Source organism: Lagenorhynchus albirostris, chromosome 11 (genome assembly GCF_949774975.1).
Source record: "Lagenorhynchus albirostris chromosome 11, mLagAlb1.1, whole genome shotgun sequence".
In the NCBI taxonomy this organism is placed as follows: domain Eukaryota; kingdom Metazoa; phylum Chordata; class Mammalia; order Artiodactyla; family Delphinidae; genus Lagenorhynchus; species Lagenorhynchus albirostris.
This window is the reverse complement of record NC_083105.1, coordinates 10,209,907-10,266,565: the sequence shown is the minus strand read 5'-3', so window position 1 is coordinate 10,266,565 and position 56,659 is coordinate 10,209,907. Positions and strand designations below refer to the sequence as shown.

General features: G+C 54.7%; 1 protein-coding gene and 1 long non-coding RNA gene across 6 annotated transcripts; both read right to left on the bottom strand.

Moving 5' to 3' along the window:
- Window positions 1–9,512: 9,512 nt before the first annotated feature.
- CSNK1E (casein kinase 1 epsilon) lies at window positions 9,513–33,739 on the bottom strand. 5 transcript variants are annotated; one of them, XM_060165183.1, is made up of 11 exons: window positions 33,530–33,716; window positions 29,955–30,042; window positions 21,318–21,428; window positions 21,029–21,177; window positions 19,467–19,695; window positions 18,273–18,443; window positions 16,827–16,975; window positions 12,486–12,678; window positions 12,247–12,386; window positions 11,586–11,648; window positions 9,513–10,695 (listed from the first exon to the last, which is right to left on the bottom strand). In XM_060165183.1, exons 2-10 carry the CDS (start codon window positions 30,028–30,030, stop codon window positions 11,616–11,618), a joined length of 1,251 nt encoding a protein of 416 aa, XP_060021166.1. In that variant the 5' UTR covers window positions 30,031–30,042; window positions 33,530–33,716; the 3' UTR covers window positions 9,513–10,695; window positions 11,586–11,615. The 5 variants fall into 5 exon arrangements, with proteins under 5 accessions (XP_060021166.1, XP_060021167.1, XP_060021168.1 ...); XM_060165184.1 differs by lacking the exon at window positions 33,530–33,716 and adding an exon at window positions 33,324–33,342; XM_060165185.1 differs by lacking the exon at window positions 33,530–33,716 and adding an exon at window positions 30,608–31,680.
- Window positions 33,740–50,654: 16,915 nt separating this feature from the next.
- LOC132529091 (uncharacterized) lies at window positions 50,655–53,095 on the bottom strand. The gene is made up of 3 exons (XR_009543375.1): window positions 52,830–53,095; window positions 51,182–51,351; window positions 50,655–50,725 (listed from the first exon to the last, which is right to left on the bottom strand). It is a non-coding gene; the product is annotated as an uncharacterized LOC132529091 (long non-coding RNA).
- Between the last annotated feature and the right edge of the window lie 3,564 nt (window positions 53,096–56,659).

Genomic DNA, 56,659 nt, shown 5'->3' with positions numbered 1-56,659 from the left:
ACCTGGTTTCTCGACTTTATGAAGCTCAGGTTCTTGATGTCTCATGGCAGAAAGAATTCAGTGAGAGATAAAGTGATAGGTAAGAAGTGGATTTATTTAGAGAGAAACACACTCCACAGGGTGTGGGCCATCTCAGAACGTGAGAAAGGCACCAGGGTATGGAGTTGTCAATTTTTATGGGGGTGGGTAATTTCGTAGGCTAATAATTGGGAGGGGTATTCCAGCTATTTTAGGAAGGGGCGGGGATTTCCAGGAATTGGGCCACCATCCACCTTTGATCTTGATGGCCTGTCTTGGAACTGTCATGGTGCCTGTGGGTGTGTCATTTAGCTTGCTGATGTGATCGAATACTGAGGCTCAAGGTTTAGTGGAAGTGACTTGTCTGCCATAGTGAACCCATTTGGTTCTAATCAGTTTATGTCATGTCCTCAGGCTATGTCATTCTTTCAAAGGTTGTGCCCTGCCCCCCTTCCCTCCAGTTTCACTGGTGCTAGCTAATGAGTGGCCCAGAGCCCAGAGCACTCTGAATCCATTTACCTGCAGTCTCTGCGTCTCCCACGTTTCCCCAAGGATGCTGTGGGAGCCCTGGCCAGGTGTCCCGGAGAGGCAGTGTGGTGTGGAGGGCAGAGCACAGAGCCAGCTCCATTTACTTCCTAGCAATATGATCTTAGGCATGTGGCTTTGCCTCTCTGAGGCTCCGTTTCCCCATCAATATGTATGAAAATGTCGACACGGTATTTTGCACGCAGCTGACAGTCATGCTGCAGTCTATAGCATGGGGCTGCTGAAGGCCCAGCTAACTTTTTACCTGAATCAGACCCTTTTGGTTGCAACGGACTAAAATCCAATTCAAACTAAGTTAAACAAAGGAAGGGAATTTAAGGGCTCACTTAATTAGGAAGTGCCAGGCAGAGCTGGATTTGAGGCCTCACACACCGTCATTAGGACACTATTTCTCTCATTCTGTTGGTGTGTGTGTGTGCGTGCGTGCGTGCGTGCGTGTATGTGTGTCTCTCGGCCTCATTCCCAGGTAGTCTTTACCCCGCAAAGGCACAGAGAATACGTCTTTCCTAAGAATTCCGAAAGTTCTGTGCCATACTTGCCTCGGATTGGCCCACCTTGGATCTCTTTCCTATATCTGAGCCAATCACTATAGCCAGGAACTGCAGTGCTCCAATTGGCCAGGCCTAGGTCAATGGCTCCGCCCCTGGAGCCAGTGGGAGGAGTCAGTTCCTACCGAACCAAAAGCACTGAGACGGAGGGTGGGCCCCTTAAGGAAAATGGCATGCCGTGACCAAAAGAACCAAGAAAGAGTGCTGGGGAGGAAAAAACCTCAGATGTTCAGCAGCTCAGGGAGTTTAAGTGGCTCTCCCAGGTCACCCAGAAAGGAAGATCAGGGACAGGCAGAAGTGTAACCTCAACCAGAGCAGAGATGGAGGGAACTACGAGAGCCATCTGGATGGGGTGGCTTTTTGGAAGCCTTTAGCCTGTACTGTGGCCAGACTGCCTGGTTCAGATCCGACTCCACCACTGACAGTCTGTGAGACTTTGGGCAAATCACTAAGCTTCTCTGAGCCTCAGTTTCTTCATCTGTAAAATGGGGTTAATAACCATACCATCATTTCAGGGCTGATTTGAAGATGAAATAACACAAGTAAGGCTGTTAGCACAGGGCCTGGCATGCTATAAGCACTCAGGAAGTGCTGGGGGGGGGTTGTTATGTTTTTTTATTTTTGGCCTTGCCGCATGGCATGTGGGACCTTAGTTCTCTGACCAGGGATCGAACCTGTGCCCCCTGCATTGGAATTGCGGAGTCTTAACCACTGGACCACCAAGGAAGTCCTGGAAGTGCTGTTTTTAATATATATAAACAGTAAGAAGGCCTTTTTTGAAATTCCTGTTTGCAACTGAAAACATAAACAGGCCCAACTGAGATGATCTTGATGAACTTGCCTGAAACTCTGCCATAGGTGAGTCTATCCCCAGCAGCCACTTTGTGTCTGGTGTCAGGGTCTTGCTGCTGCTGTTCCCATCACCTAGAACACATTTCTTCTCACACCCTTTCCTTTCCCTAGTTAATTCCTGCCCCTCCCTCAGGTCCCTGATAAAACGTTGGTTCCCCCGGGTATGTCATTAAGTGGAAAAAAGAAAATATCATACAGAACAGTATTAGGTGTATCATTTATGGAAATATATGTGTGTATGTCTATTTGTGTGTGTGTATGATTTAAAATGCGTAGTAGGGGGGACTTCCCTGGTGGTCCAGTGGTTAAGACTCCACGCTCCCAATGCAGGTGGCCTGCGTTTGATCCCTGCTCAGGGAACTAGATCCCGCAAGCCTCAACTAAGACCCAGTGCAGCCAAATAAATAAATAAATAGGGACTTCCCTGGTGGCGCAGTGGTTAAGACTCCACCTGCCAATGCAGGGGACACGGGTTCGATCCCTGGTCCAGGAGGATCCCACATGCCGCGGAGCAACTAAGCCCGTGCGCCACAGCTACTGAGCCTGCACTCTAGAGCCTGTGAGCCACAACTACTGATGCCTGCACGCCTAGAGACCGTGCTAAGCAGCAAGAGAAGCCACCGCAATGAGTAGCATACGCACCACAACAGAATCCCCTGCTTGCTGCAACTAGCGAAAGCCCGCGTGCAGCAACGAAGACCCAACGCAGCCAAAAATTAAAAAAAAAAAATTTAATTAAAATAAAAATAAATAAATATTTTTAAAAATAATAAATAAAATGGATAGTAGGGAATTCCCTGGCAGTCCAGTGGTTTGGACTCTGTTCTTTCACTGTGAGGGTGTGGGTTCAATCCCTGGTCAGGGAACTAAGATCCCACAAGCTGTGCAGTGTGGCCAAAAGATTTAAAAAATTAAAAAAGAAATAAAATGCATAGTAATTTTCTGGAATTCATGAGAATGGACCCTCACATGAACAGAGGGCAAACAAGGACTAGGTCTTAGTCATCTTTGTTCAGAACCTGATGCACAGGGTCATCATCTTCATCACAACTACTTTTCATTGAGCAGTTGCTATGTGGCAGGCAATATACTAAGCTCTTCATTATCTCAACAAGCAGCAGTGACGGCCATTTGGCAGATGAGGAAACTGAGGCACAGACCTTGGCATCATTACTTGGCCAAGGTCACACCTGAGCAACCCGGCACACAGGGAGCCCTCGTGAATGTTTGTTAAATGAACCCGGAACCCACAGTAGCCCCCACAGGGAACTAGGAAAATCAGCCAGTGAGAGAAAATGCTTCTGACTTCACAAAGCCTTTCCTCTTAGGGTGGTGATCTTCAGGGCATCAGTGGCCATCAGCAAGCAGAACAAGGTCGTTCCTGGGGACACCGTCTAGGTCGTGTGTGTGTGTGTGTGTGTGTGTGTGTGTGTGTGTGTGTGAATCAGGGATGTGGCTGGTGATAATTTACAGGTTGCTGTGAAAAGACCCTGAGTTGCAGACACAGAGAGAAGGAGCTTCCTCTTTCTGCCTGTCAGTCACACACGCACAAACGTGCTCACCTGTACCTCCAAGAGAGGTGAGGTGAGTCCCACTTCAAACTCACCTAGCCAAGACAAGCAAAAGAAAACAGGCCAAAGAGAAGGATTTACTGCCAGTTTCCTTGGAATCACTAGGAACTTGTTTCAGCTTCTCTACAAAACCCCAGGTTGCAACCAACTATCCTGAGCACTGCCGTCAGGAAAGGGAGGTCCTCCCACAGGTCAGGGACATGCAGGAGCTGGGGAAGCTCGGTCCAGGGTCTCCTGAGAAAGCCTTTAATAAGAGGGAGGAGAGGGGCTTCCCTGGCGGCGCAGTGGTTGAGAGTCTGCCTGTCGATGCAGGGGACATGGGTTTGCTCCCCAGTCCGGGAAGATCCCACGTGCCGCGGAACAGCTGGGCCCGTGAGCCATGGCCGCTGAGCCTGCGCGTCCGGAACCTGTGCTCCGCAACGGGAGAGACCACGACAGTGAGAGGCCCACGTACTGCACAGAGAAAAAAAAAAAAAAGAGGGAGGAGAGGAGAGGAGGAGCAAGAGGCCTGGTGTCCCAGCCTCAGAGCTGCAGTGACCTGGAGGGCATGACTTCGGAGGGGCTGCATCTTGACCATAGGTGCTTTGAAGATGTTGAGATGAAAGGCTTTGAGAGGCATAATTACCTGAGATGCTATTCTCCCAGGAGCCTGCAGGAGCCCAAGTTACTATCTGCAGAGATCTGCTGTAGAGGTCCCCAGTGGGGCCTTCTTAAACGGGCAGTACCCCAGGACTCGGCCCTCTGCTCCCCTCACCCTGGCTGCTGGCTGGACTGCTCTCCCATCCCATCAGTGTCTCCTGCATGGGTAGCGCAGCCTCAGTGAAGCCAGGCTCCAGATGTGCAGCTTCCTGAACCTCAATAGGCTACGGGACATGGCCTCACATGGGACAGTTGGGAGGACAGGGAGATGCTGTTGGTGCCTCAAGGCTAGTGTGAAAGGAAGGATGGCAGGGAGCAGGCCAGAGGAAGAGGAGGAAGGTGGCTCCGTGTCACCATGGCAACATTTATCCGGCTCGCCAGACCCCTTCTCCCTCACCAATTCACGTGCAGCCAGGAAAGCAGGCCCCAGAGAAGTGTAGCTTGAGCGAGGGTAGATGTTTGGTGATTGGGCAGCTTGAGGTTGGAGCTTGGAATGGGTTTACTCCTTGGAAGGATTAGTTGGGTTCCTGCGGGAACCTGTGTTGCAGGCTCTGGGAGAGGATGTGACATGGGGGCTCAGCATTTTGGCTCTAACTATTCCTGTATCTGTTTCTGAAATAGAGTGTGGGTGGGGGAGGGGGAGGCAAGGGAATGAGACGGAACACAGGAGTGGAAGGTTCTAAAGCTATGCTGGAGTGACCCCGCCCCCGACTGGAGCTGACGGCAGTGGTCTGCCCCATCCACTCCTCCATGGCAGGTCCTGGCTTGCGGAGGGAGGGGGAAGGCGTCAAAAGGTAGGTAGGAAAGGAGAGGGGATGCCACCACCTAGGAGGCAGCAGCCGCGGGGCGTGGATGGCTCGTGTTTTACGGGGCGTGGGGGAGCGTGAATGAACCAAGTTCAGAGGAAGCCTAGTCCCTCCTTTTGTCCCAGACCTAGTTCTCCCGGTGTCTCCTCCCCTCCTTCCTCCTCCAAACCTTCTGCCATCCAGTCGTCAATCCCCCTTCTCCAGGGTTCTTTGGCCTCCAAACGAGAGCAGACCTCTTGGAGTCTCAAAACCACCTCCTTCCACGCCTCACCCTCAGCTGCCTCTTCCCCCCACTTCCCACCCACCCCAGTCGAAAGGTCACCTGTTGATTTTTAGAAGAGTGGTCACCTGTGTGTCTGTGAGGGGGAGGCACGGGAAGGGGCATGGGCGAACTTGCTGGGGTATTGACAATCGCCCACATCTGCATCAGGTGGTGATTACGCGGGTATATAGAAACAGGGAAAAAGCTATGGATCCGTGTACACTTAAGATGTGTGCGCTTTTCGTACACGAATTATACTTCAATTTAAAAAAGAGAAAAGAAAAAGGAAAAGAACTAGGGGAAAATGATCAGTAGGAAGCTTGTTTTTTTGCCAGCCTCCCTTTCCTCTGACCGGTGGCTTTGAGCCCGCTGACCACACCCTCCTCCTTCTTGCCCCGCCCCCAGCCCTGCTCCTCCCTCCCTGGCCGCGCCCCCTTAGTTTCGAGCTGAGAATGCACGTCCCCCATCGGTGTTCTAGCTTTCTATCAGTGGTCCTGCTGTGCTCCCAGGCTCCCAGGCAGGGAACCTCAGAGCCTCCGACTCCCTCTCTCAGCTGGCTAAGCACACCGCGTTCTGAGACGGTTCAGTCATCCTTGCCTTCTGGTTGCCTCCTGCCTGGATTGTGACCATAGCTCCCTAACAACTCTCCCTGTCCCCTTTCTCCATCCTCCAATCTCCCTATCCACTGTTCCCAGATGCACATTCCTCAAGTTCACATCCATGGTGTCCTCTTCTCTAATCAGTGGTCCCCCACAAGGCAGGTGCTGGCGGATGGAAAGCAGGCCACTGGGATCAGGCCTCTGCCTCTTCCAGCCTTGGCTGCTGTAGATCTTCTTCCCCCTCTGGGCTTGGAAACTCTGTATCAAGCTGGTCCTTTGCACACGCTGTTTCCTTGGTTGGTAATGACTGTCTCCACCTCACCACCTTCCCCAAACCCGGCCGCCACCACCCAGTAAACTCACATTTCAAGGCTCAGGTCAAATATCTTTTTTTTAAAAAAAGAAATTTATTGATTTATTTAGTGGTGCCAGGTCTTAGTTGCAGCAGGACTCCTTTAGTTGTGGCAGGCAGGCTCCTTAGTTGTGGCTCACCGGCTCCTTAGTTGTGGCATGCGAACTCTTAGTTGCCCCATGCATGCGGGATCTAGTTCCCTGAGCAGGGATCAAACCCGGGCCCCCTGCATTGGGAGTGCAGAGTCCTATCCACTGAGCCACCAGGGAAGTCCCAGTTCAAGCATCTTTGAAACACCTTCCTGATGACGTCAGACACATTCCTCCCTCTTTTGTCCCTAGTTCACACTGGGTATCTCACACTGGATCTTGGATTGGGATGAACCACTTGCTAACCTGAGTCTTAACTTTGGCCCCTGGAAGCCAAAGTCACACCTTGTGTTTGAAATGTGTAGTTACCATTACTGAGCACTTAAGAGGTGCCTGACTGTAGTGAAGGTTAAGAGGATGGGACACTGCACCTCAGGCATCATAATACACCAACCTCATAGGATCGTTATGAGCAGAGGGTGGGAAAAGGGCCTGGCACAAGGAGCCTCCTCAGCCCTTACGTGCACCTGTGGTTTTATTTAATCCTATAACCTCTGAAGTAGGTATTGCCACCTCCACTTTACAGAGAAAACCGAGACCCAGACAGTGCCCAAGATCACAGAGAGATGGAGCCAGCCCTCTGGATTCCAACCCTGTGCTCTCCACCCCTCACCCCTGCACTCCACTCCACCTCAGCCCAGCACCTGGCATCCACAAGCCCAGTCAATGTTTGTTGCATGAATAAAAATGATTCACCAAGTGGTATGCTTGCCCCCTCCAGTCTGGGCAAAATTTCTGGGCAATTGTTTGGCATACTCGATAAAAATAAACTGTTTGCATGGTTGACGCATCTTGTCCACTCCTCTGGCTTAAATATCACTTCCTCAGAGGCTGTCAGCCACCACCCCCTCTCTTATACATTAGCTCCCTGAATAAGAAACACAGGAAGGACAAACCGGAAACCAATGAGGATCGTGGGTAGGAACACAGTGGAGGGGGCAGGGATGGGAGTGATTCTAATTGTTACTTGACTTTTATATAGCTTGACGTTCATATATGTAATACCTCCAAAAAAAACAGAATTAAACCAAAAGGGGAGGGACACACTAACTCATTTTATATATATATATATATATATATATATATATATATATTTTTTTTTTTTTTTGGCTGCATTGGGTCTTCCTAGTTGTGGCACCCGGGCTTTCTCTAGTTGCGGCGAACGGGGGCTACTCTTCGTTGCAGTGCGTGGGCTTCTCATCGCGGTGGCTTCTCTTGTTGCAGAGCATGGGCTCTAGGCACGTGGGCTCAGAAGTTGTGGCGCACGGGCGTAGTTGCTCCACGGCATGTGGGATCTTCCCAGACCGGGGCTCAAACCCGCGTCCCCTGCATTGGCAGGCGGATTCTTAACGACTGCGCCACCAGGGAAGCCCACTCATTATTTTTTTCTTCTTAATTAAATTTATTTATTTATTTATTTATCTGTTTATTTTTGGCTGCGTTGGGTTTTCGTTGCTGTGTGCAAACTTTCTTTAGTTACGGCGAGTGGGGCTACTCTTCGTTGCGGTGCGCGGGCTTCTCATTGCAGTGGCTTCTCTTGTTGCGGAGCACGGCCTCTAGGCACGCAGGCTTCAGTAGTTGCAGCACGCAGGCTTCAGTAGTTGCAGCACGCAGGCTTAGTAGTTGTGCTGCAGGGGCTTAGCTGCTCTACGGCACGTGGGAACTTCCCGGATCAGGGCTCAAACCTGTGTCCCCTGCCTTGGCAGGTGGATTCTTAACCACTGTGCCACCAGGGAAGCCCCACCCATTCATTATTTAAATTAATAAAATAACCACACAGAGCACAGAGAAAAGAGTAATTTCAAGTTACTTCTGGGCACTATACTCTGACAGTATTTCCTTAGATACATTCTAAGGGGGAAAAAAAACCTGTAAAAAACTTTTTACTCCATAGGTATACTTTTTTTTGTTGTTTGTTTTTGGCCACAAGGCTTGTGGGATCTTAGTTTCCTGACCAGGGACTGAACCTGGGCCCTCGGCAGTGAGAGCTTGGAGTCCTAACCACTGGACAGCCAGGGAATTCCCATCCATAGGTATACTTTTAGCAGTAACATTAAATTTGTAATTTTGAAACTTACATATATTATAGAATACAGCAAATAAGCACATTAGTATTAATAGGACCTAAGATTTTCACTGCAAAAGATATATAAATTAAAATTTTTTTTTAAAAAAGATTAACTCCTTGTATTTCCCCTTAGGGCCCACAGTTGGTAACATCACACTGTTTGGTGTCAGATGGGAGGGGCTAGGAATCACCAGCTACACTGTCACCCTGCTCCAAGGCAGGTCTCCCTGTGGTTCACTGCCTACAATGCAGGGCCCTCTGGCATCTCCTGGTGGTTAAGAATAAGGACCCACCTTTGCCTCAGCCTCACAAGGAGGGCCAGAAGGAGACCCTTTACCAGGCCTGAGCCAGGCTGTGGGGTCATAGGGTCTTCGAACGCCAGCACTGGAAGGGACCTGAATTATGAGGGTTTTGAGCGACGCCCAGGACTTACAAGCAGTCTCTCTGAGCCCTCCACCCCCTCCCCAGGCTGAGCTGTTGCCTGTGAGTGGAGATCGTGGCAACAGTGGCTTCTGGGTTAATGAACGAGAACCAGGAAAGTAATGTGTGCTGGATAAACATGGACTGCTAGACAAATTCTTTTATAAGCTGGCCAGACAAAGGCAGCCAAGGCTGAGGGCTGTTCCTTTATCAAAGCTTGGCTGAAGGAACTGCCCAGGCTCATCTGTGGCACAGGTGCCACTGGACCCAGGAGAGCTGTGGTCTTGGGCAAGTTATTTTACGTTCACACTGTTTCTTCATCTGAAGGCAGGGAGATTAACACCTAACTCAGAATTAATGGCTAAGACAACTCAGAATTGTGGATAAGATAACATGAAGAGCGTTTTGAACTTTCCTATTCAGTGTGGCCCTGGGCTGTGGACATCACCTGGAACTTGTTCGGATGCGGACTCTCAGGCCCCACTCCAGCCCTCCTGAGTCAGAAGCTGCTTCTTTTAACGAGGTCCCCAGGTGGTTTGTGTGTGGTCTTTGAAGCACAGGGTTAAAACAGTCCCAGGGAGGTACCAAGTACTCCCCGGTGTCCTCAGCCATCCCCGGCTCCCAGGTCTGCTGGACAGAAGCCCCCAGAGCAAAGAGGTGGGTGGACCAAGGGCTGCCCATGTCACTTTATCCTTTTCTACTTTATTACTTCAAATTAACAACCACAATAAAGCTCAAAAAAGTCCAATATTTACACAGGAAAAAAGTACAAAATTCCCCCCAAAGTTCATCAGTATTTTTTTTGTTTTTTAAATTACAAAGTAATAAAAAGCTTTGCTCTTTAATTAAAAAAAAAGAAAAAGAAAATAAAGGGGAAACAGAGGTAAATAAATTAGGAAATACACACATGGAAAAAAACAAACAAAAATAAAGTAAAAACGAGTGTTAACTAGGCAGGATGGATAAATCCAGTGCCCAGGCCTGACCCCAGGTGAGTGTCAGGACCAGGGAATTAATGTATAACCCAGGAGCCAGATGCCTTCTGAAAGGAGTCTCCACAGATTCTGCCCTAAGACCAGAAAAGGGGGACCACAGGCTGATGACAGTCTCGGGGTCGGTGGTGTCAAAGACCCTCTGTGCCCTCCTTGAGGGGCATGGAGGTCACCGCCCACCCCCATGTCCTCGTCAGGGGCATGAGAACACAAAGTCGGCCTGGCAGGTGGGCGGCACATCTGCTGTCCTGGGAGATACAGGTCAGATACATACACACACACCCACAAGGACTCCTGGCCCCCCTGCCTCACCACCCCCTCCTCAAGGTCTCTGTGGACAGGCAAAGAAGGGACCCAAACGCTGAGGGGGGCACTGGCAAAAGCCCAACACATAAAGTCGGCGGCCGTCATCTCAGGGGGGTGGGGCTGCACACGTCTCCCGTGGTCCCAAAGCTCATGGATACCCAGTGGGACCTGCCTCTGACCAACCAATCCATTCCCCCAGCTCCTCAGGCCACCTCCTGAGGGCCCGTGAGGACCTGCTGCAGCTCCAGTGCAGAAGTGTCCCCCTCCCAGCCATGTCAGGCGGCGGCCGTGGCAGGGCCGTGGCGTCCGCCAAGTGGAGCCTGATGTCTGGGAGCGTTTGGCAGCCTGAAGGCTGTGGGCAGCGGGAAGTGCGAAGGGACGAGGATCCTCTATGCCGAGGGCATCCCATCTTCTTGCCATTGGCAAAAAAAGAAAAAAAAAAGAAAAAAAAAAGACTCGAAATAGAATCCATCGTTGGTTTTGTGCTGGGTTTTGTTTCTTTTTGTTCGAGTGGTTTTTTTTCCCCATCTTTTTGTTGTTTTTTTAAAAGAAAATACAGTGAAGACACTAGAAAGGGGGAGAGAGAAGACAGATCAGGTGCACATCTGCCTCTGGCCACCCATCTGCCAGCGGCCTTCAGCTCCTGTCTTCCTGCCCCCGAGGTTTTGAGCTGGTCCCTCTCTGGGGCACAGAGTAGGTGCTCCACTTTCACAGAAAAGACACAGAGCCTCCCTCCCTCCTTTCGGTGAGCAGCCAACCCCCAGCCACACATCTGCCCCACCCTGCCACGGATGGACTGGTTCCTGGGCCTGGGGTCTGACGAAGGTCAACTCCGATTTATGCCCCAGAGCTACCTGTGGAATACATTTCCAAAAAGCAGATCGTACTCAAGATGTCCTGGTGCGAGGTCAAGCCTGTGAAATGTAAGCCGCTGCCGGCCATGTACATGTTCCCCAGGGAGCTCCGACATCCCCCTACGTACCGCCAGAGGAGCCCCAAGCGGGTTCCCAAGCGGGGCCCGAGTGCAGAGCTGCGACACCCCACCTCAAGGCCTCGGGCAGCCACAAGTTCCATGGAGGCCCACACTAGCCAGAGGGCCTCTCCTGGGCTTGCGGAGCCGCCAAGGGCTTTCTCTGACAGCAGATAAACTCCTGAGTACAGGGCCCTGTCTTACGTGCTCTGCATGAACGAAGCGTTTAACGGCCCAGAGGCTGGGACAAGGCTAGAGCCCTGGGGAAGGTCGCGGTGTGGGGCCCCGGGCTCAGTCCCTAATACCAACCTTCCAGAATAGTTAAGGCAAAGCAGGGATGGAGGACTGCCCCACGCAAGAGGGAATTTTCCAGCAGAAGTTAGCTGGCGTGGGCCGGGCCCGCTCAGCGCACACACTGGGCTCCTCCAGGGGGCCGTGGGCGTTTCCAGACCTGACGGGGCTACGTCCGCAGCAGACATCGGCTCACCTAAGCAAATACTGGTCCGCTGGTGGCTCCTCACTTCCCGAGGTGGTCAAATGGCACGCTCGTCTTTGGGAAGGGAGGCAGAAAGGTGGGAGGGGTGAGCTGCTGGCCACGGCACTTCGGCAAGTCTCTCCCCACCGTGGAGCCCCACCCCCAACCCAAGCCCCTCAAGCCAAGGGCAGGGGTACGTGATCTCAAGGACCCAGGATGTCTCTGTTTTGTAAGACAAGAACCCTGCCCCCAGCGGCAAAGCAGCTGCTCAAGGCCACACGTGAATGGAGCCGCTGGACTCCCAGCCTGTAGCCTGTCCTGCTGAGACTCCTCCACCATAGGCAGGAGGCCCAGAGCAGGTCTCCTGCCCACCTCTGCCGGACCCCTTCCCTGGGCAACCCCGGATTCCCCCTTCCCAACTTCCCTAGCCCAAACATGGCCCCTAAGTGGGGCCAGCCGACAGGGTCCACCCATCCCTCCATCCTGTGCTGACCGGGATGGCGGGGGCTCGCTGATGGCAGGGACCACGAGCCCCTCCTCTGTGAGCGCCCCGCCGCCCACGCAGGCTGGGCCCCTGGCAGAGGGCTGGGTTCCAGCTCTACCGCCTGCTGGGGCGGTTACCTCTCCTGGCTCGGCTGTGAGGCACAGAAGGGCTGGCGTGAGGGCAGCTCACCTGTGAGGCTGAAATCCGGGAGACCTCTTGCCGCCCAGTGAGGTCGGAGGACGAGACGTTGGCGGGTGCGCCCCTGTGTAGCCTCATGCTCACCTTCCTCTCTCTGTCGACCCGTGAGATCGCTCTGGGAGAAGTATTGCCTGGAGGGCGAAGAGGGGGGAAGCTGCCCTCAGCACCTGGGGCCCCGGCCGCCCTGCGCCCCCGCCAGGCCCCGCGCGCTGCCCAAGGTGTCTGCTCACCAGCTTGCTGGATGCGGGAGGCAGGGGTGGAAGCTACAGGCTCGGCCGCACTGCGGAGCCGACTGGCGGTGGCCCCAGTGGGCGGGCCAGGGGGCAGGGCCCGGGTGGCGGACCCCCGGAGCTGCCCCATCCTCTCCTCGCGCTCGTGCTCTCGCCGCTCCCGGTCCACGTCCTCGGGGTTCCGGGCTGCACCCTGTGGGTGTGACATGAGACCTGGTCAGCCCTGCGAGGTCAGCGTGCTCCGGGATCTGGCACTCCCTCGGGGTCAGAGCGGGGGGAGGCAGGCCAGGTGGGCGTCTTGGGGAAGTGGCATCTCAGAAACCCTCTGGTCCGACCTCCTCCCCACAAAGCAGGAAGCCCAAGAGACCTGGAAATGACCCATGATCACACCGCACAGAGAAACAAAGCCACACAACTGCCCGGAAGGAGGAAGCTGGGCCCGAGGGGCAAAGGGAGGTCGCGTGCCCCAAGACAACCAAGGGTACTCCGTGGCCCTCCCAACCTGGGTCCCCTCCGTGTACAGAGGGGCCCCAGCTCCTCAAGGTTTCCAAATACAGCAGGGCAGGTGTTCAGAGGCCCAGAGAGAGAGTTACAAGGCTAGCTGAAGGTGGGGCCAGGACTCAAACCAGGCTTCCCAGTGCCTAGCAAGGAAATCTTTTCAAAGGGCTGTTCTTCCCCTGCCCCTAGACCTGGCAATGGCTTCTGGCAGGTGCTGTGGGGACCACAACCAAGAGGCCCAGGGGACCCGCACAGATGCTGCCTGCCTTGGGATGGGAGCTGGAGAAGGAATGGGCTAGATGCCCCATGGAAGAAAAAGAGGCCCAGCAGGCAGGCTGTGGCAGAAGGGGTGCCTGAGCCCCTGGGGGCTCTGCCGTCTGGCCACGGCCACCCCCAGTGCAGGAGGAAAGGAGGAAGGCCCAGAGAGGAGTGCGGCATGGGAGCGGCGCCTGGCCGCGTCACCTAGTTGGTCCTGGGGTCGTCCACAGGGAAGGGCGGGGGCTGGCATGAGGGGGGCCGCATCTGCGGAGAGACCTGCAGGCTGAGTTGGGGGCCTGCTCACGGGCCACGGGGTGCGGGCTCCTGCAACCCTGTCTCTCCCAGAGAACTGGCGGAGAAGGCCCTGCTGTCCTTGGGAGATGGGGTAGGGGTGGCCCTTTGACTTGAAGCAATTCCGGGAGATAGCGGCTGGGAATCAGAATGATCCCTGAATCCTACTGAAGAACCGAGGCCCAGAGAGGCCTCAGGACCCTCCTGGGGCCACACAGCTCAGAGCAGAGCTGGGGTGTGAAGCCAGGCTTCCGCCACCCAGTCCCGCTCTGCTCTCCGCACCCCCAGAGGACTTAGCAGAACATTCTAGGGATGCACATTCCCAGCCCTCCCACCCACAAGCCTGGAAGATGGAAGCACCAGGGCAGCATCTCCCGACCTCCACTCCTCACCCCGGGCTCCCACCCACTCAATTACAGACTGGCAAAGAGAGTGTCCGGCCAGAAGCACAGCAAGACCTATGCTATGAGCTGCAGCAACCACTCGTTGAACATCCCATCCCATGGGCAGAGGGCACATCAACCCCACAAGGCAGGTATGAACTCGCTCCCTGGTGGGAGAAACTCGGGCTCAGTGAAGCCAAGGGATTCCCTCAGAGGTGCACAGCCCAGGGGCCGTGGATGAGCGGAGGGCTGGAGCCCCTGCCCTTTGTGGCCTCAGGAGGCTCAGGCCAACGGCAGGCTCAGGCCTGCGGCAGGCTGAGGTGAGCTACTCTCTCCATTTCCAACCAACCCAAGTGATGCCTCAAGAAACGCACACCAGGGAGGTCTCTCGGCTTTTTATTTGCCCATGTGAAAACACAAAAAGGTCAACATCAGAGTCACACAAGCATTCACCAGTGTCGTATGGACCCCTGTCCTTGGCTGTGTCGAGTTTCCCCCTGGCCAGCTAGTTAGACCTCGGAACACAGTGGCTCTGTGTGCTGAGAGCAACATCCCAGGCTCCAGGTATCCGGGGATTCCAGGGCCCTGATGCCAAACGATACGAGGCGGCCACTCCAAGGAGGGAAGTTCTCAGTCAAGGGCAGGATCCTTCCCATGGAAGAGTCTGCGGCCCACGGCGTCCAGCATGGTGTCCAGTCTGCTGGTAGGTGCTGATGAAGGTTTCTTGCAGGGGGAAGGGGTGATGTGGGAGGGGCTTGGTCTCGAGGTGAAAGTGTGGAAGGTCTCCATCATGTGTCTGCAGATACTTCTGCCAGGGGCAGCGGAAGGCGGTTGAGCTCACTCCAGTGGTGATGGGGTCAAAGGTGCCCGATTATCCAGTATGATGGCCCTCAAGTCAGAGATCGGGGCAGGATAAGGCTGTTGGCGCCTTTGCTCAGCTTCTGAGTCCAGGGCCTGTCTCTAAGGGAATCCCAGGAAGGGGTCAGCGTGCCAGCAATGGGTGGAGAGCGTGCTCCCGGCCTGGTTTGAGGCGAGATCTTGTCGGCTGGACGGTCCCACGAGCAGCTCTGTGAGGAGCCATCTGGAGTAGCAGGTCCCACAGACCTTTCTGTGATGATGGGTATGTTCACATCCGCCTTGCTGGGCATGGCAGCCGCTAGCCAGCCGCTTGTGGCTCCTGAGGACTTTAAATGTACCAAATGCAACTGAGGAAGTACGTTTTCAGCTTTAATTAATTTTAATTAAAAATTAGCCACACGTAGCCAGTGGCTACCACGTTGGAGGGCACAGGCCTGGACGATGCAAAATCCATTCCTGGAGCTATACCGAGAAAAGGGCCAAACTCAGCCCAGAACCAGGCTCAGGAATGGCTTTCTACATGGATGAGCGGGTGCCCAGTGCCCTGAGCAGTGCCCTGGGGCAAGAAGAGCTGGCCCCGGGCCCTCAGCTGTGCTCCCAGCCGGAAGGTCTGGCGTGAAAGGTGCCCCACTGCCCATCTCTCACCCCTGGGGCCCTTCGGCCTGTGGGACCCCCAACCTCTGCCCCACTCCTTAGGGAACAGTACCAGGCCACTGTTTGAGAGCCAGAGGGAGGAGGGGCACAAGACCAAGTGCCGATCCCAGCGTCCTGGAGAACAAGGCCTCGGTCCTGAGCATCTGGTGGGGCAGGCCGAGGGCACCCACCAAGAGGCACGCCACGATGGAACGCAGCACAGGTAGCGGCGTTTAATGAGTTCAGGTTCAATACGGAGGCCACCGACAGGGTCCGGTTGAGGCTGCTCCTGGGGCCCATTGCCACCAGGCCCCTCCAGGGCAGTGAACATCGTCCCTCCTTCAGGCTCTGTTCATCAGGCAGCCGATTTGTCCCCAAGAATCTCGCAGCAGGGCCTTCTCCATCATGCCTCTCCACTGTACTCCCACCATGCCAAGGGATGTCTCCTTGGGCCTAGCCCCGGTGGGCTCAGGCACACCTGGGGATGTCAGAACTGGGGCCCTGAGGTCCAGACCACAGGCCAGGAGTGTGGGGCGGGCAGCTTCTCCATGGGCCTATCTGGAGGGTCCTGGGTGCCCAGGGGTGCCAGGCACCTGGAAGGGACAGAGAGAGCACAGCAGGGGCTCAGCCTCTTGTGCTCACCCCGCTGAGCAGTACGTCTTGGAGGCCAGGTCTTGGAGGGTCCTTACCAGTACGTGGGTGGGTACATGGACCCGGCACAGGCACAGGGGCGGGGCCTGGGCAGTGCAATAGCGTCGCTGTCACGGGGCTGAGCCTGGCTCGAGGAAGCCCCCTTTTCCAGAAGAGATGGGAAACAAGACATAGGATTTCACAGATTCCGGAGCTCTAGGCCCAGCTGACTACAACAGTTCTCCCCACCCCACCCGCAAGACTCTTGAGAGAGAGAGAGAGAGACAGAGACAGAGACAGAGACAGAGACAGAGACAGAGACAGAGAGAGGAGGCGCCTAGCAAGACCCAGGGTCCCATGACCAGGAAGAAGGAAACCACAATGAAGGGGTCCAGGCAGGCCAAGGGGGCCTCAGTGAAGGCCGCCACCTGGGAGGTACAGAGCAACAAGAGCAGGATGGCGTAGGCCACGATCAAGACAGCAGGGGGGCCCACCAGCACCATCTGGGCCCCACCCATCCAGGCACCCAAGATGGACTCAAGGCCCAAACAGGCCCTCTTGGGTGTGGTGGGAGGTGGTGCCCGCCTGGGCCCCGCTGACCGCAGCAGCACGTGCCGTCAGCACAGATGACGCTGGAGTGGGAGGAGAACGGGGGCTCCGGGACCCCGGTGACGTCACCTGCACTGTCCGGCTCATAGCTCCCATCTTCCGGGAGCCCCACCCGCTACGGGGTCACGTTGGCTTTCCCAATCCAGTCCCCCAAGCCCGCCTCGGCCTCCAGGTGACTCACGAATTTGAGCATGTTCCAGTCGAAGACATAATCATAGGAGAAGCCCTGACGGTGGAAGAGGTTGCGGAAGAGCTGGCGCAGGTAGGAGTAGTCGGGCTTGTCGTCGAACCGCAGCGAACGGCAGAAGTTGAGGTATGTTGAGAACTCAGCTGGTGGAGGGGACAGAAGGTGTCACCATGAGGCCCGTGTGCCCCCAGGGCCCCCAATAGCCGGCGGAGTCCCACCCAGCCACCGTCCCTACAGATACTGCTGGTCTAAGAGGGGTCAAGACAAGGTCCAAGAGGCCGTCCTCCCTACAACAATCTATGAACTTCAGCCTGTCAAGAGCCCGATGGGAACTCTAGGCCACAGGAGGAGAACTTCCATTTCCTCCTCTGAAAATCAGAGGCAAGAGAGGACCCTTGTGAGACAACAGGAAATATATATATTGGTTCCTGCCCCTGGGCCCCTAAAGCCCTTGTACCTGCCTAGGTGGTAAGAGCAGTAGGAGCACCTTTTGCTCTAAGGAGAAGACTCTGGGTTAGGGCTCCCGGATGGGGGCAGGTCAGCAGAAAGACCAATCCATGATCAGAAGCTTGGAATTTCCAGCCCTCAGCCCCACCCACTTCTCTAGAGAAGGGAGAGGGGCTGGCAATGGAGTCAATGATCACCCGTGCTGACGTGATGAAGCCTCCATAAATATCCCAATAGCATGGGGTTTGGAGAGCTTCCCAGTTGGTGAACACATCCACATCAGGAGGGTGACACCCCCCAACTCCACGCACAGAAGCTCCTGCTTTCGGGACCCTCCCAAACCTCACCCTACCTATCTCTTCCACTGGCTGTTCATCTGTATCCTTTACCACATCCTTTAATAAACTGGTAAACAAGTAAGTGCTTCCCTGACTTCTGTGAGCCCAATTAATCAAACCCAAGGAGGGAGTCATGGGAACCTCAGGTTTATTTATAGCCCATCAACCAGACGCACAGGTGGCAACCTGGACTCGTGACCGGCATCTGAAGTGTGGTGGGGACAGCCTTGTGGGACGGAGCCCTTACCCTGTGGGATCTGACACTACCTCCAGGGAGATAGTGTCAGAACTGAGTTAAACTCTAGGACACCCGGCTGGTGTCAGAGAATGGCTTGCTGAGGGGAAAAGAACCCCAGACCTTTGGTGACCAGAAGTGTCAGAAGTGAGGTGTTCCGTGAGAGTAGTGAAGGAGACTCCCAGGAAGAGGAAGGTCCGGAGTTTTTCCTGACATTCAGCCCTTACGAGGTGAGGTCGGAGTGTGGGTTGGGGACACTCGCTATTTACCAGCCAGGCCTCCTAGCTGTGCCTGAACAGTGGCAGAGCCTGTGATTGACGTTCTGGTGCCAGGCAGTGGTAGCCCAGGACAGGCTCGTCTGCCCCTCAGAAGGGGCCTCAGGGGTCCCAGGCTAACCACCTGCCCCACTGGGCTACTCACAGGGGTAGCCTTTGCAGAGGACCTCAATGGGCGTCGACATCTTCTTCTCGCTGATCCGCTCGTACTTCTGGCGCTTGGTGGCCGCTTTGAGGCCCTGCCAGGGCAGGGAGCCCAGGTTGAAGTACATGAGCACGTAGCCCAGACTCTCCAGGTCATCTCGACGGCTTTGCTCTGCAGAGTCAAGGACGAGGTGAGGGGCAGGGTCCACTCGGGCTCCCGGCTGGCGGGAGTCAGGACCCCTTTCTCCAGGACATGCTCCTTGATTGAGGGGAACGACCCCCCCCGTGCACCCAGCACGAGCCCCCCCTTGTCACATGCTGGCTTGCTGCAGCCCCACTACGAACAGGCACTGTTATCACCCCCTTCTACAGAGAAGGGGCCCGAGGCTGAGCTTTTCCAACACAACCTAGGCCTAGTTTTTCCAGCTCAGGCTCTCATTCATTCAGCAACTATGCAGTAGGCACCCCGGGGCCTTCTTGCCTGGCCCACCCTGCGGATAAGGCTCGAGCAGTGGCATCAGACAGGGCTGGGGTCAGTTCTGACTTTGGCACTTGCTAAGCTGTATGACCTTAAGCGACCTGTGTCACACGGTGAGCCAGCATTCCCCACACGTAAAAATGAGGAAACAGGGCTTCCCTGGTGGTGCAGTGGTTAAGAATCCGCCTGCCAATGCAGGGTACACGGGTTCGAGCCCTTGTCCGGGAAGATCCCACATGCCACAGAGCAACTAAGCCCGTGCGCCACAACTACTGAGCCTGCGCTCTAGAGCCTGCGAGCCACAACTACTGAGCCCTCGTGCCGCAACTACTGAAGCCCGCGCGCCTAGAGCCTGTGCTCTGCAACAAGAGAAGCCACCGCACTGAGAAGCCCGCGTACCACAACGAAGAGTAGCCCCCGCTTGCTGCAACTAAAGAAGGGCTGTGCACAGCAACGAAGACCCAAGGCAGCCAAAAGTAAATAAATAAATTTATAAAAAAAAAAAAAAAATGGGGAAACAGCCTTGCACACCAAGGCTGCTGCGGGGATGAGTAAGGCACGAGAGGGCGGGTGCTCAGCACCCCACAGTTCTTCCTGTGAAAGAGAAGACCTGCCTGTGCGGCCAGCCAGGGGAATAAACCCAGGCTGCAGAAGGAAAGCCAGGGTCCTGGCCAGCAGCCCGCAGGTGTACTCTGCTCCCGGGCCTCGCTCACTCACCGATGCCCAGGTGGGTGTTGATGGAGGCGTAGCGGGCAGTGCCAGTCAGGTTCTTGTTTTCCCGGTAGGGGATGTGCTGGTGGGTGCGGGCGTCCCGGTACTTCTTGGCCAGGCCGAAGTCAATGATGTACACCAGGTTGCCCTTCTTCCCCAGCCCCATGAGGAAGTTGTCGGGCTTGACGTCCCGGTGTATGAAGTTCTTGGAGTGGATGTACTCAATGCGGCTGATCTGGGGGAGGGGAGAGCAAGTCGTTCAGCACATGTTCCACAGAGGGGCTGGGGCTGTACAGATGGAAAACACATCCGTGGTCCCTGCCACGGGCCGGGGGGGAGGGCCAGATCAGTCTGCAATCACCATGTATGATGATTTCAAGGGTCGGGTCACGGAAGGCTTCCTGGAGGAAGTGACAGTAGAGAGGAACTCTGAAGGAAGAGTTCATCAAGTTCGCTGTGACAAAGGAAAGAGAGCAAGGCAGGGAAGCGAATGGCAAGATCTAGAAATGAAGCCCAGAAAGGCATTCAGGCCTCACCTGCCTGGCTCTACACCACAGAGGACATGAGAGGCCCTCAAGGGACCAAAGAGGCATCTTGAAGGCTGTTCTGGCAACCAGACTGGGGGGAACAGGAGGACCAGTGAACCCTAAACTTGGCAGGGGTGACAGAGATGGAGCACACCGACAGGGAGCACACCGACAGGATTTGTCCCCTGGCTTCCAGAGGACACCAAAGTAAGGCGGACACACAGGCCCTTGTCTTCCTTTAAACAATGTGTTAGAAACTTAAATTAACATATAGGCACACAATAGGTCCTCTGGCAGGTTGGTGCCCTCCCTGGGCCTCAGGCTTCTGAGTATCTCCTAAACCCTTTTTGAGTCTCCCGTCCTATGAGAATCTGACAACCCTCCTCTGCACACACACATCTAGCCTAAAACTGGAGGATGTCTGCAGACGTTCTGGAGGGCAGCCACAGCTACAGACCCCTGTGTAACAAGATCTCCACGTATCATTCCAGGGCTAGAATTCTATGCTTTTTAAATTTTCTTTTCCTAAAATTTTCCTCCCTTGAACTTATAAAGGGATTGAGGACCTAAGCGTTGCTTGTCCGTGGGCTCCTGCTCTGGTCCAGGCACCGTGTGGCGTCCCAGGTGACCGCACAACAACCCAGCAAAGGGAAGACGCTCCTGAGGAGACTGAAGCCCAGCAGCTCACCTACGGTCACCCCACAGGGACAGGACCCAGGTCTGTGTGATCACAGGCTTTACGCTCACCTGAGGGCAGGGTCCCAGGCCTTGCCCGGAAGCCCAACCGAGCAGGTCTGGAGTGGAAACTGGGAACCTGCATTTTAATACCCCCTCCCTCCCTACCCCCCAACCACGGCTGATGGTCAAGGTCCCGTGGTCCTGGTCCAGGAACCAGGCCCGTCCTACGTCGCTGTCACTGCCTCCTGGCTCCAGCATCCTCCAGCTGGGTACCCAGCACCCACTGGCACGACGGGGCAGGGGAGGTTGGAAGGGAAGCTGGGAGCCCAGTCCCCAGCCCGAGTGGGTAGGTGGGGGACTCACCATCTGGTCGGCCAGGAGCAGCACCGTCTTGAGGCTGAACTTGCGGGAGCAGAAGTTGAAGAGGTCCTCGAGGCTGGGCCCCAGCAGCTCCATGACCATCACGTTGTAGTCTCCCTCGGCTCCGCACCACTTGATGGACGGGATTCCCACTGCGGGGGACGCAGGGCTGTCAGGGTCGGTCACGCCCCACCCCGCCCAGCCCCAGGCCCCTCCTACGTGCGTGCGGAAGCACTTGCACAGGCACAGAGCCCCTCAGGCCCCGCCCCCTCCAGCCCCCTCCAGCCCTCACCTCCCCCCTGCATCATCTTGTAGAACTTGCTCTCGATGTGCAGCTGGGGGTGCTTCGTTTTCACACACTCGAGCTTGATGGCAACTTCTTCACCAGAGGCGATGTTGGCACCTGCCAGGGGCAAGGGACCGGGGTCACACTCAGCTGGGCAGGCAGCGTCAGACCAGGACCAACTAAGTGTCTGCCCCCAAGCAGCTCAGCGCCCCTTGGGGGAGGCTGTGCAGAGGGCCCGGCCCTGTATCCAAGGGAAGCGGAGGGACTGTGGGACACAGAGCAGGCACCCGACCCAGCCTGCGTGGGAGGGGAGAGCCAGAGCTGCAGCTCATGCCAGGGGAAGGAGGTGAGGGCTATGGACCATTCAGAGAACCGGAGGCTGGGGCAGCAGGAAGGCTGGATGCGAGGGGGGTCAGGGCACAGCCGAAAAACGCTCACAGACCAGTAAGGGGAACTTCATCCTGGAGCGTGGGAGCTACTGAGGACTCCCGAGCTGAAGACAGGTAAGGTCACTGGGGTGTGGGGATGAGGAGGAGAGAGGGAGGGGGGCAAGGCTGTCTCAAGAAAGACCCAAATCCCCGCCGCACCTGGCCTCAGTCTCCCCAGCTACAGTAAGGGGTGGGCTGACTTGGAGGGCTGGGGGCCAGGCTGAGAGGCTGGCTCCTTGGGGCCAAGCGGGACTGAGCTGCCACAACTAAACGGTGTAGTCTTAGCACACAGACAACAGAGAAAGTCCGGAGGAGGGCACGACGACTGGAAGAACTGAGGACAGGCAGGATAACGCCGGCACCTCAAATCAGGGGACGAGATGGGGCCATGCAACAAACATCCTTGGAATAACTGGCATCTGGGAAAAAACAGCCCAGCTCACAGCACGCACCGGAAGTCCGAAGTGGAGCAAAATATAGTACGGGGGGGAAAAATCGGAGTGTAAGTTGGCTCAGCCACTTCAGAAACCAGGTTGGCCTCTACCTGGCAAAGCTGAACACACACAAACCCTTGGCCAAGCCAGTCCACTCCCAAGTGTACGCCCTTCAGAACCGTGAGCACTGGGACGACACGAAGGACCTGCACAGCAACAAAGACCACAAAGTCCAGCACCAGAAGGACGGCTACAGGGTGGTGCAAGCGCCCCGGGGATGCCACAGGCAGTGGAAGGCATACACGATGGCTAAGCGGGTGGCTCTCAGCATCTGAACCCTGAGTGCAGACAGCAAGGAGCAGCACCGTTCACAAGAGCCAGAAGGTGGAGACACCTGAACGTCCATCAAAAGAGGCGTGGACAGCAGACTCTGCCTGTCCCTGAGAAGGAACGGCGCACTGACACATGCTGTGACATCAGTGAACCTTAAAAACACTACGCTCGGGCTTCCCTGGTGGCGCAGTGGTTGAGAGTCCGCCTGCCGATGCAGGGGACACGGGTTCGTGCCCTGGTCCGGGAAGATCCCACATGCCGCGGAGCGGCTTGGGCCCGTGAGCCATGGCCGCTGAGCCTGCGCGTCCGGAGCCTGTGCTCCGCAACGGGAGAGGCCACAACAGTGAGAGGCCCGCGTATCGCAAAAAAAAACCAAAAAAAACAAAAAAAAATTACGCTCAGTGAATAAGTCACACACCGAAGGGCAAAGAAATACTGTCTGATTCCATTATATGAAATGCCCAGAACAGATGAATCCATGGAGACAAAGAGTAGACTGGTGGTTGCCACAGGCTGGGGGCAGGGGGAGATAGGACGGGCCTGCTTAATAGGTGCAGGGTTTTCTTCTGGGTGATGAAAACGTCTTGGAACTAGGTAGGGATGGCGGTCGCACAACACTGGGGCTGTACTAAATACCACTAACTTGTGTACTTTTAAAATGGTTAATTTTATGTTGTGTGAATTTCACCTCAATTTAAGGAAAAAAAAAGAGGAAGGAAGAGACAGAAGGATGCAAGCACAGTTCTAATTGTCTCAATTTCAAAACACACAACACTGAAATATATATAGTTTAGGGATATAAACATGCGATAAAACTAACAGAAGAGAATAACTTAAAATGTCAAGATAGTGCTTACCTCTGTTTGGGGGAAGCAGAGGGTGGGACGGGGTGGGGTGGGGTACCAGGGGCCTTCAAGGTGACAGGCATGTCCCCCTCCAACTGGGTGTTGGGAAGGATGCCTTATACCATGGACATGTTTTATACATTTAATAAAAAAGTAAAACAACGAGATGTTAGAAGAAAGGAGCACTGCCTTTTAATTTGGGGGTAGGCAAGGCTTTTTATCCTGACTTAAAATCCAGAAGCCATTAAAGAAAAAAAAAAAAAAAGGCTCCCTTCCCTCCTCCAAAAAAACGAATCCCTCTCCACGGCAAAAACACCAGAAACAAAGTCCTAAGAAATAGTGCACACGCTTATCAATAGCAAAGAGCTAACATCACACTAATATACAGTGAGCACCCACAAAGCAGTAGGAAAAGGACCAGTGACTCCATAGGAAATAGGGTAAAGGATTCAAACACACACTTCACAGAGAGAGAAAGAAATCATTAGTATAAAAATGGCTTACTCAGGGACTTCCCTGGTTGTCTAGCGGGTGAGACTCCGAGTTCCCAATGCAGATGGCCCGGTTTCGATCCTGGTCGGGGAACTAGGTACTGCAGGCATGCTGCAACTAAGTACCCCGAGTACCGCAACCAAGACCCAGAGCAGCCACAATAAGTGAACAAATAAATATTAACAGACCACGTCCACCCGAGCTGGCCTGCGCTCTCCGTGGGAGGGGTCGCTCCTCCCCAGCGGTCGCCGTGTGAACCGGGGAAGCCTGGCTGCAAGGCCTCTGGGCTCCCTCCAGCTCCCACTCTGGGGACTTTACTCGATACCCTCGCACAGTGCAAAATAAGGCCTGGACGAGGCTGTCCACTTAGGCTGTTTGCAACAGTAAAAGCTTGGAAACAACCCAAATGTCCAGCAGTGGGGACTGGTTAAATAAAGAAAGGCCCATGCATAAAACGGAACACAATGGAGAAAGAAAAGAGGAAGCTCTCTCTGTGCAGAAGTGGAAAGATCTCAAAGATACAGGAAGTGAAAAAGCAAAGTACAGAACAGTATGTATTATATGCTCTCCTTTCAGTGATTAAAGAAAAAAGTGCGGAAACAATATGTATCTGTGTTTGTTTGTATCAACGTAAAGAAACACTCAAAAGGAACATGAGAAACCACTCAAGACTGGGCAGGGTTGGATGAGGACAGGAGGGGAAAAGGACACTTCTCTGATACCATGTTACGTCTTGTCATTTTTTTCAACACCTTTGTTGAGACATAATTCACATTCTACACAATTACTTCTTTAAAGTGTACAATTCAGTGGTTTTCGGTATATTCACAAGGTCATGTAACCAACACCACAATCAATTTTAGAACACTTTCACCATCCCCAAAACACCTGCATCTCTTAGTGGTCGCTCCCCATCTCCCCCAACGCCCCAGCTCTAGGCAACCACTAATCCACTTTCTGTCTCTATGGACGTGCCTACTCCTGATATTTCATATAAAGAGAATCATAGAATATGTGATCTTTTGTGACTGGCTTCTTTCACTTAGCATGTTTTTGTGTTTTGGTTTTTGGTTTTGTGTTTTCATTTCTGAACCACTTAAAAATAAAAAAAAGTGGATTCCCAAATCCAGTGAGCAATGGGAGAGAAAAGTGCTTTGCAAACTGTAAAGTGCTTTTGACACGTCAAAACTCATCACTGGGGAGAGCCTCACACGTTTCCAGGCGACAGTGAGGATGGGGGTGGGGGGGAGCTGGGGCTCACTGCAGTCCACTGGCCATGCAGTGGGAGGAAAGGCTGCAAGGGCTCCTGCTGTGTGAGCAGGACCATCCCAGACTGTGGTCACAGCACGTGCAAAGGCCCGACAGGAGTGGGTGCAGTGAACGCTGGGTGGTCTGGTGCAGCTGGAGCTCGAGGTGGCTGAAGAAGACAGTGGAAGAGGTGAGTCGGGGGAGATGGGAAGGGGCTCAGATGCCAAGCTACGATCCTGGCCGTGAGCCTGAGACTCCAGGGGCACTGCTGACGCTCTGCTCTGGGGCAGTCCTGTGCACCGCAGGGTGTTTACCAGCATCCCTGACTCTACCCACTCGCTGCCAGCAGCATACCCCCACGCTGAGGTGAAACTACCAACAATGTCTCCAGACCTTGCCGAACATCCCCTGTGAGACAAAATCTGGCCTCCCTCCCCTTGTTGAGACCCACTGGTGTATTAGAAAGGACTGGAGAGGACTTGAGGTGTGGAGGGGGTGGGACCCGGAAGGAGGCTGCTGCAATTGTCCAGTCGATGGCGGCCCCGCCCAGGCAGGGGGAAGAGACCAAGAGACACTGGATGATGCAGGGCCTTCAGCACTTATGACTCAGCAGATTGCGCAGGGAGCAGAGGTGCCCGGAGAACGTCCCTTCCCGAAATGGGGAGGTGGAGGGGAAAAGCCCTTTGTCCCCTTGAGCTCTTACACCATCCTGCCAGTACTACTGTTTGTATCATACGAGGAAACGGAGACACCAAAGGTCAATGACCAAATGCCACACAACTTCCCTGAACAGGGACCTAAGCTGTTAGGCAAAGGCTTCTGGCCCCAAGCAACTGCTGGAAAGCTGTCACAGCTGCCTACGGGTCCCACCACCACCAGACCCCTGCACTGCCTCTGAACTCTACCAGGAAGCTGCCAGTCTTCTCTCTGACCTCCCTCACTTCTCACAACCAGTGACCTGAGGCTCAGAGAGGATACGTAACTGGCCTGAGGTCACACAGAACTGGCTGGGGCAGAGCCAGGATCTGAAACTTAGTCTCTAGAACCCCTGCTTTTTTCTCTACTCCAATTCCCTAGCATCTCATTCATTCAATCACCAGACGCATACCGAGCCCCGGGCCACCTGAGGCAGCCCTGCCCTGGAAGAGCTCAGCTCACCTTCCGTGGGAACAACAAAGGATAACTTTGATTAAGTGAAAAGTGCCAGGCAAAGGCGGCAGAGGTGGCCCCACGGAGAAGGAGCAGCCCTGTCGGGGGACGAGCCAGTGTGGAAAACAAACTTGGACGTAGAGAAGGGCTCAGACCTGGCCAGCCCTAGAGGGTCTGGGAGCTCGGCAAGTTCTAGGTGGGGAGGGGGAGGATCAAGCTGAGGCAGGGGCTCACTCAGACGGTACAATCGGGGGCCGGGCGGGACTGCAGGTGGGCAGTACCCACACCATCACCCCATCTGCAACTGAGGACCAGAGACTAAGAGGTCTAGAGAGCTCCTGAGGCACATGGCCAGCAGCTGGTAGAGTGGGTGGCACAGGCTCGGCCACTTCCAGACCCCATGCAGCCAAGGTGAGGCCCTACCAGAGCTGGCCCCGCACGATGCCGAGGGGAGAGGGAGGAGGGGCTGGAAGAGTATAGGCCTTGCGGCCACATCCACAAATGTGCTCGCCTTCAGTCGATCCTGGAAAGCAGGGCCTGCAGGCCGCGCCCAGCCCCACCTGCAGAGGCCATCTGGAGTCAGGCCCTGGCACTGGCACCAGTGACAAGAATGTGGCCAGAGCTTTGAACAAAGGGAGCCAGTGAGGCCAGCCGGGGAGGCCCTACAATCACTACCATCCCCACACCAGCAAGAGGGGCCCGGGAAGGAGCTGGCAGGACACTGCATCAGGCCAGGGTCCCCGAGGCCTGTGCAGCCAGCGAAGGCTGGACAGTCAGCAGAGAACCAGCTCCCTACCCCCCAGCTCAGGCCCCAAAGGACCCAGTTCCTGACAGTAGCAAATCCTAACCAAGACTGAGGGTTGGGGGACAGACACAACATAAAAGCACCACTGCAGGGCCGAGCATGTGCAGAGTTTCTGCATGCTGTGATCTCACTACTTCTCACCACCCTGGAGGCCTTGCAACTCCATTTTACAGATGCGGAAGCCAAGGCTGGCAGAGGTCATCACTTGCTCAAGGGCATACAGTGAGCAAAAGAAACGCCAGTACCTAAACCCTGGTAGAATTAACTCCAAAGCCTGTACCAAGGGGAGTAAACCCGGACCTAGTTTTTAAAATGAACTAGATGGGGGCTTCTCTGGTGGCGCAGTGGTTAAGAATCCGCCTGCCAATGTAAGGGACACGGGTTCGAGCCCTGGTCCGGGAGGATCCCACATGCCGCAGAGCAACTAAGCCCGTGCGCCACAGCTACTAAGCCTGCGCTCTAGAGCCCGCGTGCCACAACTACTGAGCCCTCGTGCCACAACTACTGAAGCCCGTGCACCTAGAGCCCATGCTCCGCAACAAGAGAAGCCACCGCAATGAGAAGCCCACTCACCGCAACGAGGAGTAGCCCCCACTCGCCGCAACTAGAGAAAGCGCGTGCGCAGCAACTAAGACCCAATGCAGCCAAAAATAAATAAATAAATATATTTTTTAAAAAATGAACTAGATGATTACTGGAAGGTCCCAGCAAGGTCCCACCACAGGGACCAGGGACACTGACTTTCTGAATGACCTTGGGTTGCCCCTCCATCTATGGGCCTCAGTTTCCCTTCTGCAAAGAGAAGGCCTGGGGCTGGGTGTTGTCTAGCAGCAGGTATGCACCAGCCCAAAGCTGCCTCTCCCTGCCCTTTGCCCTCAAGCCAGTGGCTCCAGGCTTCAGTCCTGAGCCCAAAGCCTCCATGATAAGAGGGTCCTTTATACCCACCCCAATTTCACAAACAGTAAGGAGATGGGCACCCCCTTTCACAGATGAGAATGCTGAGGCTCAGGGAGAGAGGCTGAGGCTCAGATCCCAGGTCACACAGCACATGAGAAATCGACTGGGAACCTGAACTTGTCCCCATCTCCCCACCTTCTTCTCTCCTGCCGTAAGTGAAGCCACTTCACAGGCCTCTGCACGTCACAGCCCCCATTTCCTCATTCATTCATGCGAAAGGCCTTCACTGAGCTCCCACGTGCTGGGCGCTGGGGCGAGAAGGTGGACACAACCCAACGCCTCCCCGCCTCCCCCCAGAGGAGCTCAGAGTCACAGAGCAAACCTTTCAAACAGCTCCAGCCTGCACTGTTCCTTCCCTCTGTTCTGAGCTCTGCAGTGCTTACAGGAGGGTGATCTACTAGGTGTCTGACCATGACCTGCACATCTGGCTGGCACTTTACAGTTTACAAGATGCTTTCCCACGCGCCCATTTCACTTGTGCCTCATGAAAGTCCTTAGTGGGCCAGGCAGCAGTATCACACAACCTTCACCAACCGCACAAAGCCAGGTCTGACGGCTCTCTCCCACGTTTTGTCCTCTACACTCTCACTCCCGTGGAGGGCTGTGGGTAGGAAGTTTGCCTTTTCTAGTTTGTTTGTTTGTTTGTTTTCTTTTCTTTTTTGGCCACGCCACACGATTTGCGGGATCTTAGTTCTCCGACCAGGGATCAAACCCGCACCCTTGGCAGTGAAAGTGCGGAGTCCTAACCACTGGACCACCAGGGAATTCCCTGTCTTTTATAGTTTTGGAGAAAAGCCTCGGTGGCCAACTTGATTGTGCCGCCCCCGTCTCAATGTGTGAAGCAGGGACAGCTCGGCACCATCTCTAGAGGCTGTTGTGAGGGAAGATGGCATTCAAACAGGGCCCAGCCCAACCTGAGTACTGTCCAGAGAGTGTGGGCATACGTGTCCCCCTCCCCTCTGATGGGGAAGGGGCAGCTCACTGGGAAGCAGATTTCATACCCTAAGAGGGCAGGGACCCAGATCACTGAGTAAGAGAAACCCCCCGAGTTCTGAAGCAACAAGCACAGCACACTGACCTGTCAGTTTCCTCTGCCCGGGACAGAACTGACTTATTGTTCTTTTCCCAGGAGGGAAACAGAGGCACAGATGCTTCCAAGGGCACAGGGACAGGAATGGGGAGAAACCCCAGGGGCTGCCACCTTGCTCTAACAACTCCAATTCACGATTACCAACACAGTCTCTCCCCTCCAGACCAACGACTGCCAAGGAAGGGCCGCGCCCCCTGACTGTGCCCCCGCACCCCCAGGGCAGCTGAGAAAGGGGCATTCTCCTGGGTCAAGGACGGGGTGAGATATCAGTGATTTGTTTAATCAACAAGAGAGCAAACTCAGACTTTCAACAGGAAGCACATCCAGGGAGAGAGATCCTAAAAGCTAAGACCGACCCCCGCCCCAGCCCTGAGGTTAGCCCTGAGGTTACGGGGGAGCCTGCGTCATTCCGAAGCCTTCCTGGGCTGAATTCCAAGAGGCCGGACCACAGGGAGGGGGCCTAGCTGGGAGCAATCAGCTTGCTCAAGCCTCTTCTGTCCACCAGCATCCTTCCCCCAGGAGACAAGAGACAGGGGTGCTAACCCAGCTTGCGTTTTCCCACGCCCAGCTGAAGACCCAGCTCATCTGCAGCTAGAAACCAGAGTTAAAAATACACTCCTCTGCCCAGACTGCAGCAAGTGGGAACCCCATCCTGCCCTGACTGAGGAGCCCCTCGGCCTGCCTCACCCCCAGCCTGCTGCTTCCCTCCCCACCTGGGATGGTCCTGGGGACAAAATGACCAAAACATGCCACCAGAGCCACGTTCTGACTTCAAAGCATGAAATGTTGGCATCTTTCCTCCTAGTGCCCAGGGCTGTCCCAGGGGCTCCAGAGCCACTGAGCTGGAGCCAGAAACACTCACCTAGGTAGATATCTCCGAAGGACCCGCTCCCGATCTTCCGGCCCAGGCGGTACTTGTTCCCCACACGTAGCTCCATGGTTCACTCTTGCTGCAGAAGTAAGCAGAGACACAGGGTCAGAGAAGAGGGAAGCTGGGAAGGGGGCTAGCCCCCGGAGCCCACTCTTCCCCCACCAAAGGTCAGGAAAAGCCACGAGAAACTTAGGACACCACCATCCTCCCTCCCACCGTCCAGGAAGGGATTTGGCCTTGCTTTGCCTAAGAGCAACCAGGTGTCAGGAAGCCCAATAGCCTCCACCTGTGCTGAGGCTATTAGAACAGGTGTCAGTGTAGCCAGGCAGAATGGGGACTAGAGACAAGGCCCAGGAGGAAAAGAGCAAAGCAAGCATCTCCTCGGGGGTTACTCGTTCAGGGACCCTCCGATAGGAGCCTCTCAGAGGCAGGCCAGTCACAATGGGTAAAGACTCTGATAGGAAAATCAAGGACAAAGGGCGTGATGGGGAGGTGGGATGCAGGAGCTGATCACCCTGGGGGTGCGGCCATGGCAACCACCAGCAAATTCCAACCTCCAGGGATAGGAGGACAGCTTGAACTGTCACCAAAGGAGTTCCTCAGCCCCATCAGGACTGACAGGATCCCCGTGCCCCCATCCTTACCCCAGGCCTCCAGCTTCCAGCACCAAGAATTGGAGGCCAGTTCTTCACAGCCTGGGCTGGTCTTCCCAGAGGCAGACCTTGCAAGTCTGCAGTGTGCCCTGCCAGAGAGGTCTCCTCCCCGACTCACAGGGAAGGCAAGAAAGGGGCCCCCAGAACATCCACCTTCTGGTCCTCTCCCTCTCTCGACCTCACAACACCAAGAACCTCACAAAGGACTCTCTGCAAGGATCTCTTTGGATGAACAGTTTGGGGCTGGTTTTCTTCCAGATTAGAAGGGTCTCCTAAGAGGGCCCTGCAGAGCAACTGAGAGGACCAAAGCCAGGTTTTGAGCTGAAGGACCAGCTTCTGTGGTGTGGGAGGAGGTCTGGGGGGAAAGCGCTGACCTGAGCACTTCCCTCCTTCCTGTGCCCCACCCTGGGTGTCCAAGCTCACGGAACATCAGGGGCCACCCTGGTAGGGATGCCTCTGCTCTGGCCTGGGGCAAAGGTCTGGGCAGCAGAGGAGGAAACTCAAAAGGCCAGGAGGAGGTGGTTTTTGCTCTGGGGGATGGGGAGGGTTGGCCTATGAAATAAGGAGAGGGATGGGGGATCCCTAAGATCTCAGAGGGTCTACGAGAGGGCAAGTGCAGAAAACTATAAAGAGGTGCCGCTCCCTGCAGACAGGGAACTGAGGCCCAGGGAGGACATGCCACCTGCTCCCCACCCCACCCCAGCAGCAAGTTAGTGACAGTTTCCTCCCCTAAGACCCAGACAGGGTTCCTGCTGCCCTACCTGGCAGCCTCCACCCTCTCAAACAGGACTTATTTCATGCCAGGGCCAGGAGGCAAACAAAACAGGAAGGTGGAAAAGCAGCTGTGTGCGGCACAGAGGCTCTGCCCCTTCCCCATGCCAAGTACTACCCCAAAAGCCAGACCCACCCAGGAGGGGAGACGGGAGGGCTTTATTCCACAGTTGGTCAGGCTGGAGCTCTCCACCCCAGCGGAGGCAAGGAGCCAATAGCTCCTGCCCAGGAGAGACACCCAGCCCCAGCACTAGTTCCCAGGGAGCCGCCACTAGCCCTTCACCAATGGTCACAAGGAAGGAGCTCCACCCGGCGCCAGCCAAACTCCGGGCTCTCCACCAAGGGCCTCTGCCCACACGCCTGGCCAGTCCCAGCTGAGGTGCCAGGGCTGCCAGCAGAACACACTCCACATATGCGGGAAACTCACATGCCACACACCTCACATACACATCCTCCCGTGTGTACACTCCAAAGGAAGAAAGAAACGCAGACATACACTGTGAGCCCTGCTTGGGGAAGGGGGTGGGGGGCGGGCGGGTGTGTACACACACAAACAACCCCCCCCCCCACGCCCCGTCCGTCTTCCGCCAAGGCCAATTCAGAGACCACACATGGCAGCCGGGAAAGCCGCAGGTTAGGAAAGGAACATAAATACACCCGCATCCTATATTACATAAATACCCACGCCGGGTTATATAAATACCCGTGCCCTCCGTCTGGGTGTCTTACATAAATACACTGCACATGACCCCCCAACCCCTCCCCACTCACCGGGCTGTCGGCAGAGAAGGGCAGAGAAGAGAGGGAGCAAGCAATCAGCCCTGCAGGCAACCACCACTTTTCTGGGCTACCACCCAGACCCGCCAGCGTCCCTCCTACACCCGGGGGGCCAGGGCCCCAAGGAGAGCCTAGACTGTCCCAGCACTGTCTCCCCAAAAGCCTCCCAGAGGAGAGGAGAGAGGCTTGAGTCAGGAATGGAAGAGGCTTTCCAGTTCTTTGCTGCTCCTCTCCTTTGGGGGGCGGGGTGGGGGGTTGGCGTTGGAATAAACGAAGAAAAAAAAAAAAAGGCGGACATGAAGATTCCGGAGTTTCAACTGGTTAAAAAAAATTAGACAAACTACCAAGCAGAACGGCACATGGGCAGTTTTCTTACTCCCTGCCCACCCCCCTCCCCAGCCAGGGCCCTTGTCCCTGGACCATTAAAATAAAAAGTGGAGGAACATCCCAGACACCCAGGCAAAGGAGCCCCAAACAGGCATTTATTGGGTGCAACTTAGACACTCAGGATCCCCTTCCCCTGTTCCCAAATCTATCTCCCTGACGAAGGCTGATCCAAAAAGAAAATATGCAAGAAAACTAAGGGAAAAAGTTGGGGAGGGGGCTCACCCCACTTTGAGTTTGGGCGTGAAGAGCTTGGGAATCCTCTCTCTAAGGACACCCGGGCACAAACATAGTTTTATGTTCCACAGGGACTTGCAAAACATGGATTTCTCACACGCAGAAACGGGAGAATCCGATCTGATAAATAACCCCCACCCCTTTCTTTCTCTCCACAAAGGAAAACAGAATCGGTGGCTGGGTGACCACACACCCCATCACCCCAGGGCCCCCCAAGCGCCCCCAGCCAACATGCGGGAGAGCAGCCTTGCTGACCCCCAGGTCTGGAGCACCCAGGCCAGGAGCGAAGGGGTTGGGGGCTCTGCTAATGCTCTGGTGAACCCTACCGAAGCCCCAGGGTTTGGGAGAGAATTCCGAATCAACAGTATCGGGTGCACCCCAGCACCCCAGTCCCGGACCCCCTCCCTCAGCGTCCCCAAATCGCAGCCTGGGGTGGCCGCCCCGGCTGGCTGGGGCCTTGAACGGTCCAGCTGGGGGAGGGGGAGGCGGGCCGGACTGGGGGGGCCTCCCCCGGGCAAGTCTGCAAAATAATAGTCACCCTCCTCCTCCTCGTCCCCAGTCGCGCCTTTGTCCTCGCCGGGCCGAGCGGGCGGCGCCCGGGCAGCCCCCCCATACCCGAGTGCGAACGCGCGTGTGTCCGCCCTCTCCTCCCCTCCCTCTCGCGCAAAAACAAAGAGGCGGAGGAAGCCCCGTTTCCCCCCAGGTTTGCGCCCCTCCGCGGGCCCGCGGCCCCCCAATATTTACCCCGCCGGGAAGGCGCCGGTGCCGGGCCGCTGCTCGGGGAGCTGCCGCGGGCGGGGGCGGCCCGCCTGGGCGGATGCCGGAGGATTCGCAGAGCCGCCGGGCGCGCCAGCCTCTCCTGGCCCAGCCGCCGCCACCGCCGCTGCCGCCGCGCTCCGCTCCGCTCGTCCCGGCCGGGCTCAGGCTCTGGGATCTCAGCGCAGCCGACGCCGCCTCCCTCCTCCCGGCCCTTCTGCCCGACCGCCCCCGCCGCCGGCTCGCGCGCTCCCGCCTGGCGCGCGCCCGCCGGCTCCCATTGAGCCCCGGGCCCGCCCGCTGATGTCATCCCGGGCCCGCCGCCGCCGCCCTGGAGGATTTAAAGGGCCCGCGCCCTCCGCTCCCGGGGACGCTGGGGGGCCCCGCAGCCAGGAAACACGGCCCCCCAGCCTCACGAGGAGCACCTTGCAGGAACGGGGCCTTACGTGTGGGGCCGAGGAGCGCACACAGACACTGACACCCTGATCCAGTGGGGGCACAGGTGGAAAAACCTGGGAGGGGGTGGGGAGGAGGAGGGCGCACTAAAAGCTGGGTTCTTCTAGACCCAAACACTCCTCTCCCCTCTGCCCGGTTCTCTCTCCTCTCACACCCTAGTAGTGGGCCCCTCTGAAGGCCGGTGTTTGCAAAAGGAGAATGTTTACAGTGTTGGGGGACACTCCGCCTCGGGACTCTGAGTGCTGCAGAGCACACAGGCCAGGTTGACTCAGGGGCCAGCGATTTGACCGGACAGCAAGAGACGGAGGGATATTGACAAACGGCCCAGAGAGGTAGCTGGGGCTATGCTGCGCTCTGCTCCCATGGAAAAAACAAATGCAAAGACCTTTTTCTTCACCCTTCTTCCTCTTCCGGCAGTTCAAACTGATGGGTACAGAGCTGACCTCCAACCCAATCCTGTCCTCACTCGTTTAATGAGAGACCCCACACACTGCCATGGAGCCAACACTTGAGCCAGGGTCCCCCAAGTGGTGCACATTCAGCCAAGTCCCCGCCCAGCTCTGGGCTGGGGTTTCCTTATCTGCAAATCGGGAGGGAACACCCGTCCCTCCCCAGGTCACCGAGAATTAATTAAGGCTTCCTACTGGCTTCCAGAGCAGGCGATGAAAGATTCCAGGGCAGAGTTATTAAAATGATATTTACACTGTACCATGCAAAGCTCCAAATTATGACACACATCCATTCACGCACACAACTGTGGCTGTGGACACACAAAATGCTGGAGTGCACTGCATCCGTCCCAGAAGCAAGGTTCCTGGGAAGAGTCACTTCAAGAACAATCACACCTTCCTTCGAGCCTGAGGGACTTAGTCACACACACTCTCCAAACTGTCAGGAGCCCCACAGACTGGTTTCTTCTTTCAGAGCCCAGGAAACTGCAGACCAGAGACGGGAAGGGGTTGGCCTGGGACCACACAGCACGAGATGGCTCTGTTCTCTCATGGGTCCCTGGGAAAATGAGTCTATCATGATCTCACTTCCAAAAGCAGGAGAGTGAGGACAAGCCTCCCAGGAGAGGCCTGGGGCAGTCAGCTGGGGATCTGCCCTCAAAGCCACTTTTGCCGAGAAGAGGGTCACCAGCAAAAGTGGTGGGCTTTGCTTGGCTTGCATGGTGTTTTTCGTTATTTCTTTTGTTCTGTTAACCGATTCCCAGTGTTTTAAGATGGGAAGATTTCATATGACAGGTCTGTATTCCCTACTTCTCTCGAAGCACTGGGAGAACTGCCACTCTGGGCCCAAACGCACCCTGGGCCCTGACCATACTCAGCAGGCCTGGGCGGCAGCCACCCCATTTATCAAAGCCCAAGGGCCCCCACTTGTTTTACCCATTTTTATGACTCCCTCATCTCCTGGAGGTCTCCAAATGTGACCTGTCCTAGAGGCCAGCCACCAGGCTCGGCTACCAATGCCCTTCCCTTCGTCATCTGTTTCCATCCCAATCTCACCGACCCTGAATCCTGCTTCCAGTGTCCAGGGAAGCCGGCCCTCCCTGTGCCTGCAGGTTCTCCTACGTGAGACAAGGTGCCAGGCCTCGGGTCCCAGGCAGAGGGCCCCCCAGCACTACTGAGCAGGGTGGATACACCACCGTGTCCTCTGTCTTCACCACCCCAACCTTCCAACCTGGCCCTGCTTCCCAGCCCTCCCTCTCCAGGAAGGGACTGATACTCCTCCAGCATCTACTAAGTACCTGGCACTGGGAAAGGTGTTATCTCATGTAATCCTCTCAACAACAGATGAAATCCTACTCTGTCCTTTCCCCAGGTTCAGAGAGGAATCTGAGGCTCCTCACCTTTGCCTCAGGGTCAGATGTCCCAGCTTCCCCTCCCAATCTTGTCACATGTCCCCTCCCATTCCAGAACTTGTAACTGACCCCCCTCTGCACCACTATTGAAGATCCTGGTCAACCAGTCTTGAGACCCACTCTTCCCCTGAAGGCCTGTGCCCAGCCTCTCCACACACACACACACCCCATCCCATTGCCCCCCAGTCTCTGCCTTGGAAGAATGCTCCCCACACCCCCTCCCTGATTAGCTGTTCTGTGGACCCAAGTTCTCCTCCTCCCTACTCCCCTCTGAGACCACCCATGGGCCCTTCTGAAGCACTTTGCAGCTCAACTCTCAGGAGAAACTGAGGGGACACAAAACCTAGCCAAGGAGGGGAGGCGGTTCCAAAGGGAAAGAAAACTTACAACAGAGTTCTAGCAGCCTCTGGGCCTGACTTCTCTCTCCAGACTGGATTCTCAATGACTCCTCCTGGGACTTAACTCCCAACTCTAAAGCCCAAGGGTGTGTCTGGCTGGAGTTCCCCTAGCCCCCCTCTGTACATCTCCAGGCTACATCTCCACACACCCACCCAGAAGATGCAGTTGGGCCTGGGACAGGTGTCAGTGAAGAGCTGATCACTGGGTCCCACCCTGGGTTTTAGCTGCTCTGCACTGGTCAGGGGAGCCGTTCCAGACGGTTTGTTCCTATTTCCCCGGCACCCCAGAGCACGGGGCTGGGGACCTTGCGGTGCCCAGTGATGGCGAGAAGGATTTCAGCACCCCCCCCAAGGGACCTGCAACCTGAGTCTTGGGGGTGGGGGGTGGGGAGGAGGAGGTCACCATGGATTTACCACACAGCAGGGGAGGGTCCCTAAAATGACCCTACACAATCTGTGCCCTGAGGCTGACCTCAGGCCTGGCTCTCCCGCTGCCTGGGGCACTTTTCCCTCAGCTGTGCACCTCACCACCCTCAGGTCAGGACTCTCGAGTCCCTTTCAGAGGGAGGCCTTCCAATCCTGATTTAAGATCTGCCTCTCCTTCTCTGCTTCATTTGTTTTCCTGGCACTTAACCACTACCTTATTCTATATAGTACTTATTTGACTTTTGTTTTTCTTGGTCTGCTTCCCCCACTGGAATATCAGTTGCATGAAAGCAGGGAGTTACAGATCTTTGGGGGCATCACTGCGTCACCAGTATCAAGACTGGTGTCTGGCGCACTGGAGGGATTTAACAAATATTTGCTGAATGAGTGAATGGTTGGATGGTAAAGGGACAGCCTCCACTCTCTCTGAGGACACATGAAGAGCTATCACTTATTGAGCACCTACTGTGTGCCAGGCCCTCTCTGAGACCCGATACCTGCATTCGGTCCTCACATCTATCCTCAGCAGAGATAGTGGCCTGGCAGAGCCCACTCTCTTAACCACCTCGCCCAGGCTGGTGGAGAACACAGCTCCGGGACAGGGCCCTGGCTCCCTCCATCAGACCCCTGAGCTCCTTTACTAGAGAAGCAACTCTGGGCCCCAGTTGAGAGCCACAGGGCCTAGCGGGGCTCATGTATGCCAACTCCATCACTTCACAGGCAGAGACTCAGGGAGCCTTGCTCAGGGTCACAGAGGGAATCCAAGACAGCAGCCCACCGTGGTTAAGAAGCTGCCTTCAAACGCTGACTCTGCCCCTTTTTAACTATGGGACCCTAGGAAGCTCCTTAAACCCTCTGAGCCTCGTTTGTAAAATGGAGCTAATGCAGATGATCACGCGCACAAACACCCTGGTCCAGAGAAGCCCCGAGTACGAGGAAGACGTTGATCCTATTACTGCTGTAAGGAGCGGACAGGGAGCGAATGCAGCTGCCTGTCTCGGATTCTCTCCAGCGGTGCAGGCTACATCTCCAGCTTCTTTCCTTACCTCACCTCCCCCTGGAGGGTCCGCCACCAGCCCCTTCGAGGTGGGCGTGGGTTGGAGGTATGCAGTCCTAGCTGGGCCCGGTGAGCCACTGGCCTTGCCCACTCTGTCTATACCTGTGGTCTTGGTTCTAGGAAGCCCCTGCAAGAAGTTTCTCTGGGGTCTTCCTACTTGGGTCTCTCCCAAGACCCTCAAGGGTCAGCGGCCCACACAGGCTCCGCTCTAAGAGGTCCTCCTCAGGCATGCCAGCCTGAAAATGCTGCCTTGCTCCATTCACCTGGGCTCCTTGCCCCCAGAGCCTTCCAGGGTGCCCTCCCCCAACCTTCGGCTGCTTCCACGGCAGTGTCCTGACACCTCGGCCTGCCCTCTCCAGTCTCCACTGCTTTTCGACGCTTCTCCTAGGTGACCTCACCACATCGTTGTGACTAGTCAGGTCATTCCCGGCAGTGATTCCTCCCTCCTCCGCCATCTTCAGCTGAGAGGCAGCAGGGCGGGCTAGCAACAGGCCTGGACCAGGGCCCAGGAGGCCCGGGTTCGAGTGCCAGCTCAGCCACTGAATTTCAGGGGGACCTTGGAGAATTCACAGCCCCCAGGAGGCTGGACAAGGAGACTTCTAAGGCTCTTTCTTCAGTCTCCCTGTCTGCAAACTTAAGGCTGGACCAGATGGGGAACGGCCTACACGCTCCACATCCGGCACTCTGTGGAGAGAGACCCTGAGGTCCCACACATCTGGGCTCAGTGGAAAGGGTTCTCTTCCCACCATCACCCCCATATTCAAAACACATGCACTTCCTGTCAGCTCTGTCTCCCAACTACATGCTGAACCCAGCTGGATTACTTGGATACCACACTCGTCTGTTAATGGTGAGATCATGTCCCTCTGCTACTGAAAATACACTAATGGCCCCTTCTGTCGGCGTGAAATCCATGCTCTCTTCCAGGTCTGCTATGGTCTGGCCCCAATCTGCCTTTCAGATCTCACCTTGAACCTTTCTCCCCCTGGTCTTTCATTTTGTCACATCTCAGGGCCTTTGCACTGACCATTCCTTCTGCCTAGAATGATCTCCCCAGGTCGTCAATGGCTGCCTCCATCTCATGATTCAAACTGCAACTCAGATGTTACCTCCTCACAGGGGTCTTCCTTGACCACACAATCTGAAGTGGTCCCCCTTGCCTTCCGTCCCTCTTTGCTGGATCACCCTGACGTATTGTCTTTATGGAACTTACTAGAGGCTGAAAACGTTAGCTTGTTTATTTTTAATGCCCGTGAACATAAGCTCCGAGAGAAAGAAGCCCTCCTATAGCTGCTCCGTGGGTGCTCAGCTGGTAATGGGTGCCCCATAAATACTTGTGCAATGAGCGAACTCTGCCACGAACTCTGCCACGGGTATGTGGTCCCTGGGGTGGAGGCAGGGCCTGGCGCTTCCCATCCCTGGGTCAGATGTTGCCTGACAGCCTTCCCTCAGGGACAGGCCTGTGGTTTCTCCCCACCCCCTCCCAGCCTTCTTGGCCTTCTTGTGGTGGGCTGTCGGCCCGCCCCCTCAGTTGCACACAGCCTCTCTCAGCAATCCCTGGGCTGCTGTCTTCTTAAGGGAAATCAGCTCCCAGTGGAGTTAGGAATGCCTGCCACGTGTCCAAAGGCACAGTGAACACTAACAATAACCCAGCATCACCGAAGGATCACATCAGCCTGCCTCCAGCCCACCACCCCACCCCCAATGCCTCCATCCACCTCCTTCCTTCAACTCAGCCTGTCACCTGGCTGCCCCTCTGGGCTCACCTGACCTCTCTGCCCGGCACAATCTCCCTCATTCGCACTGCTGTCGATTCTCTCCAAAACTTGCTCCTTCCATCCTTTGGGAATCCAAGGAATCCCATCCCCGGGACACACAACCACTCATTAGCCGGGCTGCGGGAACTACGATGATTGCCACGGCTAATAATCCCAATTCCCACAACAACACTTCTCAACTCAGCATAGTTGCTGCGACTCATCGTCTCCTCAGCATGTCACATGTCTGTCCACAAACATTTCCTGATGCCAACTCCTTGCAGGGCCTGAGAGAGCCACACTGGACCCTGTTCGCCGAGAGGTGACAATCTGCCTGGGGAGGCTGGGTATACCCAGGAAAAAGACGGACTAACAGTGCCGGAGAGGGACTTCCCTGGCGGTCCAGCGGTTAAGACTCCGAGCTTCCACTGCAGGGGCAACGTGTTCGATCCCTGGTTGGGGAACTAAGATCCTGTATGCTGCGTGGGGAAAAAAAAAAACCAATGCTGGAGAGAACATGCCAGCAGTGAGTGCAGGAGGACAGATCCACGGGACCTGGGATCAGCGGAGGCACCAAAGTGTGGTGAGCTGCCCCCTCCCCCTCCACTGGGGCATTCTATAAGATACATGACCTGGGTTTTCTTAACTTCATGTGAAATGCTACACAAATACAGCATCCAGACAAGTCCCTGAGCCCCCTTCTGACCAGACTGCCCCCAAGCCCCTTCAGTGATTCAGGAGTTGCCGTGGGGGAGGGTGGGGGAGGGGGGACTTGAAGATGGGTGGGATTTGGAGGGTGGAGCGGAAACAGAGGATAAGGAAGCACAGTCCAAGTGAATGTTCTATGGAAGGAACCTCAGATATTTGGGGGTGGGAGCCACTGTGGGGAGACCAGTCCAATGGCACCGGGGATCCCTCTTCCTCTGGGGAGAAGGTTGAAAAGGAAGGTGGAAGTTGGCAGGGTCTCCAATTCCAAACAGCTAAATATGGGATTTATCCACTCGTTTTGCTCAGAGCAGCTTCGAGTTTTACGCACAGATGAGAAGAAGAGGGAGAAGTTGAACTAGCTTATTGGACAGACAGTGTGCCACGCACTGCACTAGACACTTAGGATTGAATCTTGTTTAATTCTACAACAATCCCGTGCGTTGGAGATTGCCCCACCTGTTTCACAGCTAGAAGCCCGAGGCTGAGAGAGTTGAGGAGAATCAATGTTCATAAAGGTTATGAAAGACTCCATTTACCCTCCCAGACCCACCCTGGAGCTTCACCCTGCCTCAGGGACTGTGCCCCAATCTGCCTTTGTCTCCCTCGGTGCATGCCAGCCCAGACCTGCCTGTGTATCTGAGGCCTCCGCTGAATGAGTCTGCTCACCTGCTCTGGAAACATCCAGGGATTCTCTTGTCCACTAAGGTAGCTATCTCCAAAGCAGATGCCTGTAGAACCCCAGAAAGTTCATGCAGTGACCCACTGGGGTGTGGGAAGGAAAGAAGTCAGAATTTGTATTCTTAGTTCATCTTAGTCTTCCAAATATTCTATTTTAATGTTTGTTTGTTTGTTTGGCTGTGCAGCACGGCATGCAGGATCTTAGTTCCCCGACCAGGGATCGAACACGTGCCCCCTGCAGTGGAAGCGTGGAGTCTTAACCACTGGACCGCCAGGGAAGTCCCTAATGTTTGTGCTATAATACACACATTAGCACAGAGAATATATATATATATATATATATATATATATATATATATATATATACCTAAGTTGTAACATACATACATTTAAAAACAAAAGTCATGTTCAAAAGTATTTGTACAGACTGGGTGTGCAACCAAAGTTTGCATTAGTGTTTAGGACCCCTGCAATGAGTTCTCACTTGAGAGGCATTGGTGGTAGAGACCCTGCTTCAACCAGCTGGATTCAAGTCCTCAGTTACTTCCGGGCTATGTGGCTGGGTGAGTTTCCAGAACCTTCCTAAGCCTCATTTCCTCCTCTCGGAAATGGGAGTGGCAGTAGTACTCACCTCAGGTGGATTAAAAGAGGTGATGGACAAAAAGTCTGTAGCCCGGAGCTTGACACCTGAGTGTCAGATGCAGTAATTACCAATTCAGTTACGGGAAGCAGGGCCAAACCTCATCTGGGCCTTGGGGTGGGCCCTGCTCTGGTGGAGTGTGTCTGCTGTAGGAGATCCAGAACCCAGAATGAGTCATTAGAAATCAGTATGACCAGGGTTAAGACATAGGTCAAGACATCAACAGACACCAGCGGAGTGTGAGGAATCCCAGAAAGCCCTGATGGTCCACGCAGAAGATGACAACAAAGGGATGTATTTGGAAAAACAGACGTGTGTCAAATCAGACACCATTTTAGGCTAAAGAGGCAGCAGTCATGGGAATGCACGCTCGAGTCAGCATGCCTGGGGTTGAACCCTGGCTCCACGTGGGCAACTTATTTAACCTCTCTGTGCCTCAGTTTCACCATCTGTAAAACAGGGACAATAATGTGTCTGTTTCATAGTATTGCTCTAAAGCACTTAGAACAAGAGGCTGGTAAATGAGGCTCTCAATAAGTATTCGTTATTTGGTTCTTAGGGGCAACAGAGGTGTGGATGTTTCAGAAAGTATCATTTCCCAGGCCCAAGGCAGGGACTTGGTTCTGGTCCTGGGACTGACTGTCACTCTAAATGACTTAAAAACTGCGACCATGCAATGGGCTACCTCCAATTTTCCGTGAATTGGAAAGTGACCTCCCCAATTCTGCTTCAGAACGTCAGAGACCCCAGATACCCAATTGCTAGGGGAACCTGACACCCTCATTACTGTCCTGGAGTGACAGTCCAGGCAGAAAGAGACAGCCTCAGAGGACTGTAGACCCTCACTACAAGATTTTCTTAATACTCAGGAGTTCCCACCAGGGCTCAGAGCCCTTTCTCATCCAGCGGGAGCAGGCTATAGGGGCACGTTACAGGAGAGCCAAATTAGAAACACAGAACAGGGGACTTCCCTGGTGGTGCAGTGGTTAAGAATCTGCCTGCCAATGCAGGGGACAGAGGTTCAAGCCCTGGTCTGGGAAGATCCCACATGCAGCGAAGCAACTAAGCCCATGCACCACAACTACTGAGCCTGCGCTCTAGAGTCCGTGAGCCACAACTACTGAGCCCACGTGCCACCACTACTGAAGCCTGCATGCCTAGAGCCCATGCTCCGCAACAAGAGAAGCCACCGCAATGAGAAGCCTGCGCACCGCAATGAAGAGTAGCCCCCTCTCGCTGCGACTAGGGAAAGCCCGCACACAGCAGCGAAGACCCAACGCAGCCAAAACTAACTAACTAAATAAATAAATTGTTTTAAAAAAAGAAAGAAACACAGAACAAAACCTCCCAGGTCCAGAAACAGATGGCTCAGGGGAGCGTAGATTTCCCACCCTAACTGAGGTGTGGCCACAGGTACCTGCCTGGTTCAGCTGACAGGTTCCCAGACTCCCTCTGAAGATGGCCAGGGGATCAAGAAGATGAGGAGTTCAGGGTGAGGGTATATGACTGAATGGGCCCCTAAAAGTGGAGGAGGCCCTGGCTACCTGTGGATGGACAGGCCTGGCAGTGGGTACTAAGTAGGTAGGTGGAGAGTTATTATCCCCATTTCACAGATGAGAAAATGGAGGCTCAAAGAACAGAGACTTCTGTTTTCTCTAAGCACAACTTGGCCTGGTCTAAGTGCAGCTGGTGACTCAGCCCTGATCTCTTCCTCCACCTACCTTGAGTAGTCTCTGGTGTGGAGACCCCTGGGGAAGTGAGGAGCCCTGGAGTCCACATGTACTCTGTTACTGCTCCCTGTGTGGATTCTGAACAAATCACCTGTCCTCGGAGCCTCAGTTTCTGCTTTTTGTCCACTCCCCTCACTCTGAACTCGTTCCAGAAGCTCGTCCCAAGGAATTGAAGCCTTTGAGGGCCTGGAGGTCACCAGCCCTGCCTTAGGGGCCCTGTCTGTGCCTGGCCGACACAGAGTGGATGCTGGTTCATGCCCATCTGCCCCAGACCCAGAGACCTCTCCACTCTGGGGTTTTTCCCAAGAACCCATCCCCCTCTCCCCAGCTCTTCCCCTACTCCACTCCCTCAGCAGCTTCCGCTGGTCCAAATCCCTCCTCCAAACTCACTAACACGTGGAACCTTTTTCTGTCAGAACCATGTGGTGGGGTGGGGTGGGGGATTTTCTACATAAATTAGCTCACTTAATCCTCACAATACTCTGGGGAAATAGCTTTATGTAGCCATTTTCCAGATGTGGAAACTGATGCTTAGGGAGAGCAAAGATCTTTCCCAAGATCCCACTGTTGGAGGCAGAGGTCTTGGCCTGCCTGACCTGGAGCCCATGTTTTTTCTCTTACACCTCCCTGTCTCCCCTGCAAATCCTTCCTCCAAGGGTTCAAAATGGTACCCAACTATGGCCCATCCTTCAGATGCAACATCATGCAGCCATTAAAAATAATGATTACACATACACGAATGACTAATAACAACATGAGAAAATGCTTATGACACAATGTTAAGAGGAGAAAAGCAAGACACAAAAATTGTAAATACAGTATAAAATTACATTAAAATGATTATGGATAGAAAAAAGATTGAAAGGAAATATATCAAAATATCCACAGTTGTTTTGCTTATGTGTTAGCACCATGGGTGATTTCCTTCCTATTTTTGTCCAGTTGCCAAAGAGTCAATCAGTGCACATTACTTTTACAACAAAGCAGAGATATCATGTAAAAAAACAATTTGTGGTCGAAATATTTGGAAACCTGCTGTTTCCTCTTCAGCTTCCTCTCCTTCAGATCCCTCCAAAGCCTACGTTTTCTGTACAACGTGACTATAACCGAGAGATATGGTAGGAGTTTGGGGAGCAACCAGTACCTTCACAGACCCAGGACCCGCTCCGTTCTTTGACCAGGCTCTCCTCTGCGTCCAGTGAGGAGTCTCACCACGGACCCTCCTCCCAGCCCCCAGTCGGAACTCCTGCTGGCGCTTACCTGACACTCGCGTGTTGGCCTCCGAGATGGAAGATGCGCACACCTGTCTCTCCAGGTGAGGATTCAGCTAGGGCGCAGCGCGCAGGAAGGAGGTAGCCTGCCTGGGGCGGGGCTGTGACGTCACCGCTTCAGCCCCGCCCCCGGCTTCCCGGCCCCGCCCCGGCTTCCAGCCCCGCGGGGATTCGTGGTTCTCCTGCTTGCGGGGTGAGGTGACGGGGACACTTCCCCCGACACGTACGCCTCATTCGGACCGGGCCCCCAGCCGTCAGCTGTGCCTCCAAGTGCGACCCCCGGGGGTGGGCGGACTGAGAGGGGAGGTTCCACTCTTCCAGAGTGAGGGACCCCTTGAGAAACCGAGAAAGAGCTGGGATTCCCACCACCCCACATCCACCCCCCTCCCCCGCTTACACAGAACAGTTGGGTCCTCGGATTCCAGGTTCAAATCACCTGGGGTAAGGAATGATCTCCGGAGGGACAGGGGGAGCCTCTGATTCCTCGAGTGTTTTCTTCAATTCATACCCCACTCTCTGAACTTCCCTCCAACCCTATATAGGGTTGATATATCTTTTAAATCTCTCTCTGTCTTTCATTGAGATATAATTCACGTAACATAAAATTCACCGTTTAAAAAAGTATACAACTTGGTGGCTTTCAGTAGATTCACAGGGTTTTGCAACCATTACCTCTATCTAACTCCCTAACATATTTATCACCCAGAAAAAGAAACCCCATACCCACCAGCAGTCACTCCCCATTTCCGCCCTCCTCCAGCGCCTGGTGACCAGTAATGTACTTTTGTCTTTTGCCTATTCTAGTTATTCCATATAAATGGATCACATGATGTGCAACCTTTTGCAAGTGGCTTCACTTGGCATCTTGCTGTCAAGGTTCCACCATGTGGTCACATGTATCAGTACTTCAGGGATGCAGTACTTTTTCTGGCTGAATAGTATTCCAGATCGAGTTTCCCACAGTCTAGAAGTGGTTGACTGCATCCCTGTGGTGTGTCTTAACATGCTCCACTATCCCCCGTATTTCCTATAAACTGGTAATTAGATGTCGATTCTAAAGGCTGGAGGCTTGATTTGATTTGGATTCAATGATTTTCTCAAGGATATTTCACGGGTGATGCTGTGCCCCTCCCAGTGCATCAGAGCAGGAGCCATAGTGTATTGGGTTGTTCCACCATTTAGCGATGCTGAGATTGACCAGTGGCTTTAGGTGTTGTTGACCTCATCCTTCTGTTATAAAGTTCCCCATCAAACTTTTACCCAGGGATCTTAGCATCCACTGACGATCATGGACTAGGTCTGCTATTTTATCCTACAGTTTACAGATAAGGAAACTGATGCTAAGAGAAGAGAAGTGGTTTGCCCAAATCACAGGGTTAGTGATAACCCATGGGCCACAGCTACTGAGCCTGCGCTCCAGAGCCCTCGAGCCACAACTACTGAGCCCACGTGCCACAACTACTGAAGCCCATGCTCCTAGAGCCCATACTCTGCAACAAGAGAAGCCACAGCAATGAGAAGCCCGCGCACTGCAACGAAGAGTAGCCCCCACTCGACACAACTAGAGAAAAGCCTGCGCACAGCAACGAAGACCCAATGCAGCCAAATATAAATAAATAAATATTAAAAAGAAAAAAAGATGGCAGCCTCATTCAAACTAAGAAAAATGCAAATGACAGCTACACCAAGATTCCATTCTCACCCATCAGCTTGGGAAAGATACAGAATTTGGGTAACACACTGATGGCAAGGCTCCGGGGAAACAGGCCCCTTCATCCCAGGGAGAGTAAATGTGTACAGCCCCGGAGGAGAGCAATGACGATACCCATCAAAATGAGAACTGCACGTTTCCTTTGACCTCAGTCCAAATCCAGGTATTTATCTTACAGGTATCAATGCACAGGAGGGAACTGGCTTATGAAAAGGGCTGTTCATAGCAGTGTGTGTGTTATGTGTTGGAATCATGTCCATCAATAAGGAGCTGATAGAATAGAACATTCATCCAATGGACCTTAATGAAGTCATAGAAATGAAGGAGGAAGCACTTTATGTACAAATGGGGAAAGATCTACATGAAGTATTGCTCAGTGAAAAAAAACTATCTATCTATCTTTTTTGACCACGCCACGTGGCATGCAGGATCTTAGTTTCCCGACCAGGGATCAAACCCTTGCCCCCTGCATTGGGAGCGTGCAGTCTTAACCACTGGACCACCAGGGAAGTCCCTCTATCTATATTATGAATATCTCTGACCGGCAATATAAGAGGCTGATGATTTGGGGTCTTCTCCAGGAGAAGAAATGGGTGGCTGAGGGCAAGTCATGGGAGGGAGACTTTTACTGTACCATCTTTGGTAACTTTTGAATTTTGATCCATGTGAAAATATTTTCCATTCCAAAAACTACATTAAATTAAAAGTTGAAGAGCCCATCTTACAGAAAGGGAAACTCGCGGGTCAACAGAGTTTGCAGGTTCCTCTCCTACAACACCCCGGGTAAAGGAGGGCACGAGGGAAGGAGGGTGCCCTCTCCTTGCTTTCCTGTTTTAATTCTCGCAGCCACCTCCCCATTTTTCAGATGTTGACACTGAGGCTCAGAGCTGGAGAATGACTCCCTGAAGGCACAAGGCTGGGGTGCAGGGAGCAGCCAACATCCAGTTCACATCCATGGCTCCTGGCCCTCCCGTTGGCCATCACCACGTGATGCCACCCCAGCTGGCCAGCAGGCGTGACGGATTTCTCAGTTAACTCTTCATCCTGAACTTTCTGGTTATTTGACCAAAGTGGACTATTGTTTGCCTGAATTACACTTTATTTTTTTTTAAAAAAAGGATAAGCTGATTGAATGAGCAGTCATAGGACTGGGATGACTCAGGCTAGATTTATCAGGGACTTGACTGGACTGGCCCGTTCACTAAATTATTTGGGAGTTTACTTTAAATTCAGTAGCATTTGGATTCATTGGCTTTTCGAATAGGCCTGGGTTTGGAAAGAAATTCAATTAAGTGGTTCTCTGACTAAATTAATGGGATTATTTTTATGATTGAATTACGCCAGTTTCTTTCAAGACTGAATTTGCCTCCTCTCTGCAGCTTTTCGAGACCTTTCCAGGGAGTTCTGGGGGAGACAGAGACTCTGGCCACTTCCAGTTCACTCTGTGCAGCATCTGCTTCCTCTGGGAACCCCTCTAGGACCCGCCAGCTCCCCCACTTCACAGCAGTCACGCTTCCTTGTTTGGCTTCCTGGTTCACGCTGTTGATGGTAAAGGGTTTCCAGAACTGTTTCCCCGTCAGGCTCTCAGCCCTTTGGGGACAGAGACCGTGGATTCAGCTGGTCCCAGTGCTTGGCACAGGTCTTGGCCCAAAGCAGGGGCTCAGGCCAGGCAGGAATGAATTCAACTGAACTGAGCCCAAGTCTTCTGACTCCAAAGCCACAGGACACAAGCCTCCTCCCACTTAGTTCTTCTGAGAGAAAGGAGGGGATTTCTAACCCAACTCGTGTTGGGATTATATCCTGAAGCTCCCACCACTCCACTCCCGTTCCAGCCAGCATCTAGCACCCACTAATACAGATCTCTAAAGTGTACCACCCTTTACAGTTTACAAAGAGTTCCCCACCTCCTCTCTTTAATCTCAGAGCAATGCACTGAGAAGTGGGTTCTTCTCCTCCCTTTACAGCTGACATCCCTGGGGCTCAGAGAGGGGCAGGGACTTGCTTAATATCACACAGCCAGTGGGTAGGGGAATGTCAGGACTCCAGGCTCCTGGAAGGCAGGACTGAGGCCAGGAGTTGTGCAGGGCAGTGGAGAGATTGTAGGGACAGTCCCCTCCTGTACTTGAAGGGTGGAGGGATGAGGGCTCGGGAGGACCACAGAGTCCGTGGCCTGAGCTGTGAGATGGGGCAGCAGAAGGTCAGGGGAGATTCCACGAAGTTCTGGGAGGTGAGGTGGCTGGCAGTAGTGGGAAGAGGAAACGGATGCGGATTCACCCATTCAGTTATCAGCTGAGGCTAGCCCTGGGCTGGGCCTCAGATGCAGGGAGGGGCTGGCAGGACACTCAGGCCCCCCCCCCTCCGCTCTCAGGAGGGGCACGGGGCGCAGGGGTGTCACTGGCTCTCACCTCGAAGGGTGAGAAACACTCCCGAGGAGGAAAGGCAGCTGGGCGTGGGAGGGTTGCCAGGAAGGTACTAAAGGAGGAGGAGTTTACCTGGCAGGGAAATGTTAATCCTGCTGGCCCAGGCCTATGCACCGCCCACCGCCCACCGTGTGCCTGGCTCTGTTCCACGTGCTCTCCACAGGCTGACCCGGCCCTCGGGCCAACCTGGCAGCCGGTGCTATTAGCATCCCCGGTTAACAGCTGAACTCTGGTGTTCAGGGCAGTGGCTTGCCCAAGGTCACGTGGCTGGTAAGAGGCAGAACTGACCTCGAACCCCGGCGGGAAGGCTCCCAAGCCTGGCTGCTAACTACACTGCACCTCCCCACAGCGCACGGGGTCACCGGGCAGGGGGATGAGCAAACTGAAGGTGAGATGACTTGGGTTGAACCCCCCCTTGTGCACCCACAACTGTGCAACCCTGACTTCTCTGAGCCACTGCTTCAGATGGGGAAAACATCCCACCTTGCAGTTGATGGAGAATAGAGCCCTGTACCTGGCACACTGCAGGTGCTCAGTCAAGTGGGGTCCCTTCCCTCCCTTGCACTCCTGAGAAGGTCGGGGACAGAATCACGGGGGCTTCCCTCCAGCCCCCTCCCAGGGGCCTGGAAAGACCTTCTTGTCCAGCCCACTGGGTGTACAGAGAGCAGGCCAGAGGCGGGCCCTCTAGCTTCTTGATGATGGTGGGGATGAGGATGACGGCGGTGACACGGAGCATGACAGCGGTAGTGGCGGTGGTGATGGAACTCTGGCCTCTCCCTGGCATTCCGGCAGGCCAGGGCGGGTTCAGCTAAGTGCTGGGCAGACTTCTGGGGGTGTGGGAGTGTGAGCACCCAGAAAACTCCACCGTGGGCTTATGGCCTTGGCCCTGTCAATAAGGGTGCCCTGCCCTCAGGTCATGGAGTTGATGACTCCCTCTGCCCCACCTTTACTGCTCTCTGAGGGAGCACGTCCCTCGGGATTGACTTCCCGGGAGGCCACACTTCCTAGAAGGTTGTAAGCAAAGTCTAGAGAGGGGAAACCCTTGCCTGAGGTCACACAGCAAATCTCAACAGGGCAGGAACCCAGGGCTCCTGACACCTGACTCTCTACCAGCTCCACTTGCACCCACTGAGTTAAGAGGGTGGACGGGAAAGTTGCTTTAAACCAGTGCTTCAGCAGATGCCGCCTGAGCTCCTACTGTGCGCTGCCACCAGGAAGGACCTGGAGTTTGTGGAGACGCGACGTACAGGAGGCACTCAGAAGAGGAAGCAAGGTCAACTCCGCCGGAGGAAACGGAGAAGGCATTCCCAGAGGGAGGGAGAGCGAAGGTACCAGTGAGAGAGGGGGCGGGCAGGGCGAGGACCCCAGGAGCAGAGCCTCCTACAGGGCCACTCCTTGAAGTGGCGCTGGTGCCCAGAGGGCGGGTGCAGGGTCTGGTGCAACCCCCCGAGGAGTGATGGCAGAGGTCACCTGGGGCCAGGAGCCTTGAGTGCCAGGCCAAAGCCTCTGGATCCTATCCTGTAGACTGCGGGGGTCCCAGGAGGTTTTCAGCAGAGGACAGACCTGAGGGTCTTCTCAGAGGGCTGGTCTGTGTGTGACAGCTGGGGTAGGGGTGGGAGGACCATAGGACACTAAGACTCCCTGAGTTATGATGACCGAGAGATCTTGGGAGCCTGGAATGTCTCGTTCAGTGTGAGTCTGTGTGGGGAAGGTTGGGGTCCCAGGCCGGGGCGGGGCCTGCCTTCACCCCGCCCCCCGCCCCCAGCACTGCCCCGCCTCCTTCCTCTTTTTCATTCTGTGCTCCTACTTCAGTGCCTTTGCCTTTTGAGGACACACTCTCTTTCCTCTTCTACAGTTTTGCAGGACTCCCCTTTCCCCTGCTCTGCTTGCCCAATTCCAGCTCAGTTCTTGTTTTTTAAATAAAATGTAAATTTCATTTTTTTTCTTGGAAGGTTTTTTCAATCAAAAAATTTTTTTCAGTGAGAAATTTTAAGGAATTACCTGGTGGTCCAGACTCCACGCTTCCATTGCAGGGGGAACCAGTTCGATCCCTGGTCAGGGAACTAAGATCCTGCAGGACGTGTGGCCAAAAAAAAAAAAAAAAAGAAAAAATTTTTAATGAAAATTGTGTGTGTTTTAAATTGTGGTAAATATATGTGTCTTAAAGTTACCATTTTAGCCATTTTTTAAGAGCACAGTTCTGTGTTATTAAGTACATTCACATTGTCGTGTAACCATCACCACCATCATCTTCCCAAATTGAAACGTGGTGCCCACTAAACACTAACTCCCACTCCCCTTCCCCCAGCTGGGGGCAATCTCCAGTCTACTTTCTGTCTCTGTGAACCTGACTCCTTCAGGTACCGCATACGAGTGGAGCCGTAAACCTGTCTCTTAAAGCTCAGAGGACAGGCCACCTCCTCTGAGAAGTCTCCCGGACTCCCAGGCAGAGAATTCATGCGATAGGCTTCAAGCCTCTGCCCGCTCTCCCTACCCCAGCAGGGGAGGCCTCCAGAGGGCTTCTTACCCAGCCTCCTGCTTCCATGGAGTGGGCTTCACTCGGGTCAGGAGGAAATTCTCTGAACTTCTTTGGAGTCGTTGATGACTATGGTGGTGGTGATGACGATGACAACCACGATGAAGAGGGTGGGCAATCTCTGGCCCTTCTGCTGACACATTTCTCTGACCAGGGCAGTCCTGGAGGCCAAGAGTGTGTCTATTACCACCCCGTGCCAAGGCTGGGCACTGCCTGGATCTGAGCACTGGGTGGCAGGGGAGGACCGCAACTCTGTCACCATCGTGACATCAGCCCCTCATCCTCTGGCCCTGCCACTCCCACCATGGCCCATGATGCTGACACTGGTTGCCCTTGGCTGTGCCTTTCCCTCTCTCCTTAACCTGGGCGGGGGTGTCCTGGAAGCCTGGCCCATGATGCTCTCCCCCACCACTGGCACTGACTGGAACACGCTAGCCCAGTTGGCTGGAAGGCTCTCCTTAGTACATTTTTTTCTTTCTTTTTTTTTTGGGCCACACAGCGCAGCTTGTGGTATCTTAGTTCCCTGAGCAGGGATTAAACCCGTGCCCCCTGCAATGGAAGCACAGGGTCCTAACCACCGGACTGCCAGGGAATTCCCATCCTTAGTACTTTTTTGTGCTATGAGTGGGTAGGGCTGAGGAAACCAAGGCACAGGGAGGTGCCCTGACTTGCCCAAGCCACCCTAGAGACCTGCTCCCCTTGCTGGTCTCTGGGCTCTGGGACCACACGGGGAAGCAGCCTGCAGGCCCCTGTGCAGGAGATAGGTCAGACCCTGGGCTCTGTGCCAAGGTGTGGGAGCCACCTGACCTGGCTTCAAATCCCAGTCTGCTCACTCCTTCTTGTGGCCACGGCTCAGTCCTCATCTGTAAGTGGAATACATGATGGGGCTGCTTCTCAGAGCAGCTGGGGCTCTGCGTGAGGCAAGCATGCCAGGTCCAGGCCAGGCTCAAGGCAGAGCCTCAGCAAATATCCCCTCTGCCCTCCTTTCCTGTTCTGAGGTATGTAGTGGGCAGCTCAGTGGTATAGACAGCCTGGAGAGAGGGAGGTTCAAGTCCTGGCCCCACCTCTGACCCACTCTGAACGTCAGTATCTTCATCTGCCTCTCCTAGCTGCTGTGTTGTGCACGTGTGACGGGCCACGCACAGGGGCTGTGAAGGCCACCCCCAGCTTTGGTTCTCCATGAGGGAGATGGAAGGGGCTGTGTTAGGCTGGCCCTGAGGCAACGTGGGAAGAGGGCCAAGTGAGAAGCAGGTCCTGGCCCTCAGGGTCTGCCAGGGCTCACATGGCAGACACTCCGGAGGTTGTGAAGGGGGCTATTCCCTGAGTCCAGGACCTCCCATGGGGCCTGTGGAGCCTCTCCCTCCTCCCGCTGCGTGCAGAGTGAGCTGCCAATTCCTGTTCCGTTTCATTTTCCAAGTCAAGGTAAGGGGTGGAGGTGGGATTGCTAAGTCCTTAAACCTCCAGGGAGGCAGTGGAGGGCGCACTGGGCAGAGACAGAGGCTCAGCGTTGTCCTGTCCTCGTGTGAGAGCACCGGCAAATCCCCTCCCCTTTGGGGACTCGGGTTCCCCCGTCTGCAGATGGGGATCTCCACGGGCAGGGAGCTGGGCTTGGAGTCAGGTGTGACCTCAGGGGACTCACCTCCTTCTCCTGGCTCCTTTTCCCCACCTGGGTATGAGAGGTTTCGGTCAGACCAAGGCAGGACCTTGCTTTGTGAGCAGGGACACCTGGCACAAAAGCCCCTCTCCGTTTGTTACTACATCTTGCTTCCGGATTGCCAGGGTCAAAAAGGCCCTTGCAGACTGCCGTGTCCACTTGATAGATGGGGAAAGTGAGGCTGTGGGGGGTGGGGCGACCCGCCTGGGGCCCTAGCGGGGAGTCAACGCCCGGCCAGCCCCAGGCCCAGGTCCCCCCCCGTTTCCCGGATGCTTTTCCTCCCGCTACTTCCTGGCCTGCCTCCCAGGGCTAGAACTCTGACGGCGGGCGGCGCGGAGGGCGCGCGCCTGCTGCCCCCACGTGGCCGCTGAGGGCGCTGCAGGCCGGGTCCGGGTCACGCGGGGCGGGGGTGCTCCTTGGTGCCAAGCCCGGGGCCGACGCGAGGGGCACCGGCAGAGAGAAGACGGGCCCTGACTACCCAAAACTCTCAGGACTGAGACTGCGACCCCTAGAAGTGCCCTGAATGCGTTCACTTACAATTGGGAAACTTGGGATGATTCTGGGAGGCTATGTCACTTGAACAGGTGGCCCTGAGTGTTGGTGATCGCTCTGCCTTGGAGGGGTCCAGGCCACAGCTGAATTATGTGCTGGCCCGAAAACAGTGAGGCTTTGGAACCTGACAGAGGGGCTTCCTAGAGCTCAGCGGCTCAAACTAAGACCCTGGCTTGGGCCCACCCTGGGAGGAGCTTGTATCTTTGTGGGAGTAGGAGCCTGCTGAGCTCTTTGCTGGGAAAAGCTACAGGACTCAGTGACTGTGTGTGGGGGGCAAGGAAGGGGCGACTTCAAGGGAGAGCTCAGGATTCTGGCCCAGGAGATGGGGGCCGTGGACCTGGATGGTGCCTGGGGGGTGCTGAGCTTGTTGGGGCCTTCTGAGCTGGAGGAGCTGGAGAGGGCGGGGGGAGGAGCTGAGGACGGACTGTGTGTGTAGATGTTCTCACAGACACCTTCCCTATGACAGGTGAGGTAATCTACCCATTTGACAGATGAGGTCATCGAGGCTTAGAGAGAGGAGGAAAGAGGCCAGATCAGCCAGGGTCACTGAGTTCTGAGTGTCTGAGCTACAGGAACTTAGCGATCCCAGTCCCTCCACAGGCCCTGGGACTTTACTGTTAGGAGATTCAGGCCCTCAGGGGAGGAGTCCCAAGGAGAGGACAGGAGAGGCTCAGAGCCCCCATGGAGACAAATACCCAGCCACTGATTCCCTGTGTGGCCTTGAGTAAGTCCCTTCACCTCCCCAAGCCTCAGCTGCCTCACCTGTGCAATGGTATGAACTATCTCCCTCCAGGAGGGGTTGGGAAGATTAAGTTAGATTTTAAGAAGTATGAAAGTGCCAGGCCCAGTGACAAGCACCTAGTAAGCCCGGCAGGTAATAAACACTCCTTCCCTTTCCCTTTCTGGCTGGAACAGTCAGGAAGGCTACCTGAAGGAGGCAGGCCTTGAAGGCAAGGGCTGATTCAGAGAGATCCAGAGGGAGCTGCTTGGCTCCTCTATCACCTGGGGTCCCTGTGCACCAGGCCAAGGGATGCTGTAGTCACAGCTGCTCTCCCAGGCCCCAGAGCACCCAAAACTCCACCCTGGAGAGATCTCTTCCTGAGAGAGGGGAGAGATAACGAAGCCCCTTCCCACCCTCAATCCATTCCTTTTGGCCCCGAGCCAAGCCAGCCGATGTTGGAAAAATCTCCCTGTTCTCATTGTCTCTGCTCCAGGCAAGGCTTGTCTTCTGGAAGGAAATAAGCATTTATTGAAGAGCCTGCTCTGCTCTCATCATTTCTCTTGACCCACAGCATCACTGCCCTGAGAGCCAGGTACCATTACTACCTGATACAGTTGGGGATGTGGAGGCTCAGGGAGTGAGGGTCTTGCTGAAAAGGGCATCTTGACTGCAGAGCTGGGAGCTAGCCACTGGGCAGTGCTGCCTTTGCGAATGGCTCCCCCTCTTGTGTGAGCTCCTGGGGGCAGGGCTGTGCCTGGCATGAGTCCCGCAGGCTCTTAGTGAATTTTGAGTGAGTGAACAAAGGCATGAATGAATGACAGTTTGGTCTGTGAATGATCCAGAGACATCACCCTGGGACTCCAAGACGCTGTGGATCTGAAAGGTCAGAGAGAATCACCTGGGAATGTGCAGAGTCGCTTCCAGAACGACACAAAGGAACTGGTACTGGTGGTTGCCTCTGGGCATGGGGGTGGAGAATGAGGAGAGAAGGAGATTTACTTTTCTGCCTGAATGTTTATCTTATATATCATAACGTGCATATATCATAATGTGTTATAATTATAACACATTACGTGCATGTTTAATAAATGAGTTCAGAAGTAAATAATCACCTGGGGAGCTCCTTAAACATACAGACTCCCGGGCTGCAGCTCCAGAGGGTGGAAGCAGTGGGTTTGGGGGTGGCAGGGGACTAGGATAAGTTCCCCAGGTGATTCTGTTACAGGTGGCCCTGGGCCACACTACAGAAACAAAATCACCAGCTGGGTCCTCTTCCCACTGGCCACCAGCTGGGTTAATTTGCATGGTCTTTTGCATATATTTGCATGATGTCTCTGGTTCCAAATGAAGCCTGTGTCAGCCTTTATCCTGAGGGAAGCCTCTTCCCTCCCCACCTCGTCCCCCATCCCTGCCCCCATCCCCAGACCTGGCCAGCCTGGACAAGCCCCTTCCTCCTCACCCCCTATCCACCAGCTAAATATGTCACTCTTTTACCCCATCTCCACATTCTCCCAGTTCCCCAAGGCTGGCACACACATGTCACCTCCCCCAGCTGAGTCAGCTGAGTCTGCTCCCCATCTCACACTCTCTACCCCCTCCTCTGAACTCCAAAATACTCGAACCTCTCTCATGTGCATCTCTGTGCACTGAACACTCACGGTGGGCCCAGGGCTGAGCCAGGCCCTTCACTCATCTCATCCCACCCAGTCCTCCAGAGACCCCCATGAGACCAGACCCCATTAGGCCCATTTTACAGATGAGAAAACTGAGCCTTAGGGAAATCACATGACTTACCAGAAAGTGACAGCTCTTTCCATTCCACAGACCTGCCTCCTAAAATGCCCTTTTGGCATATTCACTCTTCTCATGTTAATTGCATTTGGGTTTTGTCTTGCTTCCGTTGCTCTAATTGGGTCTTTAAAATTTCCTGGGTCAGGGCTTCCCTGGTGGCGCAGTGGTTGAGAGTCCGCCTGCCGATGCAGGGGACACGGGTTCGTGTCCTGGTCCGGGAAGATCCCACATGCCGCGGAGCGGCTGGGCCCATGAGCCATGGCCGCTGAGCCTGTGCGTCCGGAGCCTGTGCTCCGCAACGGGAGAGGCCACAACAGTGAGAGGCCCGCGTACCGGAAAAAAAAAAAAAAAAAAAAAAAAATTACCTGGGTCATACACACTTACTGTAAAATCATGCAAACAATTAAGAAATATTTGAATAAAATATGAATTCCCCCCCCCCCCCAGTATGACACTCTCTAGGAAGAGCTGCTGTGAACAGTCTGGGGTCTCCTTCCAACCTCTTATGCATTTACATACAGATGTGATATAGGCAAATATATAGGCATAGCATTTTTATTATTAACATGTACATGCAAAAAATATACAATTCAAAGGAAAACAGTGCAGACATCCATGTCCTCACCATTCATAAAACTTGCCAGCATCTTAGAAGCACACCTTTGTGCCCCTCCACAGCTGCGCCCTCCTTCCTCTTCTGACTTTCCTTACAGGTTGGTCACATATATGTACTCTTAAATAACAAATTTAG

Coding starts and splice junctions, on each gene's coding strand:
- CSNK1E (XM_060165183.1), bottom strand. CDS start 30,030: ATGGAGCTACGTGTGGGGAACAAGTACCGCCTGGGCCGGAAGATCGGG. Junction 21,178..21,317: donor CAAGATGATGCAGGGGGGAG/GTGAGGGCTGGA, acceptor CGTCCCCCGCAG/TGGGAATCCCGTCCATCAAG. Junction 16,976..18,272: donor CCTCTGCAAAGGCTACCCCT/GTGAGTAGCCCA, acceptor CCCCTCCACCAG/CTGAGTTCTCAACATACCTC.